Source organism: Cyprinodon tularosa, unplaced genomic scaffold (assembly GCF_016077235.1).
Source record: "Cyprinodon tularosa strain WSP-4 unplaced genomic scaffold, ASM1607723v1 ctg55, whole genome shotgun sequence".
In the NCBI taxonomy this organism is placed as follows: domain Eukaryota; kingdom Metazoa; phylum Chordata; class Actinopteri; order Cyprinodontiformes; family Cyprinodontidae; genus Cyprinodon; species Cyprinodon tularosa.
In genome coordinates, this window is record NW_024039285.1 from 117,955 (window position 1) to 181,061 (window position 63,107).

A 63,107-nucleotide genomic window follows, 5' to 3' on the forward strand; every position below is an offset into this window, starting at 1 on the left:
CCTATGGATACTTCTGCTCCTTGGCATCGACTGTCACCTGCTCATAGGTCTGATCAGCTCTTCACTCGGAATTCTTGGGGCATCTCCCTCCGCAAGCTGATGAGTAATCTCCCATTTGGATTCTACTCATTCCTCCAGGCTCGGACTGAACTCAGAACCAGGTTAGTGATTTATGCTCACAGTCGTGGCCCATTTGAGATTCAAAGTCACTAACCTGAGATTCTATTCTGGGTGCCTGACAAGGAGAGCACTTAGTTTTATCCCATTTTTAAGGGTTTCTCCTTTATCTACCCGTTCATGTTAATTCTGGCCTTAGAGAATATCATCCTTTCACCATTTCAAATGTTTTTCTTGCAACATAATAATTTACTGTGAAAGCTGTAATAATTTAGTTGTAAGGTGGTTTGAATTTGAAGTGACAACCATATTCTAATGTACCTTATGTCTTTTTGGTCTCTTTCTTGTTTTTGGGTGGCTTGGGTACTATGACCATAAAAAGTCTTAAATCTGTTTATAGACATGCTCAAAAAGAGAAGCAGAAATTGTTAAGCAAATCACCATTCACATGATAAGAGCAATGAAGTAATGCTGAAATGCCAGTGAAAACAGTTTTATCAGGGAAGAAACATAAAGGTCTTTCTCTGTCAAAGGTTTCCATTAAAACCTATGCACAACCTCATATTTTTTGGCAGCACTGGTATTGGTATTGAAAAAAAGTGTTTGTATTCCTACTTAACCCTTTCCTTTGCAGACTGTTTCAAGGATCAGTGTTATCTGTTATGTTTAATAAAACATGTTTCTTTCTGCGAGGATCACAGTAGGAATTTTACTTAGTGCTGCATTGTCTAGAAGACCCTTTGAAAAGCTGAAGGAAAAGTGTGGACGACTCTTTGACAGTGACTCTTTGAGGAACATCTCAGATTAAACCAAAAATAAGCCCACAGTGTCTACTGTATTTGTCAGAACAACGTTCTATCGCAATGTGAATTCTACTACAAACTATGTCTAGTGATCAGGGGACATAGCATGGATGTGTAGTGCCCACAGAATCTCAAGTTAAGAAAGCAGCTGCTGTTTGTAAATACTAAGCTAAAAGATGTTTTGGTGTTAGCTTAGAATGTGGGTATGTAGGTATCCAAGCAGCAATGTGTTTTTATGTAGCCCAACTGGGTATGTATTAGCATTCTAATAGTGTTGTTCTCTTCTAGTTTGCATTAGTGTGGTGTTGCAGTGGCCCATCTCTTGTCAACGTTTCTTGGTTACTCAAAGTGTAACAGGGATTATTAATATCTAAAAGGGGTTAAAAGATGGTTAGAAGATTTATAAAAATGGTTGACTGATCTTTAATATCTTTGATAAGGCTCAATTTGTTGTTTTACAAAAACTAGGGACAGCCAATTCAATAATCCTGCATAAAGTGTTACATTAGATGCATTGTCAATCCAACAATGTATCAAGAAGGGATTAAATTACATTTCATCAACAATAAAGTAAAAGTGATATCTTTTCTTACTTTGTCCTTGATGATGGAAAATGATGGATGAGGCTGTTATACTGGTTTAACAGGACACGTTAAAGAGAAGAATTACCTTTGTTCCATTTTCTAAATGGAACAAATTTATCGGGCCATGTAATTTTAATAACAACTAAGCTTGTAACATGTGCTGTCAGTCTTTCAAGGAGCTGAAAAGAATCCAGAACAATATCTGATTCTGTTGTAACAATTGTGAGGAAGTTTTTGAGGACCCAAATGCAGAGATCAGGAGATAGAAGTGAGTCTTGCAGATTTAATTAAGCTCACACTGCTAAGTGTGAGGGATTGCATCCAAGTCAATTAATCAATGCAATGAACTGGTTTTCCTTAGATAGAAAACTTTGAATCAATTTGAGTGTATGATCTGGTAAACTGTAAATTGCCTTGAGATTACATGTGTTGTGAATTGGCACTATATAAATAAACTGAATAGAAACTTTAGGTAAAATCCAAAACGCCAAATTACAAAGAACCAAAAAATCAGCAAACATCAGTGAAACCTCATTTGGGAAACCATAGATGAGGAAGCAACAAAAGGACAAACCAGCACTGAGTGACTGTAGAGGTGGTGTTTAAAAGGGAAACAGAACAAAGGATGGGCTAATCAGCTGAATATGGAGCAGGTGTGAGTGGAACCAACTAGAAGGAAGCCAAGAATAAAGGAAACAAGCACAAGGGGGCAACAGAGGGTAACTCAAGAACTAAACACTGACAGAAAACAATTACAAATACAAATAAAATAAAAATAAACCCAAACAGAAGGTAGAACTCTGACAGCTGCTGACAGCAGCTTCACTTACCTGAGTGCTCATGCTTAATACTAATTAATATATGTAAATAGAAAGAAAACACTGCTAACAAAAAAGAACACAAACACCCATTACACACTAGAAGTCATCTTGAAAATATTCTTTGGATTGTCAAGCTAAAATAAATCTTTTTTGTAGAGTCTGTGTGCTGTTGTAAAACTAACTTAAGTTAATATAAACATGTTAACGGTCAAAACAACTGATGGTGGTTTGAAAAATTTGATACCTCTGTATTACAAAAGACTGCAGTGGAACATCATTTAATTGCTTTCCCTTCACCAATTGATTAATTTGTTGACAGTTTAACTGCCTCATTGGAGTTGCATTATACATCATTATTATTTTGATATAGTTGCCCTACTCTCTAGAGGTCAAATAGAAGAGGTCAAGAGAGAACTGGAGAGACTGAATCATAAGTCACCTGATGGTGTCAGCCCCGGAGTCCTGAAAGCCTATGCAGAGCAGCTTTGTGTGATTCCACAGCACCTCTTCAACCTTAGTTCGACCCCGGACACGATTCCGGTGTTGTGGAAGACCCCCTGCCTCGCTCCAGTGCCAAAGAAGACTCAGCTAACTGTTCTCAATGACTATAGATGTGTTGCCCTGACATCCCACATCATGAAGTTCCTAGATAGATTTCTGTTTGTTTACATAAGTGTGAAAACAAGCAGCTAACAGGACCCCTTGCAGTTTGCTTGCCGTGGAGTTGGAGTTGATGATGCCATTGTACACTTGCTTCGACAAACCCACTGTCATTTATACAAGGCAGATGGCATGGTGAGGATCATGTTCTTTGATTTTTTCTGCTTTTAGTACAATTCGGCCTGACCTACTTTGTTAGAAACTCCAGACGGTGGAGGCATCAACAACTGCCTGGAATAGAGACTGCCTGATAAACAGACCACAGTTTTTTAGACTGAATGGTCAGCTGTCCAATCAAGTTGTTAGCACAACAGGGGATGGTACTCTCTCCATTCCTTTTTGCTCTGTGCACCTCTGACTTTTAAGTAACCGACAGAGTCCTGCCATCTGCAGAAATACTCAGAGGATTCTGCAGTCATTCGGTTCATCAAAGATGGACAGGAAGCTGAGTGCAGAGAGCTGATTAACCGTTTTGTGACATTGTGTGAAAACAATCATGTGATCCTGAATTTCAACAACACAATGGAGATGATTGTAGATTTCAGAAGAAACAAGCACAAATTGAATCCTATTAACATCAATGGAGAAGAAGTGTACGTACAAATAACAAACTAGACTGTAGACACAGCTGTGAAGCCATCTACAAGAAGGGACAGAGAAGATTGTACTTCCTAAGGAAGCTGCTATATATCCTCTTTAGTCTATGGCCATGGGAAGTGGAAAACTGAAAAAAAAAAAACTGTTTATGTGAACAAAGTAACTGTAAGACCATGGTATAAAGGGGGGGCATCTAACAGGTCAGCCTCTTTTAGCTTGGTCAGTTAGCCACGTTAAGCTAAACTGCTTTTGAATTTATATTAACAACAATAGTTTGTTTTCTACAAGTAGAATAACTGTTTTCTTTGTTTAAAATCTCTACAAAAGTCATTTATTAGGATGTTCCGTTTGTCGTCCCCTGCCCTCAGATCTTAATAAAAAGAATAATAATAAACTGAGACTTTTTGTTTTACCTTATTAAATGGCTTAGAAGGCAGTACTTTCCTTCAAGACTGATAAAGATTGCTTTCAACTTTCGGCTACTATAGATCTCCAATGACATGTAAAATAATAGCAAATATAGGTGATAATATGTTGAGACTCCAAAAGAGATTTGATCCATAAGAAACGGGTTCAATACAGTTTGACCGAGTGGAGTTGCCATATGATGATGTCATAAGAAGGGGCAGGGCCCCAAGCAGATCTGACGACCCGAGCAGATCAGGTACCCACACCATAACTGAACAGAAAATCGCAGTTGTTATTGTATGGAATTTGATGGTGAACAATGGAGAGCGAGTCTGTCAACAACAATCTTTGGCGTAGTAGAGAATGTGGAATCATTCACAATTATTAATATAACTACCTAGTTTCTGTCAGGAATCCAGTTTGTGTGGGTTGTGTTTTTGTGTGGTTTCCCCTGCTCTCTCTGTTTAGTTTTCTGCATGTGGGTCAGATCTTTGAATAAAATCATGACAGTTTTTCCATTAGTTGGACATGAGTGGAACAGAGCAAGCACAGAGGATGTGGAATCTGGAGGTTAATAGTGAGGCAACATTGGAGATAACTTTAGAAAATGTATATGGGTTGTTTTAAACTAATTGAGCTTACTAATATTTTTGAATCAGTTCCTTCATCATAAACTTCAGCTTGTATGTTAGATTGAATCTGAACTGATTATTTAAAAAAAGCAGTTTCTCTCATTTTCATGCTTATTCATCTACCAATATGTTCCACACGCTTTATTGTAGCTACAATTAAATCTTTACTTAATAGACCTCTTTATTTAATTATAGATCCATACCCAATTTTCCTTTCTTATCTAAAGTCCTTAAGGATAGAGTTGATAAATAAGTTAGTGAACATTTACACATTAATGGATTGTTTAAAGGTTTCTGTTAGGTTTTAGCTTTTACATGTGTTACTTTCAGGCTTGACGTTTGTAATTCTTTAATATCAAGATGCAGTTAAAAGCCTCCAGCATATCCAAAATGCTGCTGCAGGAATTCTGATAAAAAAAAACGGAAAATAGAGGTTATATTTATCAATTTAGCTTAAGAGAACATTGGCTCCCTGTTAAATTGAAAACATTACTTAAAATTTACATATGAAGCCCTAAATAATCAATTTCAAGCATATAACAGAGATCTGATTGTTACATAAGCTCCAAATAGATTTCCCCTGGTTGATTTAAGTATTTCTTAAAGTAGAACAGGAGGCACATCTTTTAGTTTTCATGCTCTTTTCATGTGACACCAACATCCAATCTAAGTATGTGAGGCAGACACCCTGTCTACTTTTAAGAACAAGTTTAACGCTTTCCTTTTTTTAAAGCATATAGTTAAAGTGGCTTAGGTTATTTAGGCTATAGTTATGCTGCTATAGACTCTGGCCACAGGGCATTAAGAGCACTTTTTCTCACACTGTCACATTTTTTACCTCTCCATTTCTGTATTAGTTATTTTAACTATGTGTTATAACATTTATTTTCCTCCTCATAGTAGCCACATCTGGACTGGCACCCTGTTAAGCTGTAACATCATCCTTAGACCCATTTCACAAAAAGTACATTTAGAAATTCCAGGACAAGAGCTAAAGTCAGGCTTGACCTACCATGATGAATACATTCTGAAGTCATCCATTTCATAAAGGCCAAGGCAGGCTCAATAGGTATGGATATGTCAAGTCAAGCCAGGTTTTAAAAAATCAAACTAAATGCAGGTCCACAACTTTCTTCAAGAGAGCAAGAGGTCAAATATTTATTGTTTCTGCATATTATAACAAACCAACTTAATGTCAAAATAGCCTAATTAAATACATTTCCATGGATGGCAGACCATTTCTTTTTATTAGCTTGACTGAATATGTTTGTTTTTTTCATAATCAAGTGCACATCCACCCATCCACATCAAGGGGACAGTGATGGAGCAAGTAGACAGCTTTAAGTTCCTGGAAGTCCACATCTTCGAGGACCTGACCTGGACGACCAGCTGTTCCAAACTCATCAAGAAGGTGCACTAGCGCCTCTTCTTCAGGAAAAAAAGAAAAAAATTTATAAAAGAACCAGTAGTGAAAGGTTCGGTATTCGTTCTTTTCCAGCTTCGTGTGTCAACTCTCACAGTTGCTAAGCGACACAGTGTACAGTGGTGAAAGCCGTGGAAGGCTTTCCAGGTCTCCTTATTTTCATGGACTTTGAAGGATCCAGTCCAGGTAGAACACGCCCTGGAAGACGCAGCCAATGAATTTATATTCAGCCAATAGATAAACATTCTTACATCCTAGGGCGGAAATACGTCACCAATCCCACGAAAAAGGAAATTATTATTTAAACGCCATAAAAAATAAATTAGTTAATAAAAAAAGAAAAGATTATATATTTATCTTGCACATGTAAAATATATATATATATATATATATATATATATATATATATATATATATATATATATATATATATATATATATATATATATATATATATATATTACATTTTAATATAAAATAGAATTATTAAAAATGTCTTAATCAGGGTCATTGGGTGGGTGGGGCGCACTGGTGTCAAAAGTGCACACATTTGTTACTTAAGTAGAAGCATAGATACTGCAGTTTAAAAACACTGGTAAAAGTTGAAATATCAACTTGACCTCTTTACTTAAGTAAAAGTGAAAGAGTATGTGCACCAAAAATTACTTAAAGTATAAAAATATAAAGTAACCTTTAAAAAAAACAACAGCCAGATATCACTATATGAATTGAAAGCTCAATTTTTCTACTATTTCTAAAGATTATATGAGTTAGGGCCAAGGAGGTCTTGTTGGTCTCCATCTCCATCTCCCGATACGCTCTCGCCTGTGTCTGACCATAACAACATCTTTTTCTGAATTGTAGCATGGCATAGACAATTCATGTCTATGCCCCCCCCCCCCCCCCCCCCCCCCCCCCCCCCCACACACACACACACAGGTATAACCTGTGAGTGTGACTGACCATGTCTATTGTGGTGTGTGAAGGTGGAAAAATAGTTTCTGTCCTAAACAGCACTCCATAGCAATATAAGGTAATTATACACACATCAACTTTCATGTTGAACCAAATATTATTTTGTCAGTGCGTTTTTTTTTTTTTTTTATCAGGGAACACAATGGATTCCTGGTAGAATTAAAAGATTATGCTTCTGACGATGATGTCAGTCGAGGACATAGAAAACGTGTGCATGACTGGCTTTTTATAACAGGATTTCTGCTGTTAGGAGCTGATGGTATATCATGATATTTAGAAAAAATCTGCAACTTTTCTGGCCATTGTGAAGCTTCCGGGCATGAGTGGATCTGCAGAGCTTTTACTCTAAAAATAAAATGTTAAGGGAGAAGAATTGCAAATTGGATATGATCCTTGCAGAGGATCAGAGGCTGCTGTTCCCAGAAACAAAGGTGGGATGGTATAATTTTGGCGAAAGATGTAAACTTGCATCTTACAGAGAGGTCCAGGAATTTGTCTATTTGAATTCTCAATTTAGAGGCACTGTCAGAAAACTCTGAAGGTTGACAGAAAAAAAAAATCAGAAGTCAGCCTGCACCGAAAAGAAATATTACCCATGCTGCTCCAGGCTGCATGGCAAATAAAGCAACGGCTGAACCATTCCCGGCCGTGTGTCATGGAATAGAGATTGCAAAATCCCAAGAGTTTACCAACTATCTTGGTCAGACGATAGGAGTGTCAGGCCATATTTGCTGGAGGTGGTCTAAAATTAAGAAAGGCAAGAGGAGAAACTTGGTACGAAAAAAAAATGCTTTCATAGAATCAGTCCAAAAGAAAGAAACTTGCAATACAGTCCTAAGGTGAATAAAATAGAAACATTTACCGAAAAAGACTTAGATGAAGAACTGCCATGGTGAGCAAAGAAGTGTACTTTGCCAGTGTGCATGGAGAAATTGCAGGTTTAAAAATAGGATCTGCTGGAAACACGAGTCTGATAAAAATCAAGACAATAACATATTTTTAAAAAGGCAGGATTGTTTAGATTCACAAGCTGGTTCCCTCTCTTACTTTGATTCATTGTGTTCTGGTTACAATCAAACGTTTTTCTTTTTGCTGCACTATACGCCAAATTATATCTAGAGTGTTCTGGAGGTTGAAATTGAAGAATATTATAAGCCGCACCCCAATTTTAAGTTAAGTAATTGGAGCTCAACATTGTTTCAAAGGCCTTTCTCCAAACTCTGGCTCTTGGAACCGGAAGATCAGGTCCTACATTTTTACTGCACAAAGCAAAAATTCTGCTTAAATAATGAAATATTCAATCGTTTTACAGTTTTACAAAAAAAAAATTTAATTAAAAGAATAAACAAAACTGATAAAACGAAAAAAGCATATGTGTTGACAAAGTATTCTTCTTTGTCAAGACAAGAAGCACTCATCTGTTCTACTTTTGCTCTTTCATAATCCCAGGTAGTGACCTACATAATTATGTTGTACTGGGTGTGTTCCTCTTGTCTAGGCATAAGGTAAATTTTGTTTGAGTGATTTTTTAAGAATACAATGCCTACATTCATTCATGTGTTCTAGTTTCTCCCATTTTCTTATTTGTCACCTAAATGATTGGCAGTGACAAGGGAACATTTTTTGTTATGGTTGAAGTAGCATGACCGACAAGCTGGCTGTGATTTATTGATATACAAATATTACATTGCATGCTCACATCCAGCCTAGCATGTGTAAACATCAGTGTGGTATTTTATATCATTCAGCAACACAAAGAATATGTTTTTATTATTCCTTATAATTCCTATGTTTGCTTATTAATCTGGTTCAAACATAAATACCTGCAAACCATCTCCTTTCCAAGCTTTGAAAATGTAACTCTAGCTACAGACATGTACAATATGTTACATTATAAAAGAACCACTAGCATGTTGAAATGGTGCTAAGAATGTTGACCAAATAACTTTCATGGTTCTGTAGTTATTTTAAATGTTGGTACTGGAAAAATATTTTCAATTGTTTTCCAAAACAAGATTTAGATAACATGAGGAAGAATGAGGAAATATTTTTTTTATATTTATATTATCTTTTTCTTAGCAGACTTCCCTGTCCTTTCTTGGTTGCAATCAGACAAAGGTTTCACAAATGCTTTAGATATTTGTTTTTGTGAAAACGTGAGCTATTTCACTGCGCACGCTAAAAAATGTACAAACTGATCTATGAACAGCGTGCTAAAAGGATTTGGTCTTTAAAATGTGCTAAATAGCGCCTCTTATCCATTTAGTACTTTTTCTGCAATGAATATGCAATTTGGGGCGTTTACACGCAAAAGTGCGTCTTGTGGGAGGAGAACATGTAAATATATTAATTTAGCACTCGCAAAGTGATTTATCAAACCTGAAAGCAATTTTGCTAACGGTATCTGACTCTATATTTAACACGTTTCAAAAGAAGGTGCAAATGGTCTGTATGCGTAATTGCGCACACATGGCAGCGGTTATTGTCGCAAGAAGGAGACATTGAAATGAAGCAAGGAGAAGCAGAGAACGCAGTTTTTCACTCCGTGTGAATATTTTTTGAATGAACGAGGAAACGATCAAAACATATGGTTTATCCAGCATTGCCATTTTGGAGCTGCAATTCCAGTGATTTGCTCCTCACAGAGCGTCAGCTGTACTTGTTCCTCAATGCTGGTCAGAGGCATCTCATCTACTGTGCCCCCTCCTGTTTTGTTCGCAGATGTTTTGTTATATGCCAGTTTTTCTTTGGTTCACCTTCTAATATCCTGGTATCTTCTTTTTACTTCATCCGTTCGCAAGGTTTCACCGACAGCGTTTACTTTATTACAGATTTCTTCACATATAGCGTTCCTCTGTGTGACAGTCACACTTCTTTGCTGTAGCTCACTTAAATGTTTGTTGGCTTCATCCACCAACACCTCCATTTCAATGGGGTCGAATTTCCTTTTGCGCCTTCTGCTGTCCAAACTCGCCATGCCGCAAACCACCAAACGTGCAAAACCATCATTTAAATAGGGCGTCTCCAACAGTTTTGCACCTGCCACCAGTTACGCAATCGCTCTTGTTAAATCACCCGCAAACCATGGTTCAGCCCCTCGCGCAAAATTCCAGTTTGCGAGCGCAAATTACTGCACGCAAAATTGGATCTTGATAAATCCGGCCCATGGTGTCAAGGTAAGACAAATCCACTTAGGGGAAATTTCAAAGTAAAATCTCTGAATCCTAAGGTAAACAAGCCACCTTATCCCTGTTTGGAAATAGACTGTGCATATCAAGTGGTGCGGTCTCTGATATATACAATCATAAAGCATTGCAATAAACAGAACAGTGTACTTTTCTCATTTCAGGAGCTCAGGAGAACAGATAAAGTGAGTTACTGGTCTTTTTTTGCATCAATAAAACAGTGGTGCAGCGGGTAACGCTGTTTCCTCGCAGAAAGAAGGTTCTGGTTTCGATTCCTGACCAAAGGTCTTTCTGCATGGAGTTTGCATATTCTACCTGTTCATGCGTGTGTTTTCTCCAGGTACTCCGGCTTCCTCCCATAGTCCAAAAACATGACTTCTCTATATTGTCCATAGGTGTGAGTGTGTGTGGGCATGGTCTCTGTGTGTCTCTGTGTTGCCCTGTGACAGACTGGCGACCTGTCCAGTGTGTGCCCCGCCTCATGCCCATAGACTAACCCTAGCCGGAGATTGGCACCGCCCCCACAGCGACCCTGACAAAGACTAAGCGGGAGAAAGTGGATGGAAAATGGATTTTCATGCTGAGTTTAAAAAGTGCACCATATTATAACAGTTTATTGTGCCGGCTGTCATAAATACTGACTGAATAAACAAAAAAGTTTCTTTTCCTACTCAGTATTAAACTGCGTTATAAGATAATACAAAACAGGAACCTATTTGGTGACTAAAAAGATGAATAAAATGTGTGGAATACTTAAGGAATGAACACACCAGTTGTGTATGACTTCAATCTCAGATCCAATTTTATTCCATGTTAAACTGACTGTGTATAGAGAGGCTCTAACTAGGCAGGGTCAGTAGATCTGTGCAGATTTTTTTTTTCTCTTCTGTGTCTGTGACACACAAATGACAATTTCCTACATTTGACTCAGACAGATTATGAAAATGTATTTAAAAAAAACTTGCTTGCTTTAAATGGTATGTGCGACTCCAAAACTGACAGTTACCCTGTGCAGATTCATTTGTGTTTTCCCCTAAAGTGGATGTGTTTTACTTTGTAACCACGTTTCTCTTCCTGTCAGAATCATGAAATAGCTGCTGAATTGCTGCGGAGTCCAACGTTGGACACAATTTGTTGTCGGATCGGATGCAAAATAGGATCCGGTGTGTTCCGGCCTTTAAGATTTCTTTTGTACAGAGATGTAAAACTATCCTTATTATAAGCACTCTGAATTGTCCTTGTAACGAATTCTGCTATACAAATAAACTTGCCCTGTCTTACCATCAAAAGGGTTTATCATTCCGCCACTTTACTTCAGTTAAGTGGATGCAGACTGTGATATAGCTCTCCTTTTTTAGTGCAATTAAACATTCTGGTAGGAAATGCTTTGAGTTGTTACTAGTGCTTTTTGAACAAGCTGTTCCGGTTGCTCTAAGAGGAATGTCAGAACTCGACTCCATGCAGCACTTTAAATCAAAAAATCTATCCACAGTGCCTGTTTCCACCATGTTTCTTCTGTCATGTTACGATGTTGTTGTGCAACACCCTCCACTTTTTTATAATCACATCCTGACTTTTTGAGCACAGCAGAGAAATCGATGCTGCCTTGTCGGTGGCAGGACCAAGTTATACTGGGCAATATTTTGGTGATAACTTAAGATTTTCTAGTGTTTATATTTACAAAACAAAACACATGAAATTGTATTCTGAATCCTTGTTGCCATTAAACAGTGTAAATACTCCCAGACCAAACTCCTCACCGTCATTTCAGAGAGAAGTAGTGCTGCTCAGACATTCTTTTTACTCTATTCTGAAAGACTATGCCTGGTTTGTTAGGGGCTCGATTTACACTCTGCAGTTGTCCTACACAGTGTTAATGAGAAAATTCAAGGGGTCCTCCATGCCCCCCCTTCAAAAAAGTCCCTATATGACTGTTCAAAAGCACAACAAATGCCCAATTTCTTGCTCTGTAGCTACAATTTAAAATATCCTACAGGACCCGGTGGAAACCGTAAAGCCTTCTCTACAATCAATATTTACTGGATGTATTTGGCAGCGATCTCTGTTTGTCATGTTGGTTTCTGTTGTCTGTTAACATCTAACTGGATGGGTGAGTTCCATGTTTTTTCGGGTAAATGAAAAGCTTAACTTACTTCCAAATCTTGGATTTATGCCAAAGGTTATAAGGACATGTTCGTTACATACAAACAGCTGCGTGATATTTAATTGTAGTCCCTCCCATACCATTCATAGCTAAAGAAAGAGATATTTTGCCTGGAATGTTCAGCAAATAATTTGCATATTGGACTGAAGGAGGCTGTCAATCAATGAACATGCCCTATAATTTGCCTAAGCAAGTACAGTTATACTATATAGTTGACATGGCTTCCAGCTACTTCTAGGTGTGGACAGGAGTTAAGTTAGAATTTCCCCTTTATCATCTCTCTGTGAAGACAAAATAGAGTCTGTGTGTAATTTTTTTATATCGAAACGTTGTTTACAGTTCTAAATTTTAAAAATTTGGAAACATTTCTCAATTTTAAACTTTCCTGTAAAATAAAAAAAAGAGTTACCCTTTTGCTGATGGATGAAATGGAATCTTCTCAAATATTTAGACAATCAACCATCTACATTTTTTGCTGATTCTAACTCCAAGTTTATTTTTAAACTCAGAAATTGTTTTAAAGTTAATCTTCTTGATTATTAGTAACATCTTCAAAATAAATGTATATATATATATATATATATATATATATATATATATATATATATATATATATATATATATATATAGTATATATATATATATATATATATATATATATATATATATATATATATATATATATATATATATATATATATATATATATATATATATATATATGATAAACATTTGATCAATATATGATAAATAGGCTCCATTTTTCATAAACCTTTTCTGTTGTACCAATGTCTTTCCAACTTTTGATTCAATGTATAAAGACACTGTCTTCGTTTATTAAATAAGAGATTTTACAACAATCTGTTATTTATCACTGGACATATGAACTAATATTGATGTCTTTATTTTAATGCCTAAATGCTTTCGTTGGAGGAAACACTTTAACTCATCAGGTTTAAAATAATAAAATAGATCCTGGACCTTTTGTTGACCATTGTTTATCCTGTTATCAGTATCAATATTTCAGTTATTAGGAACGGTTTACAGTAAGTGGTACAAAGGTTTTACTTAGAGTAAAACTGTATTCTTGTTTAATAAGTTTAGTTTATATAATACTGCATATTACACATTCAGAAAACTAAGAGTTCACTAATCAATGGAACATTTATGATTGATTGTTATTATTTATTTATTTTTCATCCTGCACCTTTAAGAAACCTAAAGCCGTTTATTTAGAGTTAGCACAGATAATTTGGAGAAAAAAAGAACAAAACTAAGTTTTACACTTGTCTTACTTGTCTTACAACTATGTCCTACGGTTACCAGTATATCTGGTAGTTGTATAACTGGGCTGGTAACAGCAATGTGATAATCTTAAAGACCTTCATTCGTCTCTTTTAAGAAAAAAAAAAAGCTTTATATTCTATAAACTAAGAACCAGATTATTTTACATCATGATACAAATCCAAGTTGAGGCTCAAAGAAAGGACTATTGCTGTTTGATATCAACCCCAGAGCTTATGAGTTGCTTTGCATCCCTCATCCTGACCCCTGGGTTACTGATTAGAGTAAAGTTTCATCTTTTGCTTTGCTGAGTGAATAGGTAATTAACTATAACTTACAATAAGCTAATTCTGTGAATATTTAGGTTGTACTTTTTTGTTTTTTTAATGGCTCAGCATAAATTTGGTTCTAACAGGCTTGTTATAATGGCATTCTAGCCATCTAAAGACGGTAAAAACGCTGACCTGGGCCTACCAGTGCATGTATAACTGCGTGACTTCACTGCCATGTCTGTTCAAATAATCATTCTCAGGTTATGGCAGAGCAAGTAGTGATTATATAGAAAAAATAAAGACTAGACCAGATTTTTTTGTATATGATATAAATTATTCTAATGTCATTTATAGGTTTACTGCATCTTTTTAGGTGACATCTAAATGTTTTTTTTTTACTGACATCTGGGGCTATTCAAATAATCTTGTGCTGTAAGGTCATAACTTTTTTAATTTTTTTCACATTTCAGCTTCTCTTTAACAGCTCAGTTACACATTTTTCCTTTCTGACCTCTCTTGTTGATCTAAAGGCACACTGGCTTTCATGGATGAGATGGAGAAGTAGTGATAAACTGCATTGTTTGCAGTGTTGTTTTTGACAGCCATCTTAGATTAAATCTTAGTGTTCAGGATGAAAACTATTATTAATCTTAGTCGCATTTTAATCATTATGATTATATAAAAGTTTTAGTCGGTTTTAGTCGACTATAACCTAAAAAGGTTTTAATTTAGTTGTAGTCAGTTTTATGTTGCAAAAAAAGTTTTACAGTTTTGAATAACAACCAGACTTTTTACTAGACTGACAGCTATTGTCTAGATAATATAATTGCTGGGTATAGAATGCTGCCTTGCAGTCCATCGTTGTTGTTGGGAAGAAAACATAGATTTATAGAATTCAAATAAACTTAATGTCCTACTTTACAAAAAAATCTCTCACAAAAGCTGTGGAAATAGCAGATCTAGTTCAACACATCATAATGGTTAATATCTGAGATGGGAAGTAAGGAAGTACAAATACTTCGTTACTGTACTCAAGTAGATTTTTCTGATATTTTTACTTTACTTTACTACTTATTTTTATGGTGACTTTTTACTTCTACTCCTTACATTTTTACACAAATACAGTATCTGTACTTTCTACTTCTTACATTTTAAAAAATTGGCTCGTTACTTTAGTTTTGAATCATTTCAATGGAGTTACCGTTATTATTTTTCACGTCATCAATACCAAATTCAATCTAATTGGATGGGAATCTACGTTGCTTTTGACGCACCACTACAAGATGAATCGACAGATTCGGCGGTATTCATTCGCGGCAAATCATTGCAGCTTGGTGGCGGTGGCGTTAGCATTGTAGTATGGACGACGAGATGATTGCAGATAGACAAGCTAACAAAATGTAAAATAAAGGCATGGTTTTAAACAAACAAGGCTTCCATTCAAAAGCAAACAGTTCCTGGTCTACTATGAATTATACATTACACACAGATCAAAAAAATCTTCATTGCACCAAAAAAAGCAAAAAACAAAAACATTCTTCTTTCTACTTTGGCTTTGTTCTATTCTTCAACTTACCCCTCTGTTAGTGCTGCTCAGGGGTCAAAGTAGATTTAAATTCACAGGGTTTGGATATAAAAAATAAAATACAGTGAACCTACATAATTGCCTAGTAATGCCATGGCAATCCAGACCTAAATTGAATAAATTTGCTAACTAAAATGTTGACATATTCAAAGGAAACATAGACATTTTTTCAATTGCAATAAAAAGAAACATTTACATCATATTTAAATACATGAAAACATTTAATGGTTTCATAGAAGAACTATAAGAAAGAATATTCAAAGATATATGTATCTTTTCACTTGGATCTTTACCCAAAAATAAACAGTATGCAATAAAATATTTTCTAGAAATTTAAGAATGTTTAGTATCACCTCTTGTGAGCTGGAAGAAACAAAATCTTGATAGATAGACAAAGGGATTTTTTACGCTTGGCAGTGGATGATCAGCCACATAATTTATTAAGTAGCGAGGGTAGGAAGAGCCATACTGCTGAGAGGGAACCATCAGTGGGGAGCATAAAGCGCAGACTCTGAGCTGCACACATGCAAACACGCATTTCTGCACAAGCACAGCTGGAAGATCAGTTTGTCAGAATTCAGAGCGCAATATCGGACCATTCCGGCTTATTTTCAACCCTTGCCCTTGCTGCCATGATCCATCTGTGGTCCTACAGAATGTGCAGCGCTGCACACCAGGTAGTGGGTGTGACCAAACAAGACACAGCAGGACGGCTGATACTGCGTAGCACGTCTAATAGATTACAGCACAAAAATGCATTTTAAATTTCTGACCAACCATCCTCTGATTTTTATTTATTCTCATTGACGAAAACTCAAACCTATGACTAGTCATTTTTTAGTCATCAAAGATCAATGTTTAGCTTCTCAGTTTTTGTTATTGTCATATTAAGCTTTAATCAAAAAAAAAATCTCCATCCTGTTTCTATTCAATTTGTCTATTTTGATATGCTTATCACTTGCTTGTCATTTATAAGAAATATGAAACACTAATGAATGCTTTCATAATGACAGCTATGCTGGCAGATTTCAGAGAATCAAGCTCAACTGATTTTTACCCATTTGACTCACATAGTTTCCATGTCAGGTTTCAATGTCTGTGCTGTAATAAATTCAGTTGAGAATACCAGCAGTGTTTGGATAGCGATCATGACACACCTTTCAGATTCCTAAAGTCTGAGCTGGGAACAACCTCCACAAACTGACAATTGTTGCAGACGTGTCACTGTCATGGGGCTAGACGAATACAAAACTGAAGGCAGGAATATATTGCCAGAACACTAAACCAATTGTCTTTCAACAGCAATTATATATTGCATTTAAAAGCAATCATTCTGCATACCTGGAAATTTTAGCTCCACCCTTGTATTTGGCTTTCTGTATTTTCCTATTAAGCAAAGCTGTTCACTGTTTTAAGTAATTAAAAAGATTTATGAAATGACACTTTAAAAGTTTTATGGAGATTCTCTGGCACTGAAACTGGTTACAGCAAGTTTCATTTAAAGAAAGATATAGGTTTATTGTATTTAAAAGACGGATGTTCTTTACGGCAACCACTAAAGGCAATAAACCTCGCAGCTGCTAGTTTGATATGTTTAGAACTGAGTTGAGTTGTGAGATTGAAAATTCAGATCTCACACAATCCAGCTTGCAGCGCAAGGTTAAAAGGCAATCGGTTGCCCTCAAATTTATTCAGGGCCTAATTGTAAAGGCTTGAACAAATGCATGAACTCCCTTTACAGAATTTGACTTTTGAAACAAAACATACATTTTCTTCCTCTTCACATTTTTGCACAATATCAGTTTGATCTGTCACATAGTTAAAAAGATAGAACAAACACAAGCACAAAGGCTTAAAATGTCTTTGTCTCACTCTCATGTTTGCTTATGTCTAGAAGATATTTCTCTTGTAATAACAAACAGGCAGTAGAAACCAAAAAAACAATACCTTTTTTTGCTAACACAATTCTTCCTTCTTCCTTAATGATAACATCAACATTGCAATTCAACCATTTATCACATATTATCGCTCTGTAAATGTAGTTATTGTTTACAGCTTGAGTCATATTATAAAAAGTCTTATCCTTTGTGAAATGCAGGATTTTTTTTTCACACATCTTTCAACTCCTATGATTGTCCCACTTTCGCTCTTAAAACTTCTTTCATACTTCAGATCGATCATAGATTAACAAGACGTTAGAAACATTCAGATGCTTTGTTCCATACTAATATGATAGCATCATGCAGTTAATGCTAAACCGTTGACTTCACATCCCCGATGCAAATCTTTCCTTCTACCACATATAGAGGATGTGTTGTCAGATTGATATCTAGTGAAAACAATCCCCTACCCACACCATTAGAGCTAATCATCACCCAAGAATACTTCTAATAAGTACTGGCCTAACATGAGAAACTGAAATCCTGCCTCAGTGTATCAGGTAATGTTTTTTTCCCAATATGTCAATGCTAGTTCTGATGAGTAAATGAAAACAGGGACATGAACGTCCAGTTCTTTGTTGATAGCAGCAATACCAGGTTTGAAAACGTGGCGCTATAGCCCATCCTTTTTCAAGATTCACCTTGTACTTTAAAAAGAAGATGTTTTGCATATCTTTTGTCTGTCTGTGTGTTTATTTGAAATGGAAGAACCTGTAAGCATGTTGAAATAATGCAATAAAATATTGTTAATCAATTGCAACATCCCATTTCAACACTTGGAACATGTTGTGGTTTTATAATAATGTGAAAAAAAGAAGAAATTTATGAACAAGTTCATTGTAATTCAATGTCTGCACTGCTTAAGAGATGCTCTTTGTTTTTCAAGTAGTGCAAAAACTTATATTTATATCTTTTTAAGATAAATGTTGGTTAAATAAATAAAAAAGAGCTGCAGAAACATGTAGCCCCCTTTCCTGCCAGCCACCATATCTAAAGGCCAATTGCACTAATTGCTTGAGAAAAAATTTGTATTGAGTAGTATGAGGCAAAAATGTCATTAAAGAAATAAGTTGTGAGTAGTAAATATAATATATGCAAATGTGTTCCTTTGACAGTTTATTTCCTCACACTTTGCTTTTCTGGTCACATTCTCAGGAGCGAGTCAAACTGGTTCAACAATCCAAATCTCGGCAGGAAGTCAATGTAGTGTACACCCCCTTCTGCTGGTTTATTACTTTGTCACAAAGACTCAAGGGACAAGTGTGTGACTGACGCAGCCTTAATAAGTTGTTGTTGCAGAGATTTGAGCGATCTTTTAACTTCTTGCAGGGATCACGCACCACAGCTTCTTGGCTTGTTTTCTGACCATAAGAGTGATGAGATAAATCTTTTCATCCTAATCTTCTTTAAAGGTGAGAAGCAATTTGGTTTAAATCCAGATTTAAGATGCTCATAAGTTAGAAAATGTATGTGTTTATTTTCCAATCTCTTATATACAAATGATTGAAAAAGCTCTTTTTGAAAATTTCTCTTCCATTATGGATAGAAAAAATAAGGATAATCTTGAATAAATATTATTTTAGATCCAATTAATGCTAATATAGGCTGCTTAAGGCAATATAACTTAAGTGCAAAACTGAAGGGATAAAACATCGCATTGATACAACTTTTATGTCTCAAGCTAAAGGCATGAGAGATGACTGCATCTAGATAAGAAACGGTTTCATTAGCAGTCACACGATGGGGCCCTGCTACGACTTTTCTCTCAGCTAGAGGATAGTGTTGAAATAAAGATGTTTATCACTTTAAAATTTTAAGAAGTGGCTGGAAAAATACAAATGCAATCTTGAGATGAACTGATTCTACAACTCTAATTGCGTTTGTTGTTATTGCTTTCAGATATAAGTGGAAATGGCAAACACAGAACATGACGCAGAGACTACCAAAAACTCAATGGAGGGGATCACAGAGGAGCAGTTCCTCAAAAATCTCTACCTTTTCATGAAGAAGCGAGACACCCCAATAGAGAGGATCCCCAACCTGGGCTTCAAACAAAGTAAATACCCTGACTTGGTGCACTGAAAATCTTGTTGATGGAAAAATTATGCAATTATTCCTGTTAAATTCCTGCAGTGTTTGTTTACACAAAATATGTTGTAATATCGGCATCAGGCAGGAAAACTCCACACATCTTAAAAATGGAACAGGTTTAGCTAAAATATTTCCATGCCTCCAAGAGCGTATAAAGTGTCTTTATTCCAGTGGGGGAAAATAATAATAACTCTCTAAGTTAGAGAAAAAGAAAAAAAATATTTTGTCTAAGGCAGGAAATCTGAAACATAATCTGATTTCATTTACTTACGATAAAATTCACAGATTTTATGTATAAATAAATGTAATAACATTTATTTCTATTTTTCATTTCCTTTCTAGTTGATTTATATTTGATGTTCAAGACCGTGAATGACTTGGGTGGCTATCATCAGGTATTTCTGTTTTCTAACTTATAATGTGTTTATTACAATGTAATTTTACATACTTTACATTTCATGCTCTCTATAGGTAAAGTCTTTTTACTTCATCGAATTATTCATAAATTCCATCACAATTTCTATGCTGCAATTCTAATTATTTATAAAAGTTAAAATTTGTATACACATCAAAATGTATATAAAATGCAATAATATTTTTGGAATGATATCAGACAAATTCTAATGTCACATTTCTAAAATCATAGTTATTTAAAAGGTTGAATAAAGCCATTGAATTTTTGTTTGTTTCTAGTATTTCATATTGACTGCGCATTCGAAGTTATGCACCAAAACAGGGTGCAGAGCTTTAATTTTTGTAATGTGCTTTAATGTTTCTATATAGAGAATATAAGTTTTAAAATCTATCTTCTTAACTCCAGGTGACCTCTCATCAGCTGTGGAAGCGGGTTTACAACACACTGGGAGGAAACCCGCGAAGCACAAGCGCAGCCACCTGCACACGCAGACACTATGAAAAGTCAGTGTAGTTATCTTTGCATGCAATATGTGTGGGTGGTTTTATTACATCGAAAGCTTTTATCTGATTCGATTATCATTTGTTTAGGTTGCTTCTGCCTTACGAGTGTCACTTGAAAGGCATAATAATGAGCAATTTGCCTCACAATCAGCCAAGGCCCTACCCCTACCCCAAAGAAGAGGATGGGGGCCAGAGGCCACCAAAACGCAAGCTGCCATCTCTGCCACTGGTTGGTGTTATTTTAAATTCATTTTTGTGCTGTTGCCAATGTATACAGAAGGTCTTCTGAATATTAACACCATGTACATTTTAATCATTTGAATAGATAAGTTCTGATGCAAGAAGTAATTTAGTTTGCTGTGTAAGTTATTGATTTACTGACAAGAGGTCGCAAATTAATCCAATAGTCGAATCATTATTAAATACTCATAGTTTTCTTTAATGATTGAAAACCTATTATATCTCCTAAATTAATCAAAATTTTTCTTTGCTCAGGGACCACCCTTCTTCCAGTCGGATCAACTTGGGAGTTTCTACCCACTGCCTCTCCCGTACCACTCCTTGTACCACCCAGTTCTCCCGCCATATGTACCTATACCATCCCCTGTAATACCACATCATGGCCCCCCGGCTCCCAAGCACCCAGTATTCACCTTTACCCCCGCTCATCAAGATTCAACCCCCATGGTTACAGATCCTCTAAAATTACTGCGCTCTATGGCGGAGCAGTACAAGATGTCAGCTGGATTGTCTTCTTCAGAACCCTTGAATCTGAGCAAGAAAGCTTCCGCTAAAGAGTCTGACCCCATCCCTGTCTCGTCGTTCTCCCCACTTGCATCAACCAAGAATCCCAAATTTTTAAACAAACCATCTACGCTCTACAGCCCTAAACATGCAGGTGTAATGAGGTGTGAAGGAATTGAGGCCCAGGAGGGTGAGTCCAGCAAGGGTGTGCCAAGCTTTTCTGACTCTGAGAAAAAGAGTAAGACCGATGATGATGATATCCAAGTCCTGACACCCTCCGAAAGCCCAATATGGATTTCTTCTCTGACCCCTGAACCAGACCTGAGTGCCTTTGTGGCCAAACCAAAAGCAAGTTCTCCGAAGGAAGACTTTCCAGTTGAGCCAACAAAGGACAGAGGTGTCAGAACAGAACCAGCAGGTTTTAATTTCAGTTATGTTCTGCCGAGGAATTCCAAAGAAAAGGATGGCAAGATGGAAATCGAGGTGCCACTGTCTGTGTTCCGTAACTGGTTACGGTTGTATGGTTCCTCTAAAAAGCTGCCAGAAACAAAAGAGCTTCTTGTCTCTGATAGCGAAGAGTCCTTAGGAAACACAAGCTTGTTGGGTGAGGATATTCTCCCGACAGACATGACATTTTGTCGTCCTCAGAACCAGAGCTTAGCAGAGGATCTGAGGCTAAGGAACAAATCAAATCTTGTACCAAACACAGAGACAGAAAACTACAAGGATAGTTCTCTCACCAGCAGTAAGACTTCAGATGGCCTTTTAACAAGAGGGGAAGCTGACCAGGGGATCTGGTCATTCGAGCCCAGGGCAAGAGATTTCTGGAATGCCCACTCCAAAGAGACCGTGGCCCCCCAAAATCCAATGAAACCAGGTTCCAGTCCAACCGGAATAAGGACAAACTCTAAGTTCTACATGGAAGACATGATGCAGAGAGGGATGCAGAGGTTAGAGGTGGAGCCTTCTGCTGTGCTGATGGTCAACTCCAGCACTGCAACTAGAATTCCCCTGACCCCTGAGGAGGTGATGAAGCTGCAGAACATCATGGCAAGTGCATGATGATGATGATGAGGGAAGGACCCCAACACCACATTTAAGCTGCTTCCTGTTAATAATTTATTATTTCAAAGAATCACTGTAAAATAGTGTAATTAGCATGATGTACAGTAATAATACAAAAAACAAGCAACAAAGATTGTATCCTCCAATTGCTTAATTATAATCCAAAGAATGATGAGTTTCATTATGATAATTTAAATGCTCTAGTGGGATTTCATTCCTCTTGTATGTCTATATAATAACAGATATTAACAGATGGAGTACAGTTCACATGTCATTAAAAATAAACTTTAAACACTTTCTGCTGTATTTTACTACACTTAAATAATTTTCTACATTTGGAATTTACTACAAAAATTTAAATAATTTTTTGGATATTACGTCATTTTTTAACTATTAACCATTGTTTTATTTCTCGATATTTCTAATTTTGTAAATATTTCCCTTTCTATGTCTTTCTGTTTGTTAATATAAAATAAAAACGTATTCAACCAACATAAATTTGTTTGCATAATATATCGGTATATGATTTAGTATCCTCGACAGAAATATAAATTATGCATTTGATAGTTAGTATCATCTAAATTTTTATACATTTTCTCTTTTTGGGGTTTTCAGTCTTGTTGAATTTGATACAGTTTGTTGGTACATTAAAGATGCATTGTATCTTTCCAAACAAAGTGTAGCTTTGTTAGTTTCTCTTGTCTTGTTTTGGTTTCAACTTGAGAGTTTTGCATGTTGAAGGATATGTGAAGAGTATGTCAAACAGAATGAGAAAACAAAAACATGACTGCATTTTTTCTGCTATGCCTGCCCAAGGCTGGCATGTGACACAAAGATATTAAACGTCTCTGGGAATTTACTGTAATAAATGAGTAAGAGAAGGATATATTAACATTTTGTTTATTTAGTTTAGAAAAAAAACAAAAATATATATAACACAATAACTAATATTTTGAAATAAATCTGAACAAAACTTATATAGTAAAAAGAGCTGAACAGCAACTAAACTTGGACTAAGGTATAGTCAACTCATGATATAAAGAAATCAGACTCAGTCAACATGATGAAAATAAAATCAGTCTTTATTTGAAAAGCAATGCCAACAACATTATCATAATTCAAAGTCATATTGCTGCAACAAATGCCTGTGCGGATGCAACAGCTATTTACAACTATTATCTGCTTACAGAAAATCTTTTCCATTCCTTTCATATACTATGAAATCAGTGTTGGTTTGCATCCATTTTTATTTTATAAAATGAAGGCAGAATTTTCCATGCATTAGCAAACTTAATGTCTAAACACCTGCTTCAAATACTGTAGACAACCTGCTCTGTAACTGCCCCGACTTTAATTACTACCTTTTTATTCAGAGGAAAAATAACACGGCTCACTGGTGGCACTCCCTTGACTGTAACCCATGTGACTTAATATTTGCGTGCAGAATGTTTGCTGACATCACAACAACAATGTTTATCACAAATCTATCATGCCTTAGTCTATTTCATATGAATGGTGCTTTGAATCATTGGGAGACGATACAATGCGAAGAAAGCTTGTGTCGTCTAAGTTAATAACAATTCTATTTCTGTCTCATTTTTGGTGACGCCTTGGACAGAAATAACCTGATAGTAGGGCCGGGCAGGAAATGGCCAGATACAGGTCTTGGCATGTCATTGTACAGATTGAGACAGATCATCACATAACATGTGTTTTGTGTTAAATTTCTGATGTCATCCTCATTACATGCCATTGCCTGACAATAGTTTCGGGATTATATCTAGGATATCCTTAGGCTTTTTTTTATTTAACATACATATTTTCTTTAAACCCTGTACAATTGTCTTCATAAGCTCCCTGCTCAATGTAAAAAATCAATACAACTTAGACATAACCTCATTCAAATGCTATGAAGACAGTGAGAATAGACTAGACAGTGTTATTTTAATGTTAGACTACATTCTGTTGATAAGAAACTGTAAATGTGAGCACTTAAACATTATTATTGCAATTTTATATTTGATATTTTCTCAATAATTGTATATTTCTTTGTTATACTTACATTTTTTTTCACATACCATTTTTTTAATAAAAAGAAACAAGTCCTTAAATCATATATTAGAGAATTACCTTAGCAATGAACCATGAACAACAAGAAAATAGCAAAGGATTTGTGGCGACTGTTAAAGATTTCTCGTTAAACTATAAGTATTTCATGATGGGTAAACTCACCTTTACAATCATATTTTTACACTTTCTGCAAATGTGTTTCTCAACTTCTAATTGTTCCAGTAAACACTAATGAAGCTATCATTAAAAACTTTAGAAAAACATAATTTCACTATAAATTGACCAAAACAAATGCTCACTAAGGCCGGGTCAACATTGTACGATGTTTTACCCTTTTCGGGGTGATTCTCCAGTTATGCAAGAATTTTCATTTTTCGATCGGTGAGTTTCAGCCTCATCCTGCATCTTGTAGTATACAGGGGGTAACGAGGGGCGATCAGCCTCTCCTCCCGATCAGAATCATAAGGTTGATAGAAAATCAAACATGTTTGAAATTCAGTTGGCCCTCGTGATTCATTGGTAAGCAAATCCTGCTGTTGAAGCGGAGCTATGAGCGTTTACGAGCTGATTTACCTGAACCTCAAGCACTGCATATGTGCAAACAGGGAGCTCTTCTTCTTCTTTTTCAGGACTGACGAGTCTGACCAGTGCCATCTCTCTGCACTGAGTCCCACATGTGGTTTTTGATTGTGCAGTGTGAGCAGTTAGATCACATCAGAGCATCGTGCTGTACGGTGGAAGAATATTAATCATGAGCCATTAGCTATTAAATCCTTTGATTGCGTCGTATAGTTTGAGCTTTAGCTCAGCAAAATGATTGAAAATATCATATAGTGTATGCCCGGCCTTAGTCAGATTTTTGTGAAGGCAGAATTACCGCTTAGAGAGAGCTTTGAAATGTAAAACCTTTGTTCCAAACAAGTATTTAGAACATGCAAAGAGGTAGGTATCTTTGTTGAAAGTCCTGGAAGATACAACATTGCAAGAATAGAATACAATCACAATACTATGAACACAATGATAACATTTTAGGTCCAGAAATAATAAAAGTTTTATAGTAAAGTCACCGTGCCTCATCTCTAAATGTAGTGTGAATCGATTTGGATAAAGCACTTTACAAATACAGGAAAATTGACATTTACCATAATTTAAAGAGAATAGAGTTATAACAGTAGGAGAATAAAGTCATGATATAACCAAGCTGGAGTAGAATCAAAATGAAGTTGTAATATTACAAGAGTAAAGCAGTACTTGTGTTTTCTTGTTAGAGCTCTTCCAAGAAAGAGCTGTTTGAGCTAATCAGGTAAGATATTGATAACTATCAAAGCTTTCTTCTCATGAAAATTTTTTCCTATTCTTATATTAAAACAGCCTTATTATGCAGTACTACAAATGTATTCTTGTAATTTAAAAAAAATGTATTAGAAAAGCCCCCAACTCTGTCATATCTGACAAATCTGGAGGAGCAGAAACTGTTTATAATGAAACCTGTAAGCAACGCACTTAACCATAATGTGGTTAGTCTTGTCAATAACATAATGACAAGACTTAACTGTAGAAAATAGCTGCTTTTAAGCTAATTTAATATTTGCTGCAAAGTAGTTTCACAGGTCAGTGAAATATTGGAAAGATATAGCCAGGTCAGATAACCCCAGTTAATTTTTTTTTTCTCTTTAGATTTCATTATACATTGTTTAAAGTAGATATGTACTTCACATTATGCAAGAAAAACCATAACCCTAAGTCTGAAGGTGGGAGCATCATAGTGTGCTGATGTTTTTATTTTTAGCATATGGTACTGGTAGACTTCATATATCTGAAGAGAGACTGTATGTAGAAAAATTCTTGAGAAGAGGAAATTTGGATAAATCTTTAAGAAGGCAAAGATCCCAAATGCATTCATCCATCCATCCATTTTCAGACACGCTTAATCCCAAGTGGGGTCGCGAGGGGTGCTGGTGCCTATCTCCAGCTGTCTATGAGCGAGAGGCGGGGTACACCCTGGACAGGTCACCAGTCCATTGCAGTCCCAAATGCATTCTCAAGGAAATATCTCAAAGCACTGCTAGGATGACCCCTTCAACTTTCTAACATGACTCCAGGTGATTATCTATAAAAATAACTTGCTGTAGATAACATCTGAATACAAATAACCTAATTGATGGACTCTGGACTTTTTTGGATTGTTGCCAACATATGGTGTGAACTCCTTCTCAATAGCCTTATGTATACTCGCAGTGCTAAGTCTGCTCTATTAACATTCCGGAGGCCAAATATAAACAACGTAAGAAGAAGCTAGACAACAAAACAAGTATTATGCAATCATTGCTAATGGGTGCGGTGTTGACAGCTTACTGTAAATTTTTTGTCTTCTGAGTTTCCCAGGAAGTAGCTTAGACTGTGTCTTTGGTTGCAGTGTGAAAGTCTAAAGGATGACTAATTGGAAAATTGGTTTAGTGAAAGAAATAAAAGGCCAGGCACAATCTAATTCTTTTTTTTTCTCTTAGATAGATTTTGGATTTGTGTATAAGAGGAAGACCAGCCGTAAGAACAGTACAGTAAATCTGGACGTCTTTAAAGAATTTAGTACATGCAGCATTGATCATGTCCTTGTCCATTTTGTCCAAGTTGAAAAATCACAGGCGGTCAGATTGGGAGCAACTGATTGCTCTCTGCTGTATCTCTGTCGGGATGATTAATAGCTGAAAAACAAAGGAAAAATTATGAGTCAACTAGTCTTAATAAATAAGTATCCTAAAATGACATTTAGGAGGCTTTTCTCAGACTTTCCTAATTCATTTTATATTAGATGCTTTTTTTTATCCATAATTTCTTTCCTGACAGCTTAGCTTGGAGGGTTCAGCAGCTTTAAGCTGTCAGGCAGAATTTGCAGTACAACATGGAGGAAAGAGGATTAAATCCCTTATTACATTACATTTGATTCATTTAAGAGGAGGATAGACTACAACTAGTTCAGGCAGCAAGGAAGGTAAAAACATACAATGCTTTAAATATGAAAACAACAGTGTTACAGTAAGTGTTTGACAGCAGACATTGCTGTGAAGAGCAGCACAACCAGTTTTTAAGTTAAGAGGCAGACAGCTTTTGGTACAGGGTAAGTTTGACGTGGGTAATTGTTTTTCCTGCGATAAACAACACTGTCGGAAGACTAGGGTTGGCATTGTCAGACCTGACAACTAGTTTCATGACTTGAGACAATGAACTGAGAGATGAAAAACAGAATGAATCTGTAATGCACTAAATGATTTTTATGTGTTATTATGTAAAAGTGTGATTAAAGAGGTTTTACGGTCTGCAGGATATGTTAGATGTGCATGCAAATAAATAGTTCCTTAATACGTATGCCCTTGAAGTGTGTGGTGCATGTATGCTTTGAACCAGGGGCACAAAATAAGATTGTGGAATAACCACCCCCCCACACCCACACACACACACACAGATACCACAGGACACATCACGGAGTGGAGAGGGGTTAGCTCTTCAGATGCCGTGCAGAGAAAGCAAAGATAAAAGCTTCATAAACTTTTTATTGTTTTTTTTGTGGTTTGCACACACCCCCGGTTACATTCCTGTCTCTCTAAAAAAAAGTCACATCTCCTCTGATGACAGTTATAATTATTCAGGCAAGATTTTTTTCTAACATCTCATATGAGCATTTGTAAGAATGAGGATATGGTGCTTCTCATAAAAATGATAACACAGAGTAAACCCGATGAATCACCCAAACAAGGTTGTGAGCATCGGCCCGTAGCTTTAAGGAGGCATCACTCCTTCCTGTAAACGTGCTTCGTTTCAACAGCATTCACGTTCAGATTTTCTTATTTGATTAGCTTCCCATTTGTTGTTAAAATATTAATATGTCAGGATTGCTGTGTAACCTTAGAAATCTAGTCTGACATTTGATTTCTTGTTTTATAAGACATTTGGTCTTATTTCACTATAAAGCGACATAAGATACCTTTCCAGTTTCAAATAAGTTCAGAGCCACAATAATATCACATTTCTCAAGAAATACTTGAAATCTTAATGTTCATATCAGACATACATTTCTAGCTATGAGGTCAACTTTAAAGGTCTGTGGAAGCAGCTTCTCCTTACATTAACCATGCTTTAACTCTTAGTGTTAAGTCTCCTTTTTTTTATTGTACCCGATAGCTTTTAAAAAGCATGAGAGCAGATTTTTTATTTTTTTTTTTTTTGCTACCGTTTATGGTTTTGTTTTCTCTTATTTGTCAATTGAATTGTCTTAAAATGTGTTGCTTTCATATTGTGCATTTTGGCAAGTGAAATTTAAATGTGCTTGATAAATGTGAGGTTCGATTTAAAAAGCCTGACAAAATGTTGTTGTGTTAGAATATTCCCTGAAATACAAAAATGCAGGAGGAAATGAGTGCTTTACAGGTGAGACAAGGCCTTTGTTTGGAAAGTTGAACCTTGTTATTGAGTTAAGTTGTCACCGTACATATATCTAATATCAAACCCTGAAGAACAACCTGTTCTGTGTGTCATCTTGTGACCAATCACTGGCTTTTCTCTGTACACAAAACAACCCTTTGCCAAACAACAAATGCATTCTTTCCAGGCTAAAAGATGTAACTTTTGTTTGCCAGCCCGTGTAAGAACTTAATTTATAGGTTAGTGTTAAATGACATAGCCTACATTGTATTAAAGGTGCCATTGTGTTTCAGTTAGGGAGGTATTTGTCTTGTTTAACCATAGTGACATCTGTATCGTTATGTCACTGCTGACCTCCAAAAGCCCGTAAAGAAAGGATTGCAATTCAAGTCAATATCTATTTATGTCTTCTATTATAGTGAATCTTATAATTAAACTGTGATTACATGGTACAAAAACTTGACTAGACGTTCTACATAAAACATCTTTGGCATTTCTTTAACTATTGAAGTCATAGCATAATTGCTAAATGACAAAATACAAATGATGCAGCTACATTCTTATCTATTATCACAAAGATGGTTAACTGTCATTCTAACGTGGCATGTTTTGGGCTGGGAACTTTTGTGATTGAGCAACACATGGCAGCACGTTTTTGTAAGATGAACTGAAAGTTATACAAAGTATTCCGGTATTTATACCTAAAAGTCTCAAAAGAGGGCCTACCTGTACCATTCTGACACTCACTATTGTTTACATCTATGCTGTGATGACGTGTAGTGTATTTTTGGGGGTTGGGTATCCAGTTATTTGGTCCGAACCACATGTGTCTAGTCTGTATTCATAAGTTGCTGAATTGAAATTAACTAATTATTTGATATGCAGGTTTATTTTCTGGTTTTGTGAGGAATAAGTCTCACAAGTCACAACAATAAAAATGGAAAATTTTTGATGAAACATAAAGTAATTAGATTATTGTCAGCCTAAGCTAAAGTATACAGAGTTGTTTGCAGATATTGTTTTTAAAATACTGAAGATAATAATAAACATCTACAAGCAGAAAAGCATGGCAAACACTTATTAACTGTGCTGCTACTGCTAGAGTGCATTGCTACATATTCTTAAAGTATACATAGCAATGAAACCTCTGAAAAAAAGCAAACGAATCAATATGCAAAAAAAACAACTTTTATCTCAAAATGAGAAACATTAAGATCAGTCTTCATAATCAACAAATTTGGAAACTAAGAAAGAAAGCTGACCGTTTGGGGATAAAAGTGGGAAGGAATCTAAATTTATATTAGGTCGTAAAACATTATCCCATACAAGGTTATCATTTTTAACTAAAACTAACAAAATAAAAAATCTAGAATAGAAAATCCCTTTCATAAACTGAAAAAAAAAAAAAAACAGATCTGGCAAAAATAAAAACTAACTAACACTGTGGGTCTGCCTCGCTGCCTACCCTGACCCTGCAGTGGGTGAGGGAACAGCAGGGTGTATCTAGTGTGTAAGAAGGAGTATAGGAACATGTTTAGAGTCTGCTCCTGTGTGTGTCTCCGTTGAGTGCTTGTATATGCCTGTACGGTTGTAAGGGTGGGATTATGTGAATGTGACCGGACTAATTGTAAGAATGAGTGCTTGGCTCCCCTCCCACCTAATGGAATATCCTGGGTCCCAAGCAAGAGTAGGACTTGTCTTCTCCCCCTTCTCATGCTTTCCACCGGTGAGGGGTATCTGTATCTCCTGGTGTGCTGATGGTCCTCTAGGTGCGGGTTTGGGTACTTTGGTGGGTGCTTTCTTATTACAAGGTGCAGAAGCAGCCTCCTTGAAATAACTGTATATCTTCTGCGTTGTTTATTTTGCTGTTTTATTTTGTTTTCTCTCTTCTCTCCCCATCTTGTTCCTGTCTTTTTCTCTTTGTCTCTCCTTTAAATTCTTATTCCCTCTCTCATTCTCACCTCCCTTTATGTCTCTTTGTCTGTTATAAAAGATTTTATCCCCCCAAATCATTTTCAATAAAGTTTCATATTAGGTTAGTTTTAGTAAAAAGCAGAAGATTGTTGTAACAACCCTAATGGTCTGCTTATAAAAGCAAATCTGTTGGGCTATTATCCAGATTTCCACATTGATTTCCATGGCTACTTTGGCCAAAAAAAGGAAAACAAGAGCAAACTTTCATAAACTCTAGATTAGATTAAGATTAGATTAAGATTACATTAAAGACAAGATCATAAAACTGAGACTTGGAGTTGCACTGTGACAAATTAAAAAGAGTGAAAAGGGTTCATATTGTTAGACATCAGCAGGTGAATGGTGGATGGATATTTTTTTAACAAAAAGGATGAACATGAAGGAAAACTAAAGAACCAGTAAGATGATATAAGAGGCAACCAAATATGAGAGAACCAAAAATACTTATTCAAATGCAGCATAGAAAAACAGAAATCTAGTATGTGTAATGAACCAAACATAACTATTACAGAGCTGGTCTCTGACATGATTCTAATATTACTTTTATTAATATTTTATCTTGTTTTCACTTTCAGAATCAGTTCTGTTCTGTGATGGTGCTACTCTCAGTCCTTCTTGAAATTGTTTGTGCTGTTGCAAAAATGTATTATTATATTTAATAAAACCTGAACTAATTATGAAACATAGACAGCAAATGCAGTCATGATTCAATATAGGAGTGTTTTAATGTTTGATAAATGACCTCTGCTGTTTTTATATGACTTTTAAAGACTTACATGACTTTTATATGACTTTTAAAGACATTTCTAATATAATTTGAAGTAAAATACATATCTGTTTAAAATTGCATTTTTCTTTCCTTGTGGAGGGTTACTGTAAGTCTAACTGCTGTTGGAATGAGGTTTTTGTACATTTTGTTTTTTTCTTCCTTTAACATCCCATTATCTTGTTCTAGATTGCAGAAGATTAAGAAACACGATGTGCTCCATTGTCAGTTGACCATCAATGCTGCATTGTCAATGACATCAATGATCTTGTTTGTCCTGAAATTTGAAGTGTTGTTATAACTCTGCCGAAAGATTTTAAATATGTAAGAAAACTTCCCAGAGGGACCTCTTTCCTCAGTTTGATACATTATTTTTTTCTACTAGCAAAACGGGTCTGATGAGTTAATAGGGATTCCAAAGTGTTGATTTAATGGGAGCAACACCATATTTTAGTCATAGGCCTTCAATTTGGTTATTTGCAACAGAATACCTGAGTCATGATACTCATCAGTGCTCTGCAGGATTTCCATGTTCATATGTTTTTACTGTAAAGTTTTTTTTCTCTCAGAATTATAGGTAAAGAATACCCTACAAGCCATTTTAAAAAACCTAGCAAACACAGATTGTATTTATAAACATCTTTACTATAATTGCAGCAAATTAAGAGTAAATGACCTGATGTATATTTGATCCTTAATGCTTTTCGTTTGCTGGTGTGCCTGGCAGGGATATTAACTTGGCACAATGGCAAAACTGTGGCTGATGTGTTTTTAACCTTATAAAAATACAATCTGATTTTTAAAAAAGGAGTTGATTTCCATTGCAAAACTCCTTCTCACTCAGGTCTTCAGGCTCCAGCCTGCTCTGCATACCTAGAACCAGAACTAAACATGGAGAAGCAGCATTTAGTTCCTATGCTCCACTTATCTGGAACAAACTTCCAGAAAACTGTAAAAGTGTTGAAAGCCTAAGTTCCTTTAAATCAACACTAAAAACACATTTGTTTAGGATTACCTTTGACTGTTCTAGTTAAAAATTTCAACTGAACCATCATTAGTTCAACTTTTTTTATTTTCTTTAGTCCAACTGTTTTTAACGTTTTTTCTTGTTTCTGCATTTTTATTTTTTTTTTCCTACTTGCTTTGATTCTATTTTATTTGTCTATATTTTATTCATGTAAAGCACTTGCATTTTCTTTGTACTGAATTGTGCTATATAAATACATTTGCCTTGCCTTGTCTTACCTTGCCTTCTGCTTATGTCAGAGCCTTGGATCACAGTATCAACTGATTTTGTAGCCGTTTTGTAAAGCTAACCGCGTGCAAAGCAAGGAGTTTGTAAAAGTGACTGCTACCTTTTCTATGCTTTGTTATGAAAGGGAATTGAGACACCTGACAACGGGGATTTCAACTTGGCACAATGCCAAAACCGTGGCTGATGTGTTTTTAACCTTATAAAATAGAATCTGATTTTTAAAAAAGGAGTCGATTTCCATTGCAAAACTTCTGCTTATGACGGAGCCTTGGATCACATTATCTACTGTGTTTGGAGCAGTTTTTAAAGCTAACAGTGTGCAAAGCAAGGAGGTTAAAACATGATTTCTACTGTACCTTTTATAAGCTTTTTTTATGCAAGGAAACTGAGACAACTGACCACTTCCAAAAAAAGACATACAACAGGTTGCTGGGCAGGTATGAGTCTAGTTTCTGAGAATAGAAGCCAAGAGGAGGGTGGGGCAAAACTGTTGTGAGAGACGAGGATGAAGCGCATCCAAACTCAAGATGGCATGTGAAGACAATTCAGCCATAGTAAGTTGTTGTGCAAATAGTTTTGAAGGATACCCAGGCTTTAAAGGTATCATTTAGACCAGGGGTCTGCAATCTTTAAAATCCAGAGTGTTATTTTTGCACCAGTCCAGCAAAATCAAATTTACTTATAGACGAACATGTTTAATGAGTTTCTAGATAAGAAACAGCATCATAGTTGATAAACATCTACACAAGAAAATGTCTTTTCATTTTCAAGAACCACCCTGATACCTGTATTAAAAATCAACTAAACAGATAGAATGTGCTCAAAATGAAATACAAATAAAACCGATAAAAATGTTAAGACTATTTAAACCTCAATCCCAAACCTAAAAAAAAAATGCAGTAGGCCCTAAACTGATGACAAAGCAAGCACAAGTTAATGAGATTGTAAAAAGAGCTGCAGAGCTGCCCAAATTAGGTCAAAATCAAGACAGTGGTAAATTTATTAATGGTTCACACCACAAATCTAAGCTTAATGATGCCGTAAGAAAACTAGAAAGAGTTCATTTTGTCTTTATTCTTTAATTTTTTTGTAAGGAAATTATATTTTGTATTATCACTAAGGCTGCATTTAGGTCCTATGAAGCTAATTTTTCTGGTTACAGGAAATCATGATATGAATACTACTATGGTATTTATTTTTGTCTGTTATTAATATTTGTCAGCTTAATATTTGAAAAGTACCAAATGTTAAGAAAGCTGGAAGGGGCAAATCTTTTTTTTATAGTATTGTATCTGGGGATAACCCTCCCTCCAACTAGCACCATGAACGCAGCATCCTTGACTTTAAAACACTAATGGAGTGATAGTATATCACGATCAGAAGAGGCTGTTAAAAGCTGCAAACGTTTAGATTAAGATTAGATTAAAGGCAAGGCTCCCCTGTGGGTACAGGCGCTATTGAACTGGCAGGTAACACTCTTTATCCTGATCACAGGTGCTACCCCATTGAGTGGACACACTGTCTGCACAGGCAATCCAACCTGATTGCCCGAATCTTATGTATTCTGCATGCTGGCTGAATGCAGGGATTGCTTTAGACCTCCCATGTGTGTTGGGTGGAGGTGAAGGGACGTGGCAGCCTGAGATTTGGCGTTAGGTTGGTGGTGCTCTGGGTTTGGGTCCAGACCCCTAGTTTACATCTACCCTTCCCCCTGTTCATAAACACACATTCACCCAACAGGCAACTTGACGACATCTGAGCAGGAGGGGTGCTGGAATGAGTGTTTCACATCTCTGTTCTTTCCTTTGAAACCGGGTGGAACTGGGCAGTGGGCTCTTACTGTAGGACCAGTCATCGCTTGGTGGGGATTTCTGGCTCTCCTAAGAGGTCCCCATCCTTTGCCTTCCAAATCTTATTCCTCCGCCCGGATGGGGAATGCTGGTTCCTGCCACTGAGGGGTGGGATCTGGAAAGTTGGAGGGATTGGCTTCATCCTTGGAGTCGGCTGGCTGGTGTGGCTGTAGAGAAGTTGGAATACAACCCGCAAGGCTGGATGCCTCTCAGTATGTTTTTTGGGTCTGTCTGACTGCCTGCCCTGACCCTAAACATGGCCTGTGCCAGTGGGTGGGGGATGACTGGGAGTGTCTAGACTGTAAGAAGGAGTCTAAGAAAATGTTTAGTGTCTGCTCCTGTGTGTCTCATTGAGTGCTTGTAGATGTCTGGGCAGTTGTAACAGTGGGATTGAGTAAATGTAACTGGAAGAATGTGAATATGTCTTTGTTTAATTGTCAGAATGAGTGCTTGGCTCCCCTCCCACCTACTGGAACATCCTGGGTCCCTAGCAACAGCAGGACTTGCGCCCTTCCCTTCTCATGCTCCCCACCGGTGAGCGGTATCTGCTGGCATGCTGATGGTTCTCTAGGTGCGGGTTTGGGTACTTTAGTGGGCGCTGTCTCATTCCTGGTGGCTGCAGACTGTGGCCAGGCATCCTGGCCTTGTGAGGTGTCTGCTTGGGGGTTGTGCAGCCCCTGGCCTCGGACCCCTGGGGTCTCATCCGGGTCTGTCTGCTTGTGATGGGCTGACTGAAGCCCCGTGGGGCCTCAGCACTCTGGCATCTGGGATTAGGCCCCTTAGGACTGGGTGCCCTTGGGGTCAGATCCCTCTGGGTTCGGGTCCCCGGTGCTCTCATCTGCCTCTGTGATGGGTGTTCTGTCCTTATATCTGCCCTCCCTTAATTCCTCTGATCTGGACTGCTTTTATTTAAATGGGCTTCTGGTCTCTTCTTCATCGGTCCTTGGCCCTGCAGGCCGAATCTAAGGTCAGCGACACCGGCCATTGGGCATGTTTTCCCTCTGGAGAAGCCTCTTAAACCCTTCATACACAAACATGCTCATGTATGCATACCACAGGCACTTCATTACAAGTGTTCTTGGAAACACACTAATGTTGAATAATATTAACAATACTAAGCTGCAGCTATAGATATACAGTATACAACCCTGAATGATATTGTGGAATCACCAAAGGCTTTGCCTTCGACAAACATCTACTGACTGGGTATGTAAGGGATACCTGGTACTCTGGAAGCTAGTTTGATGTTTACATTTTAGCTGTTGTTTTGTTCTCGGTTTTCCTTCCCTCTAGGCTCATGCAGGTGGGGAAGCAGAATTCTTGGAGTTCCTGTATATATTTGTTTATTTTGGTGTTTTCTTCTCTTTCTTTTCTCTCCTATCTTTTTCTAGTCTGCATCTCTTTCTCTCTGCCCTTAATCCTTATTCCTTTTCCCTTTCTCACCTCACTTTCTGTCTCTGTGTTTGATGTATAAGATTGTCTTCCCTAAATCAGGGAACCAACAGAATCAAGATGATACAGTAAACATCCCAAATATGAGGGAACCAAAAAGACTTATTCAAATGCAATATAGAATAACAAAAGTCCAGAGTGTGTAATCAACCAAAAACTCAAAGAGGTGTGATCTATTACAGAGCTGGTCTCTGAGTTGATTCCAATATTCTTTTTATTCAGATGTTCTCCTGTTTTCACTTTTAGAATCAGCTCTGTTCCATTTTTTGTTCTTTTCTCGGTCATTCTTGAAAGTGTTTGTGCAGTTGCAGAAATGTATCATTATAACTAATAAAACCTAAGCTGAGTATGAATCACACAGACCTCACGCACGGTCGGGTTTCATATATAAGATTGTTTCATATTTGATAAATGCCCTCTGCTGCTTTTATGACCTTTAATCGAAAGTGTCAAAAATAATGTGAATTAAAATACAGATTTGTTTAAAATTGCTTTTTTCTTACTGTAAGTCTAACTGCTGTTAGAATGAGGTTTTTGCGTATTTAGCTTTTTCTTCCTTTTACGTCCTATTATCTTGTTCTTGATTGCAGGAGATTAAGAAACACACAAACACTCCATTGTCAGTTGACCATCAATGCTGCATTGTCAATGACATCAATGATCTGGTTTATCCTGAAATTTGAAGTGCTGTCATAACTCAGTCGAAAGAATTTAAATATGTAAGAAAACTTCCCAGAGGGACCTCTTTGCGAGGGACCTCTTTGCGTGGTTTGATACATAATTTTTTTTCTACTATCAAAACGGGTCTGATGAGTTAATAAGAGGGATTCCAAAGTGTTAATTTTAAGGAAGCAACACCATATTTTATTCATATGCCATCAATTTGGTTATTTGCAACAGAATACCTGTGATGATACTCATCAGTGCTCTGCAGAATTTCCAGTATGTTTGTATGTTTTTACTGTAAAGCCCAGAGGGTTTAGGAAGCAGTTTCCGCCTGAATGGAATTCCAGTGGAACCACTACCACGGCTGTCACTATATATAATTTATTTTTGTATATGCAAATTTTAGGAAATTACACTTTTTATCCTCACCTAAAGTTGTCACAATTATAGGTAAAGAATACTCTACAAGCCCTTTTGAAAACCTAGCAGACACAGATTGTAAATATAAACATCTTTACTATAATTGCAGCAAATTAAGAATAAATGACCTGATACATATTTGATCCTCAATGCTTTCAGTTTGTCAGTATGCCTGGCAGGGATGTTAACTTGGCACAATTCCACAACCGCGGCTGTGTTTTTAACCACGTATATTTAAACATGGTGTTTAGAAGAGGCCGGTTTCCATTCCAAAACTCCTTCTGCTTATGACAGAGCCTTGGATCACATTATCTACTGTGTTTGGAGCAGTTTTGTAAAGCTAACTGCGGAACGTGACTTCTACTGTACCTTTTATAAGCTTTTTTATGCAAGACATACACAAGGTTGTTGGAAAGTTATGAGTCTAGTTTTTGAGGATAGAACCCAAGAGGAGGGTGGAGCAAAACTGTTGTGAGAGACGAAGATGAAGCGCATCCAAACTCATGATAGCAAGTGAAGACAATTCAGCCACAGTATGTTGTTGTGCAAATAATTTTGAAGGATACCCAGGCTTTAAAGGTATCATTTAGACCAGAGGTCTGCAATCTTTAAAATCCAGAGAGTCATTTTTTCCCCAGTCCAGCAAAATCTAATTTAATTATAGCCGAACATGTTTAATGATTTTCCTGAAAAGAGACAACATCATAGTTTAAAAATATTCTCAAGAAATTTCCTTTTTATATTTAAAGTACCACCCTCATATATTTTATTTTGGTTTAAAAATAAAACAAAATTTTATCAGAAGAAAGAAGGATTAAGTTTTTCTTTAGAGAAACATAGGGGAGCACTGATTGTCAGGTAGTCTACTCAACTGGCCTCAATTTCCTTAATTTTAGGCGATCGATGATCCGCTGATACTTAAATGTGAAAACAATCTCAACCACTAACCTATACCCATAAGAAGGTCTGAAAATCAGCCCCTCTTGCTGCGCTACACTTAAATTCCTATTTGAGACATTACTTTAAGTTAATATAACATTTATTTTTTTGATTTTCAAGGTAAGTGATCGTTTTTGTAATTAAATTAGAATAAAATATAGAAGGTGTATTGTGATCTTAAAAAAAAAAAAACACTAATTGTTTCTGTATCTTTTTTGGTTGATATTTTTCTGAGCCACAGTAGAAGGTCCAAAAAGGCACCTTGCGGATCCAGAGCCAGAGGTTGAACCCCCAGTATAGACTATTTCTGGTTTCATTCTCTTGCTAACTTTCAAGCCTCCAAGCTGCTGCTTTTTTTTTTTTTTTTTGCCAAACATGAAATACTAAAAACTGCACTATGTGTTCTGGTAACCCTAAAAACTCCATTATGATTGGCTCAAGTACCAGGAAGCAAACGTGGCTAAACAGTGCATCAGAATAGTTCCACGTCATACTTCAAGTTTTAACAGAAAATAAATAAACATTGCTGGTAGACAGGTACAGGTGTTTAAAGGGAATTTTACTTCCTTTCTGGATGAAAAATGAGAATAATTTAATATTCAAGTTAATAATCAATAAATTCCCTACTTATCACATCTTAAATTGCATCTTCAATGTTTAAATTCCCATAAAACTGAACAAATTTGAGAAAAAAACAATATTCGAGATTTGTTTCCGAACCAATAAGGCCTACTTCATAAGATAAAAAAATAAACATAATATTTGACCAACTTTAATAAAAGATTGGAAGTAGGTGTCACCGTCTTTTGACTGCCATGCGGGGAACCCGGGTTCCAGTGTCAGGAAAGACATCCTGCATAAAACTTTGCTAAGTCTGAGAGTAATTTGATTTGCTGTTGCAACCATTAAATAAAGGAGAAGGCTTAGAAGACAGAGACGCATTTCTCTAATCTGATTCAACTGGATATAAAAGGTTTTAGTATTGCTGCAATCATCACTTGTTGACATTAATATAAAGATAGCAAACTGTGGATAAGTAATGATTGTACTTGCTGAATTAGTTGTTTTGTTAGTTATTTTTTCAAATTTCTGTGTTAGACTAACATTTTTATGTTAGACAAATCTTTGCCTGTAAGTTTTTACAACTTCAATTTTTATCAAATGCTTTTTATTTATTATAGTTTAAATCATCCCTCAAGCCAAACAAACCGAATGCATGCTAATGGTCAATAATGGAAAACCTCTATTCTTATATATTTTTCCAAACTGAAAGATAATTGCAACTCCACGTAAAAACCCTGTCGTATCCAGTATTTAGTTTAGATGTAATGTGAAGCGATTAAGACTGGAGCAAGTTTTTGCTTTTCTCTTAGACTTTTTTAAATTCCTGACACACCCCATAACCATAGACTTCTTTGACATAACAATCTATTCCAGACCTCAATTATGTGAGAGTGGAAAATGGAAATTCTCCTTCAAAGCCTGTATCATTACTGTAAGTAGGCACACTTCTTACTTGTAAAGTTAGAAATACAGCAGCTCAAAAATTTAACAAAATTTTAATTCAACATATAAGAAAAGCTGAGAAAGCACCAAATGTTTATTATTTCATATATATGCGTGCATAGAAAATTAATCTGGCAATATCTTTACCCGTTGTTGAGCTGTTTTGTATAAAATGAAATCATGCATTCCAAAATATGCACTGGATATTCAGCCAAGAACTAACTTTCTACCCAAAATCATTAAAAATGCAAGCAGGAAAACGTCTCATTTTGTGATCTCACTCTAAGGGCTTATGAAAGCCTTTTCAAACTGTTGCTGGAAGTGATTATACACATCAGCTGAGCATTGGGAGGATTTTCTGCAAAATCTACTGCATGAAAAGCAGGCAAATCTTTAAGATTTATCCAGAAAACTAAAAAAAAAAAAAAAAAAAAAAGCCAAATGGCGAGGCTGATGTGTGTGCTGGAAATCATACCTTTCTCTGTAGTAAGAGGAAAGCAAAGTGCGTATCTCATTAGACAAATCTGAAATGGCAGGACCCTTTCCCGGAGAGGAGGGCGTTACTGTAAAGCAAGGGGAAGTAAATATAATAAATCTGATCTATATCAAACTCTACATATGAAAGAAAAATAAATAAATGAAAATAATAACTCAGTGCCAGAAAACACCTGAAGGTGATGATAGATTACACATCAGGAAGTTAAAGAGAGATTCTTTTACGCATTCATTTTTCCACTCACATGTCTTTGAGCTATTGGACACCTGTTAACTACAATCATGCTTTTACGCTGTGTCTCTGGCATGGAGTGTTGCATATCTTTAGATCAGCATGACTGCCGTTTTTTCAGCAGATGTAGAAGATAATACACCCATTCTTGACGACAGTGTCTGGCTTTCATCCCAGGTTTTTATGGGTTGTGTTTTTCATTGTCGGTTATTCTTTCAGACTTGTTTGTCTACTTTACGACTAAGTTTCTACCTGACTTGTTACTGATCAACCCAGAACTTTCGACATTTATTAGTCCAATCTTTGGCATCAAAAGACAGGCACTATTGTTTAAGAAGGCTTTGCAGTTTATTTGATGTATGATTTAAGTCTTCAAAAGCAAACAAGATAAATTTGGGCCTATCATAAAACTTTCAATTAGTAATATCTATTAATTGACAATAAATATAAGCAAATTATTTTTTTTAATTCTGCTTGTCTTCTTGATTTTTGTGGTTATTAAACCTACAGCCATTTTGGCATCCTGATACCTTGTAATTAATTAAAAATATACTTTTGCAGGTATAAAATAGAACATCAATTTAAGAATGCTATGCATAATGTTTTAAAGTAAGAGTATTTTTCTTTTATAACAACTTTCCAAATTTGTGTCTTTTTGGTCTTTTCAACAGCTTGTATTAGGAGCTAAAAAACTACACACTGAATATTAATCCTGAATTGGAAACTAGAAAATCTTGTCATAGTTTTCACCTGATCTTTGGAGTGAGAAATCAATGTAAGGTTAGAAAAGAGACAATTAAATCCAGATGGTATTGAACATACTTGTCAACTGCACAAAACCATGAACTTGAAGTTATTTTAAGTATCACAAAGCAATATTGAGGTGACAAATGATTATAAAAGGTTTAGGAAATAGTTTGTGAAGTAGCATCCAGTGAATAATTTTATATCTTGATGTCAGCGGATTAGGTTTAGACTTAAATAAACTTTATTGTCATTTTGTATGCACAGAGTGTATACAAAACAAAATTTCATTGCATACAGATTTCAACATTGTAATTATATTGCAGTTGGAGTAGATAAGGATTGCAATATAAAGGGCAACAGTGATCAGAATGTAATAATGTAGGAAAAAAAGAAACCATTTTAAATAATGGTGCAAAAGGGCAATTATATGAAAAAGTTCAGTGCAATGCAAAAGTAAATATGGTGCAAAATGCAGTACAAACACTGAGTTGTGTCCTATTTAAAAATGATCATATTATTATTTTCTTTCTCCTTTCTTTAGTTTATAAAAAACTCTGTTAAAAAAAATAAAGGTTTTAAAAAATACAACAAAGAGACTAAGCCAATATCTGCTTCTTTTTACTATTTACATTTCTAATAATACATACTCCACACGTTTCCATATGCATCCTTTGTTGTGAAGCACCAGTATAAAAATATAGAGTTTCTTTGAAAAAAAATTCACATATTTTTACATTTAATTGTTCCCTGTTTTTTGTTAATGAAAGGTTTTATATCTGCTTAAGATATGGAAAATAAGAAAGAGAGTTTATGTATTTTAAGATTATTATATAGCATGTTTTTTTAAGCGGCTGATTGACACAAAGCACACCTGTAGATATATTCAAAGGTAACACCTCAATTACACTGCTTCCTTGTGTGACATCGGAAAAAAAAACAAAGCAATTTTCCCAAGACATCAAAAAAAGAATTGCGAAACTTACCAAGGTGCCACAGTCATCCGTTCAATTTAATTAAATTTTGTTCATTTATATAGCGCCAATTCACATCATCTCAAGGCACTTTTCAATTCAACCAGATCATTCAGTCAAATTGATTCAAGGTTTTCTATCTAAGGAAAACCAGTTGATTGCATCAACTCGTTGACTCAAAGGCAATTCCTCACACAAAGCAACACCATGCCAAGCTATCATCATCCACTTTATTTGTAGAGTGCTTTAAAACAGCTAGCAGCTTAACTTCAAGCATTGAGCATAGCTAAAAATCATAAAAACCAATAAAAGAATAAACTATAGCATAAATATAAAAAATAAGACAATAATAAAAATGTGTTTAAGCTAAATAAACAAGGTCACAACTAAATCCTGCCTGTGTTAAAAGCAACCAAATAAAAGATAGTTTTGAGCCATGTTTTAAAATTTGGAAGTGATGAGCCTCCCTAATGTGCAGCGGGAGGTTATTCCATAAAATAGCAGTGATAAAGACGGCTCTACCCCTCTGAGCTTCCTCTTAAACCTCGGTACCTGCTATTATTCCATTAAGGAAGAGGACTGGTGCTGAATCCCAGATACTTATTGCGACATATTGATCCTTAAGAAAAAAGTAGAGAATATTGTGAAGAAGGTGGAACATTGAGTCCTTGGCCTTCATTGACTTTAAGACAAGAAATTAATATAAGAAATACAAGAAAAAATAATACAAGAAAAAAATTAGAGTTTGCAAACACACTTAAGGAAACCATCTTTAATTGTCATTTTTGCGACCCTAAAATATAAGTAGTGTTTGGCTATGATGATTGTTATTCACTTTCAAAAAAAAATAAAAATAAAAAGAGTGAGGCTTGCAAGCCTGTGAAAACCCTCTCAATCCGTGAAGCACAAAGTTGGTTTAGAACGTATTTGTTGTTGTTTTTTTGCAGCGGGTGGTGCATTTAAAAAAACTAGATGGCATCATGTGGAAAAAAACAAAGCAACAACACAAGACAGGAAGTCAAAGCTTGTGACGACAAGAGGGAAACAAAATAAAATGGGATCATATATTGTAACAAAGAATGTATAAAGTCACAAAAAAGCCATGAGGAAATCTCAGTTTTAAAAAAACATAGCAAAAAGCAACAACCTCAGAATACAATCCCTGAAATCAGGAAGTTAACTTAATTTGTCATCATGAATAGTTTTCACAGAGATGGATGAATGAAAGCATGCAATGCAGACGCCCACAGGATCTTACCCATTTCATGATAAAGCGACCCCTGCTTCACCGTGTTGGTTTTGTTGGGTCTTGGCATTTCAATCCTCATCACTTCATCGCAGCATTGTTTCCACTGGCCTGAAACAACCCAAATAAACAATTGCTAATTTTACAAAAATATCAAAGATTTGTTTCTGATTACTTTTAGCAATTGCTTTTGTTATTTATTTATGCAGAGAAGCCTTTACTCTTCAGTCTGAAAGTCGCGCTGCGGTTGTTTCCCTGTTTTATTTGTTCTGCCTTTAAATCTTGTTTTTTTTTTTTTTTTTTGCTGTTGGATATAAAAGGACATATGGTAGATTTCCTTTAATGTCATTGTGTAAGTAGAGCATACACAACAAGACAAAAAGAGGGTCCACCAACAGTTACCAGGTATGAGGTAAAAGCATATCAAAACTGCAAGACATTTTGCACGGGTTGTGATTCAGTTCTCCTAAGTCCAATATTTTGTTAAACTTTTGGTGGGGAAAAGGAATAAAAAAAAAATTATAATATAAAATTTAGTATAATTTCTTTTGTGGATGAAAAAAAAATACTGTAAAGAACAGCTGGCACTCATAGAGGATGCTGATTATTTTAATTTCACTATTTTAGCAACACAGGTACATTTAAGTCTGGCGACAAAGATTAATGTCCACCTGATTATTATCCTGGAAGAAAACAAGTAATAGGCTGCAAAAGGCCAGAAATTAAAATAGACAATCATCATCTAGTAGGATGGCTTTAGAAGATGATTAGAATGGTGAGATCAGGGGTATCCAACTCTGATCCTTCAGATAAACTGCAGATATACCGCCCTTCGTCTTTTAGGTACGTCTCTGCTCCAACACAGCTGAATCAGATAATTAATCATGGTAAGTGGTCTGTACTCAGATAGCATCCTTTCATGTCGGGGATTCTATAAGCCATATAAGCACATTCCCACACTGATGGAGGTAAGTTACATCGTAACCACGGTTGCCATGGGACTCACCGACAGAAGAAATGCAATAAAGGTAATCTGATTATTATAGAATTCAAACAAATAAACATTATGTATTTCAAATAAATCTTATAATAAGTATACATTTTGAGTAAGTACTACTGTTAATTTCATTTTTATTAATTTCTATTAAGTACATACAGTAAACCTGACAGCTATGTGTTTTTAATAACTAACCTACAGTAAATTAATGAAAATGTATCATGTCAGGTACATTTAATAGGTTTGTGTTTCAATTATATAAAAAGAAAAATGGACAGGAAATTGTTATGAAATTTAATTACATAAATCTAAACATTTTGTGGAAACATTTTGTGACTATATGCTAGTGTCGCCGGATGACTGAGAATCTCTTCAACATGCCAACAAGTCTGGTAGAGGGCTGCTAAAGAACAACATGTTTCACTCAGGTTTGCTGGACCAGGTATGTAAGATCAATGACCTGCAGAACCGTAGTTGTAGTTGGAACAGTAGTTTTTTCTCCCATAATGTTTACATCTGATCACTGCTGCACTTTAAGAAATGGAAATGTCATGAGAGCTGTACAAAACTGAATTTTGCTTTGTATACACTCTGGGCCGGATCTATCAAAGGTTTGCGTGTATAAAAACGTGAGCTATTTCACTGCGCACGCTAAAAAATGTACAAACTGAACAGCGTGCTAAAAGGATTTGGTCTTTAAAACGTGCTAAATAGCGTCTCTTATCCATTTAGTACTTTTTCTGCAATGAATATGCAATATGGGGCGTTTACACGCAAAAGTGCGTCTTGTGGGAGGAGAACATGTAAATATATTAATTTAGCACTCGCAAAGTGATTTATTAAACCTGAAAGCAATTTTGCTAACGGTACCTGACTCTATATTTAACACGTTTCAAAAGAAGGTGCAAATGGTCTGTATGCGTAATTGCGCACACATGGCAGCGGTTATTGTCGCAAGAAGGAGACATCGAAATGAAGCAAGGAGACGCAGAGAACGCATTTTTTCACTCCGTGTGAATATTTTTGCAATGAAGGAGGAAACGATCATGAAAACATATCGTTTATCCAGCATTGCCATTTTGGAGCTGTTGCGGGAACTCCGAATGGATTTGGAGCCAGCCACAAGGAGGACCCACGCAATACCAGATATCACAAAACTCCTTGCAACGTTGCACTTTTTTGCATCTGGGTCATTCCAGCGTACGGTTGCAGCGAGAGCTGGGATCTCCCAATCTCGTTTTTCAAAAGGGCTGTCCGACGGGGTCGGGGTTCTCCCCCTGCGCCTGTGGAGCAACGTGTAATCTCATCCCCAGTCACTTCTTGTGAGCCATTTGGTATGTGCATTTTTCTACAGGCCAATACAAAACACCAGTTTTTTTTTTTTTTTACTGCAGTGAAGTAGAAATTCAGCCACATACCACCTTAGGGAATAAAGGTTGCCAAAGTTTTTTCTTTTTATATATATATATATATATATATATATATATATATATATATATATATATATATATATATATATATATATATATATATATATATATATATATATTATATATATATATTTTTTTTTTTTTTTTTTTTTTGGGGGGGTCACTGTAAGATTTAAATTTCTTAATGCTCTAGTTTGCACAAACTACAAACTACTTTGCCGCAAACCACAAAACGCGCAAAACCATCATTTAAATAGGGCGTCTCCAACAGTTTTGCACCTGCCACCAGTTACGCAATCGCTCTTGTTAAATCACCCGCAAACCATGGTTCAGCCCCTCGCGCAAAATTCCAGTTTGCGAGCGCAAATTACTGCACGCAAAATTGGATCTTGATAAATCCGGCCCTCTGTGTATACAAAATTATAATAAATTTTATCTACGTCTAAAAACTGAATAAGGAGACCCCTGTTAAGAGTACTAATGTGTTGTAAAACAAAATGCCAGAGATTTAACTAGAAATTTAAGGTTAGATTTCACATCCGATGTTTGCAAGCTGCACCCTAAATGCACCAGGGAGCGTTATCATAGATCCTTCCTCCCAGCAGCAGTAAGACTTTATAACCATCACGTTCCCAATAACCTGAAAAATGTTACATTGATGCTGATTTTTACACAGTTTCTGTCTTAGTCACTACATTTGATCACTGCTGCACTTTATGAAGCTGCTGCTGCTCATTCACTGCCTGAAAGCTGTACAAAATGAAATTTCTATTTTGTATACACTGTGTATACAAAATGACAATGAAAAATGTCTAATTCTAAATTTAAACAACATGTTTGTGTGTGTTGCTGCTATTTTTCACATATCCATTACAGTAAAAATGTCCACAACAGTATACTGACTATTTATTCTTCAGGTGCACAGTATTTATATTGGAAAACACTGTACAGTACAGCATTTAACTCTGTCACTTATTCTGCTATTTTTATACACTTTTTAAGGTCTACATTGATGTGACCACTCCTTTGGTGATGTAACAATTGTCCCATTGTGGGACAGTAAATGGATTTTCTATTCTACTCTAAACTCTCTTGATGTGCAAATGCAATAGAAAACTTCTGGAAAGAACAGCAGCTGTAATTCCAGGTAAAAGTGGTTCTACAGTACAAAGCATTTACTGAATAGGAATGATATATATATATATATATATATATATATATATATATATATATTTATATATACATCACTTTTAAAACTATGCAGTGTTTATCACTTTTGTTTTAGTTTTTAACAACATACAAAAAATGTTTTCCCTTTGTTCAGTTCCTATAAATCACTAACCTGCTTTCTGGTTTCTATCAACAGGAAACCAAAAACTCTTTCTAACTCAGCTAATTTTAGCCCTAGGATGTTTCATAGCAGGTAGAAGTAAAGATAAGCAAGATTTATGATTTTTTTTTTTTCTGACAGATTTCTTCTTAATCCTAGTCTTACTCAGGTTATAGGTATGTTGCCGGAGGGCCTTGTTCCAGCGTTGCAAGTCTTCAGTATTCTCGGCGGTAGCTGTATAGGTCACATTCTCTCTTTGAGGCTCCATGCTTACGATAATCTTCAGCCCACGGACAGGATCTTTTTCTGACATACATACTCTGGTATCCTAAGGGGGGGAAGCACATTGATTTAATTTAGATTTCTTAGGAGTTTGCTGTAAAAACATCAATATTAATTTGAGATTTTGCTGAGATGGTTCAGTTGTTTACAATTTCATGAGGAAAAAACCCTACAGGTCTGAATTCCAGTCTGCTAAGGCTGATATCCGCCACTCTTGAACAAATCTCTGAGGCCTTTAGTAGACCACTGCATTCAAACTGAGATAGATTTCATACAGATGCACTTAACTTACTTTTTAAGTGACTTCTGAAGGCAATGATTCCCTCTAAACAGCTCAAATTATAGCTCCAACCTCCTATTTAGCTCCCATTTCTTTCTTAACCTTTCATGGGGTCAACAGGTAGAACACTATCAGAGTAGGAAAAGAACTGCTGTGCTGAATCCAGAGAGCCTTACTAGTTGAATTATATATACAGCCTTCCAAAACAAATATGGGTACATGTTGTATGTGTCACACAGACTAAGAAATAAGGCACTTTTGCTATATTCTGGAGGTGCGCTGTGCCTATAGCTCCTGTCACATAAAGGATTGGGGGCGACCGTGTAGCGCTTAGCGATGGATAGGATCATTAGGGGGTCTCTGTGCGGCCGAACTGGCATTAGGAAGCATAATCATGTCTTACTACCAACACTATTCAGATCATACATATAATGACGACTGTTGACGCATTTCTGCTTTGGTTTACTTTACAGGCATTGTCCTTGGAACTAATCCAAAAGAGCCAGAGGGCTACACCGGATTGTGTTCAGGGGTATCTGGTGAACTTCTGGCCCTGTTTCAAGTTTTTATCGGCCATTAAAAGGTTATATTTTAGTATTTCCCTGTACTTAGCTCATTACTTTTTCAATTTTTCCATCTTCCTCCTCTACACTGTCGTCTGCTGGCCTGCAGGCAGTGCAGAGCAGGATAGAAAGAGATTGAACAAACTGGTGAGGAGGACCACTTTTGTCCTAGGCTGCGCTTGGACTCGATGGAGGAAGTGGCCGAGAGGAGGGTGTTGTCCAATCGTACATCCATGATGGACAACACCTTCCACCCCGCTGCACCAGAATGTAGAGGAGCTGAGCAGCTCCTTTAGTCACAGACTTATCCACCGCCTGTGTGAAAAGGAGTGCTACTGCAGGTCATTCATCTCTGCTGCCAATGACACTGCACTGTAACCTGGTGTAATAACCCTGCAATAACTTTTACTATTTATCTATTTAACAAACTAGAAATCAGACTTCATTGGCCACAAGTTTATTGTACATAAGATTATGTATATATAAGTCACCTTAAATCTCTCCTTTATTTTTTAACATCCACTGCCTATATCTGGATGCACAATATAAACTTCATGCACCTTTTCCTACTTTGCACACCTCCTGTTTGCTTATAAGAGCCGATGTCACAAGTGAATTTCTCCATTGTGAGATCAATAAAGTTCTATTCTATCATATTGTATTTTATTCCATTCTTTTCTATTCACTATCTTTGCATTGAAAACACCTCCCCACAGCATGATGTTGTTCAGTTGTTTTAATTGACCCTTATCGGAACAGGGCAGAGCTTTGCACTATAAAGTTTGTGGGAAACCGCAAATCGAACCTTTTGATGACTTTTTTCCAGGAAGACCAGATTTGTGATATGTGGGTTTAACGGCAGATTCTTTCCCCTGAGCTGTGGCATCTTGGCTGCCTCCTTGATTAATCCTCCACTCATGCGATTTGTGGTTTTAATTGTTTTTCCAGGAAATAACAAACACGTCACATCACGACTGAGTCTTTTACAGTAATGATATCAAGTGACACGCCTAAAGGATTATTCAGGTTAGTAATTTGAGAGGGGTCATATCCTCTTCGAAGAACTCGTTTGGTGGGAATAAAACGTTTTGCGAATACAATGAGCTGTGCAAAAACCCTGAGTTATAACCTTTCGTTTCGTTTACTCAATTTTAAACTATCAATATTTCTGGAAAATTTGACTTTCAGGGAGACCTCCTATTTAAATGTACACTATTTAATGTTACGGGGCTCAAGGAAAATATTTGTTTTACAATAAAAATCTTTCTTCATGTCTAGTTGAAGCTAGTTTCCATAGTTAAGAAAAAAAGGTAAACATACCCTACTTCTTAGAAAAGCTTAGCAAGCAGGTTCTGCCAGTGTTTGAGTGATGAGGAAAACAAACAATTGCCAACACTGAATGTGTAGCCTCTCTTTAATGTAACAGCTTAAAACCATCATATATGTCGAAGCAAATTTTCTCATTAGTGTTTGACGTGTGTAAAAGAATATGTAGGAAAAACCTATGCTTCCTGATAAGGCAGTTTTTACACTAAGGCTAAATCTGGAAAATGGATTTCAAGTTGGATATTAAACATTAATTTCATTAAGCCACAGAATGCAATAGAAATGAAGTATTATAGGGTGTTGTAATATTTTGATATTAAATATTACAGTTTCTTTTAAGAAATCCTCATAATTGATAAAAAATAAAAAAAACACTTAAAAATGTCAGCCAGTGTGAAATTGGCAATCTGTTGTGTTAAACTTGAACTTTGCAGGGTTTTACCTCATGCAACACGTTAATGGAGCGTATTAAAAGACGTTTCCTCTTCACTCTCACTTCCTCATAATCCTTTTTATATTTATGCACAAGAGGAAAATAGTTGGCATTTGCAAATAATGTTCTTTTAAAGTGGAAAAATTTGTCACAAGGAAGAAGATCTGACAAACTGTCAGTATCAGTCCATGTTTTAGCTAGATACGGTTGTCTGCGTTTTTCTGGTTTAAACTGGTCCTTTTGACGTCACAGTTGTCTAAGTTATCCAAAACCGCACAGACTATGTTCTGCACACATTATCAGCGATCAAACTCTGGTTGCATGATGTCCTATTTCAAGTTATTTCTAAGTAACAAATTCACAAAATCACAAAGAGATTCTGTTCATTTCCTGCAGAAAATCATATATATCAAATTGTAAAGATGATGTATTTAATGTCTTAAAAGTTAGCAATAAAAGTTCTTGGAGACACGGTTATCCTTTTATAGAGATATGTCTCTGCAGAAAAAAATGTGTTCGAATGAGCTTCCATATCAGTGTCAAACTGTCGCTATGTGAGTTTGTATTGACAGTTTGTATTCCGGGTGAATTTGGTGTGAAAAACAGGATGAGCTTCATACACACTTGTATTTACGGTGGAGGGCTCTGGGCCTCTTTCTCTTACAAAAGTCACCATAGAGAGTGTCACATTACAGACCAGGAGATCTAAAACTTTTGTTGACTCTATCATTAAACCGAGGTTGGGGCCTCAGGTCTTTTAGCAGGATAATAATCCGAGATACACAATATTGATCAATAAGCAAAGAAAATGGTTCTTTACACACAAGACCTAGCTCTGAGTTTAAAAGAGGACTCATGACATTCTACAATCTCTCTGGAGTATCCAGAAAGCAATGGGAGTGAAGAAATAGGAAATATATCTATATCAACTATTCCCACCAGTAGATAGCTTTAGAGATACCATTGCAAGTTTGAAAAAATGTTGAACAAATTAATTTAGCACTTTATTTCAAGCACTTCATCAGTCATTTTAGGATTTTTTTTTTTTTACCATTATTATCAAAATTAAACATCTTTTACAGTATACCTAAATTTATTTCCCCCTTACCCATAAGGGAAAACCAATAAAAGTTTATAAGATTATTATTTTTCTAAATATCCATAATCCTAAAGTGTAACAGTGATGATATGCTTTAAAAGTACTGATTTGAATTATCCAATAATTCATATTTTTCAAAAATAAAATCAGGCATCTTATAGACCTTTTTACCAATGTCTGCTGAAATGTATTTTTTGACCTCTTAAGACAGAAATAATTTTTCAACATTAATACAAAATCTCAAATGAAAAGTTTTTTTGCATAAGGTAGGACCAGTTACGTTGATAATTATCAACAAACATTTAACAATTGTCAGTGCAATGTATAGATCATATCTAAATACAAGAAGTATTGTTAAACATAAATGCAGATAAAACTTTAAATAATGAATTTAACTAAAAGTCAGGATGTTCCTTTAAAAAGTAATATTAAAATTAACATATTTTTAAGAACATTTGATTGAAAAATTGTAAAAAAAAAAAAAATATATATATATATATATATATATATATATATATATATATATATATATATATATATATATATATATATATATATATATACATATATTAATTCATCAATATTTTTTGATTTTTTTTTTTTTTTATATGGGGATATAAGCGTTTTGACTAAACACCTTATTTGTGGAATGATAGGTGTGTATTTAACCTTGCCCCGAAGTGAAAGGTTGCATATTTCAGACAGTGGCGTGGTAAAAACGTATTGCTACCTGCAGTGACGTTGTGTTAAGGCAAGGCTTTTATGGAATCTTTGGGGATTTTTTTATACCTTCCCTACTCTTCCTTTTGCTTTGAAAAATAAACCTGTATCATCATCAAGTCTTGTTCTGTCAACAGATATGACTATGTTCTGTTTTGACAAGAAGCTATTTTCTGGCTCGGAAAGATAAACACTTCTGTCTTCTGCCACGCTTTTACCTTAGGGAGGTGTTGTCTGTTTTCTTTTTCTTTTTCCATTTTGAAGAGGAACCAGGAAAGCAGTACAATTTTAAACAAGTTCTACTTATACACCACAGAAAAAAGTCACGGGTTAATGATTAAAAATTCATGTAGGGGATAAAATTAAAGCTACATATTCAAAATATGCTTTAGTTTTAGTTATTTTATTGGAAAACTAATAAGACCAGTGCATTCATAAAGAACAAAATGTATTATAAAGAAAAAAAACGATTGTAGATCTGCAAAAGTTTGTTTTTTAACATAAAAACTCACTTTTGAGTTGTTTTCGTTTGTATCTAAAGTTAAATTATTTTATAATCTGATCAATAAGTAAACTCATTTGTTTCTTTTTTTATTTTACTATCAGGTATTTATAATGATTTACAACTGAATAGGAGATTAGTGATATCTCAATGAACAGGAGAGGATTTAAATGAAAAAAAAGTTAACCATCTAGTTTTGTTCAGAGTTTTCTCACTCACCAGTGCACCCTAGTGGCTTTGGCTTGCAATTATAATCAACAGCATCTTATCTAAATTTGCAAATTTAGAACCCACCTTTGTGATCGGAATCACAAGCACGGGTTCATCCTCTGACTCCAGGTCTTCTCGACTTTGATAACAGAGAAGAGTTTGGCCACTGAGAACACAGTAGAAGTTTTCCCAACTGTCTTTGTCCTTCTCAAGCTGAGTGAGAGTTATACAAACACAGTAGAGTTGGTGATGTGTAAATTAATCAAATTCTAACAGAGATGTGATATTGAAAATCTCAGGCAGTAAAATATCAAAAGGTAAGGTCACCTTGACTTCAAGTCGGCCGCTTATCACTGTCTGAATCATACACAGAGGCTGAACAACTAGGCGACAGCACATGTTTCCATATAGAGGCAACCAGAAAGGACTGTCCTCTGAAAAAAGAGGAGAGCAAAAGTAAAACAAAGCCACACATGGTTGAAAACTTCAAATATGAGGAAGAAAAACTGAAGAAGAAATAAGGAAAATCACCCGTTGCTGAAAGGATCAAATCGTGTGTCTTGAAACCCTCTCTGACATGTTCAATGGTGAGTGTTGTGTGAGCCAAGAGGTTATACTTTGGCCCCCTGTACATAAAAAAATGAATTGATCAGTGCTTTTAAAATAGTTTGATTAAAGAAACAAATCCAGGTTTCAAGGAGAAGGAAACGCTCACAGTGACTGAAGTGAAGAAGGTGGGACATGTCCAGACCTTATGTTCCCTCCACCAGAGGAGACGTTACCGCACGCAGCTGCAGACTCAAATGCAGCTCGAATCTTCTTCCCAGAAGAGCATCCCAAGGAGCCTCCCAGGAAGCTCATTCTTCTGGGAGCTGGGGCCGCCCGAGGGAAATCCTCAACCACACAGCTGCTGTACAGCTCAGCTCGAAGCTGGAAACTAGGACCCACCTCGTTGCTGCAGATAAGAATGACTTTAAAAGCTCTTTTCGTTCCTTTTTTTCTTGTTTTTATGTGTAAAAGACTCAGTTTCTGCAGTGAAATGACTCACAATATAAGTGTGTCTTCAAAACAGATGTCAGTCATTGTCCTGTCTACCATCACCAGATCGGTGTCATAGATCTCTGTGCCGCACTGAAGCAGGCAGAACACAGCACAGCGATGCAACTCTGAAAATGGAAAACATGGAGGTAAAAAATCAAGAAGGAAGAATAAAAGATCCCTTCATCTGTATGCTACAGTCACTATTATAGGAGAAGAATAAATGGAAGACAACCCCTAGTGGTTGCATCATAAAGTTGCTTTTTGCTGCAGTAATAGGGTATTTTCTTGGCCTCCACCAGCCGTACCAATTAATATCCCTACACATGTAGGTGGATCAAAATTTTCACTTACCTCCTTTGTTTTTGAAGTACTCTGAGTCTTTCCACATGAGGGGGATTCGCAGATCTACAGTGTACGCATATTAAAAGAGCACCTTTTATAAAAGTTTTTCTCTGCTAGGTCTATTTGTACAGATATTTTGTCACACTCACCAGAGAGTGAGAGTTTCCCAATACACGGTTCTGCATCTTCAGATATACTGATGACAAATGGATCACTTATCAGTCATTAGAAAAAAATACAGAAAAGAGGCGTACACATGGTACAAAGAGTAAAAAAGACAAGCAGAGATTGAAAATGTGTTTCAAAGTGAAATCCTTTTCTGCTATAAATAAAATATATGTATTTCCATGCAGAACACAAATATCCATTTTATATTCATGCCTTGCACACCTGAAGGTATCGCTCATAAATGGAAATTCTGGATACATTCATTGTTTAATATAAACACAGCTCACGCATCTCAAAATAACCTTGTTTGACATCTTGTGTTTGGCATAGGCCATGCATTTTCTGCAAAAATCAGACCTTGTCTTTGGTTTAAAAACAACCATAAAACACGCTATTCAAGCTCCTCATTTCCATGCATCTCCCTGAGCGATTACCTGCCCATAAAATCATGCACATATTCAATCTCAGTTTTTCATCTGACCTGTATCCCACTCCTTCTAAGATCTGTGCTTTCCTTATCCTCTGTAGCTGGCTGAGCAGAGCCAGAATGCGGGCGTTGCAGGTTAACAGACTCTTTGAGGCCTCCAGGGCCTGATCTTTCCGGGAACAAGCAGCCAGCAGTTTACAGGTCCCCTCCTGCATTCGCACCTCTCTCTCAATCTGCTGCAGCACTCCCTCATCCTGTTAGAGACAAAGTAAATATACTGTATGTTACCCACAGCTAAGAAACTCCATAATGAAACCTGCAATACATTGGCTGGAAAAAAAGAATAACAATCCCACACAAGCAAAGTGTGGCTTAATCTTTATTCTAAATCCTTTGGGAGGTGAAATAAAGCCCCCCATTCATAACATCCAGTGAAAGTGGAAGTTTTAAACTGGATTAAGTTATAAAACAACAGAGATTCATCATCTGAAAATGGAAAGACAATGACACAGCATCTAGAAACCCATCAAACTATCAGTAGTGATGTTAAAAAAATTATTGCCTTACAATTAAATAAAAAAGACATTTCTTTTTGTGTACACTTGTGTGTACAAAAATTACTAAATAAAATCTGCCCAAGTCTTAGTCTATATCTAATGTCTTAATTGTTGATTATTTGTTTATTAGATAAAAATTGTTTCGTCCGATTACTCTATAATCTTTGCTTAAAACAAATTTGTATTGCTGTTCATTCTTAAACAGAACCTAGTATTTAAAACAGAAATAATGCAGAAACAATAATCGATCCAGAGTCCGATCTGAGGTAATCTACACTGTGCATTGGTGACAAGGATGCAGAAGGAATTTTACATGGTTCTGTCTGTAAATATAAACACTCCATAAACACCTTGAGTTATCATGTAAATAGTTTCTATTCAGCAGTGCTGCATGTAGGAGCAGCATAATTTATTTGCTGTGTTTGAATGCTGAGGATGTGGTGATACCGAAATAGAGGGCCTTATGGAAAATGTTGGTGACATGATAGAAAAAGACATACCAGCAATAAGCATGGTAGATGTGGAGGCTTTTGTGAGTTTATCCACTTTAATGATCCAAGTTTTAACATTCCTCTGAGCAATCAGAACTCCCCTTTTAAAATATGCCTTGACAGCATAAATTATCTGTGAATACATCTACCAAAAATCTGAATCCCAAATAAAAACAGAGAGCTACACTCACCGGCCACTTTATTAGGTACACCTGTCCAACTGCTCCTTAACACTTAATTTCTAAGCAGCCAATCACATGGCGGCAACTCGGTGCATTTAGGCATGTAGACATGGTCAAGAAAATCTCCTGTAGTTCAAACCGAGCATCAGTATGGGGAAGAAAGGTGATTTGAGTGACTTTGAACGTGGCATGATTGTTGGTGCCAGAAGGGCTGGTCTGAGTATTTCAGAAACTGCTGATCTACTGGGATTTTCACGCACAACCATCTCTAGGGTTTACAGAGAATGGTCCGAAAAAGAAAAAACATCCAGTGAGCGGCAGTTCTGTGGGCGGAAATGCCTTGTTGATGCCAGAGGTCAGAGGAGAATGGCCAGACTGGTTCGAGCTGATAGAAGGGCAACAGTGACTCAAATAACCACCCGTTACAACCAAGGTGGGCAGAAGAGCATCTCTGAACGCACAGTACATCGAACTTTGAGGCAGATGGGCTACAGCAGCAGAAGACCACACCGGGTGCCACTCCTTTCAGCTAAGAACAGGAAACTGAGGCTACAATTTGCACAAGTTCATTGAAATTGGACAATAGAAGATTGGAAAAACGTTGCCTGGTCTGATGAGTCTCGATTTCTGCTGCGACATTCGGATGGTAGGGTCAGAATTTGGCGTCTACAACATGAAAGCATGGATCCATCTTGCCTTGTATCAACGGTTCAGGCTGGTGGTGGTGGTGTCATGGTGTGGGGAATATTTTCTTGGCACTCTTTGGGCCCCTTGGTACCAATTGAGCATCGTTGCAACGCCACAGCCTACCTGAGTATTGTTGCTGACCATGTCCATCCCTTTATGACCACAATGTACCCAACTTCTGATGGCTACTTTCAGCAGGATAATGCGCCATGTCATAAAGCTGGAATCATCTCAGACTGGTTTCTTGAACATGACAATGAGTTAACTGTACTCAAATGGCCTCCACAGTCACCAGATCTCAATCCAATAGAGCATCTTTGGGATGTGGTGGAACGGGAGATTCGCATCATGGATGTGCAGCCGACAAATCTGCAGCAACTGTGTGATACCATCATGTCAATATGGACCAAACTCCCTGAGGAATGCTTCCAGCACCTTGTTGAATCTATGCCACATAGAATTGAGGCAGTTCTGAAGGCAAAAGGGGGTCTAACCCGTTACTAGCATGGGGTACCTAATAAAGTGGCCGGTGAGTGTATATAACAGTTTTGTCCACTTCATTTAAATGAAGAGGCTCTGATTGCATGTCTATAGGTGACATATCCTTCTTTTTAATAATAGTTTCATACCCTGTACATCAATAACCAGGCTCCTATTTTGTTATATTGTTAGGAATATTTTTTATTGAATGTTGTACAAGTCTGTTAAACCCTAATAATACCTTCCTGTTAAGTGTCAGAACTGATGTTTTGCCAGGTAGTTTATCTAATTAGGACAGATCATAAATTTATTAAGTCAGTTAATAAAAAGTCATCTTCATTATGTTTGAGGGAAAGATTTGGGGAATTGTATGAGAGCGGTGTTTTTGATCTAAGAACTAAGTGTTATATTTTGACTGGAGCCATGGACGTGTCCTCACCTGCAAACGTGTATGATGTAATGATGTGATGATGTGGTAGACTGAAGATGCTTCTCTAACTGTCATTCAGGGCAACTCGATAAGCGCTGCCTTCTATAACCCTAAGCAACTTCTCTGATCTGAGTAAGATTACAATTTATGTCAAAATCTGTAGACATATCTCATTGTTATTTATTACACATACATTATGAAGTGTTATTTAAAGTGCTTTTCTCTTCTCAGGAAAAGAACCGGAGTGAGAAAGCTTCAAGGTGTAAACACAGAGCTTTCCTTAACAATATATTTTAAGTTAAATTATTTTAAAGAAAGCATTTCCTTTATTCAATCTGTATTTAATACAGGTCACACAACACATTATAAGGATGTTCCATGTTTTGATTCAGAATATTGTGAAAAAATATTTTTCGCCTGTTATTGAAAGACAAAAATTCAGGTTTTTAAAAAAGTTCACTAATCAATTAATTGTTAGTCGATGGATAAGCGCAATCAGCTTTAGATTAATTCATTAATTAATAACTTCATCTCTAATTACCAGTCACTTAAATACGGGATGAACAATTTGTGGAAATGACAAATATTAGTTGTTTTGTCCACACATTTAGTCTTTATGGACAGGCGAAATAAAAGATTGCAGAAATGTTGCCATGCAGGGATCACAGCAAACACATGGGAGAGGGTGGCTGAATGAGACTCATTTTCAAAATTCATCCTGAGACACTGTGACACAACATTTAACCGTGAACACACATGCCCCACTGCAAAGCATGGTGTTGGCAGTGTCATGCTACGGGAGTCTTTCCTTTTAGCTGATATAAACAAGTCAGAGTTGATGAGAAAATAGATAGAGACATGCTGGAGGTACAATGAATACAGACTGAGCTTAGTCCAGACTGAGCAACCTGAATGGTTTCCATAATTGCACTAACAAGTTCAGATTTCAGATTTTCACAAAATTTGTAGTAATTAAAGTTTCACTCATATAAAACGCAATGATGTACAATAAAGCTGTTGTCTCTCATGTGTCAAAATGTGGAACGGTTTAAAGGAAATGAATGGTTTCTGAAGAAAGAGGAATCATGTCCGTAATTTGACACTTAACTGTTGGTAGCTTTGTAAGCATGAAACAGCCAACAGGAATTACTGAATAGAAGCTTTGAACCTCCATGTTACATAAGAACCCAGGACTCACATCCGTACATGACTGGAATCTCTGGACAACAATCAAGACACAAATCCAAGAGGCTGCAGGGAAATAAAAGTAATGCAAGATCTCATAGAGCAAGAAATCACATCCATGTCATGTTCTCTTGGCTCCTGTGATTCTAAGTTTCATAAGTAGTTAGAATTTCCTAATGCAATTTTTTTTCTACAAAAAATAACAGGCATTCTGTTTTATTCATGGTTGTAATATATTCATTACGTCCATTCCTTTGTTGGGCTGCTGTGATGTTTAATAGAAGCTGTTGGCCTTGAAGAGCGAAGGGCTCCACTAGTGGATTGTTTCTCACACAAAATGTTCAAATATAAAAAAAAATGCCTCTTGTCAGTTTTGTTTAGCATCCTGAACCTTCATATTTACATAATGATTGCAGCCATTTCCTTGGATCTCAATATGATGCTGTTGTTGCCATAGTTCCCAAATACAGCAGATTCCCAAATATGTGTGCTGGAAGTCAACCATGCATAAATAAGTTCTGTAGTTGATATTTGGAGATCAGATCAATATTGGATAATTCAGCCATGCTGTAATGTTTAGATACATTCTTAATCTATTGTTAATGGTACATGTATCTGAATCCGTAGGTCACCAAACAGCATGTTTTTTTTTGGTTTTTTTGATGTAGATAAACATAACTGTTTTGTAACTAATTCGAAAACCAATTAAGCTTACTTTCTTTATACAAATTCAGCTAAATTCAGACAACAGTTAATGACTTATCTGTCTAACAAAACAAACATACTCATCAGGGTACTTTTTCCATCTTCTGCTTACCTGCGTCCTGTTGGCCATGGCTGCTCTCGGCTGTGCCTCAGAGGTCTGTTCGGGCTGCACACTCTGGGAGCAGGATAATCCTGTAGCTGATTGAACCAGCATTCAGGCTGGATCTGCAGACAGAGCAGTTAGTTACTCAACAGAGATCAAAACAATCTTAAGCCTCCATGCAAGAGGCTGTAGAACGAAGGATTAGAGTCTCAAAAATTACAAGCTCTCATTCAAGCAGCTCTGTGGCAGTATTAATGCAGGTCCAGGTACAGTATGTGCTAATCAATATAAATGCCTTTAAAAAATCTGCATGCAGATAAATTCTATGAATTAACAAAACAACATAGAAGCCAGCCAGGAAACCAAGTTAGGGAAAATAACATTTCCATTTGCTTATGGGAAATAGAAGTTGTTGGATGAATATAGTTATTTTAATAAAACCTAATTAACTCAGTACATAAAAATACAGATTTTTTTTTTTTACTATTCTTTGATTCATCTAAAGGGTGACTAGTAAAGCTAACAGAAATCTGTGGTACCTTCCATAACTGGAATGCATTGTTGTATTGTGTAACAAAGCTCCTACTCTGTACAAGCAGGGCTTTTTACTGCCTGGTCACTTTTGGAAAAAAAAAAAAAAAAAGTGAGGTGACCTAAGCCCCTGAGAAAATCCTAATCCGAGAAAGAAATGACAAACATTTTCAGCTGATGGATCATAACCAGGGTGAAAGACTTCCGAACATTGATATTTTTAAAATGATAAAGAAAACAATTAAATACAATAAAAACACAATCAAAAAAGTTTGCGAACAATTTGCTTCAATTTCTTTACAGTTTCATGTTATCACAAATGCAAAAAAATAATTTCTATCGAAAGGGTTGCCAGATTTTATTTAGGAGGACAAGCAGAGTTTTTCCTAAAACTCCAACACTGCTGAGGTTGGATGCGATAAATGTAGTTTTTAATCATCAGATCCTGATGAGCTTGGACATATATGTTAATCTCACTGGGCCAGATCATCTGAATTAAGGCTCTCGGTGATGGCAACTGCTGCCCAATAAACATAAGATGGTATCTGCAAGAGAAGGACTTAAAAAGCATCCTAAAAGCAGAATTTCTTCCCACGCTTCAATCTAAGTTTGCAATATCTTGGAGCCTTCTCCTTCAGTAAAAGAATGAATGTAGGCTTGATTGGAATAAAAACAAAAATACTCAATATAAACTTGTATCCATCAGTGTTTAAGATGGTTTACCAGACTATTGTCATTTTTTTAGACACACCAACAGGGATTAATATTAATATTTTAAAGCTGCCCGGCCAGAATCCTGATTTGAATCTGATTGGGAATTAGTGGAGAGAACTAGAAATAACTGGTTTGTTTTTATTAACCCAGACTTGGAAGCTCATTCACCCCGGATGAAATTTCGAAATACCAGATGAGCTGAATTCCTTAACTGCCTGAAGTTATCATTCTTAACTAAACAAGAGTAAGGTGTTATTCTTAAAACATTAACTCGTTGAAAAGTTAATCCCAGGACTGACAGGACTGTTAGGGCTGAACTGACAGCGACTTTCCTCGCTTGCACTGAGGAAGACAAGACAAATGACAGTTTCCTTTGTACTTGTAATTGATTAATAGCTACTTGTAGAATGAAAGTAATTTTGTTGAAGGTAAATCGATACTTATGTCTATTCAGACCAGTAGGGGTAGCTTGAACTTAGGCTTGCAGTTATTTGCATCTACAGCTAAGAAAAAAAAAAAAAGAAAAAAAAACAACAGTAGATTAAAAATGTTCTAGAAGCATCTTGAGTTTTATCAAACTTTTCTGCCCAACTGTCTCTAACCAGATCAAAGGATGCATGTTAACACAAGGCTCTGGTGAATTCACTGAGGCATTGTTCCCTTAAAACAACAGGGAATCTCTTTGTTTTGCAATGAATGGAACACATAGAAAAATGCTCCTTTGTTGTTTTTTTTTTGTTCCTTACCTCAGAGGGTCTAGGTAGGCGGCCTTGCATGCTGATTCTGGGTGTTTTTTAACAGGTTTTTCCTCTTTTTTTGACCGACATACTTTGTCTGGAGGAGGGTGTTCTGTATTATTAAATGCAATAGACTGAGCTTTGATGGATTCTGTTTTTAACCAATAAGCTAAATTTTTCCAGTTTAAGAATCAAGATGACATTGGACTTCATAAGATCTACAGGTGCTGGTCATAAAATTAGAATATCATGAAAAAGTAGATTGATTTCAGTAATTCCATTTAAAAAGTTAAACTTGTATATTATATTCATACATTACATACAAACTCATATATTTCAGATGTTTATTTTGTTTAATTTTGATGATTACAAATGACAACAAATGAAAATCTCAAATTCATCATATCAGAAAATTAGAATATTGTGAAAAGGTTCAAAATTGATGGCCCCTGGTGCCACACTCTAATCAGCTAATTAACTCAAACCACCTGCAAAAGCCTTTAAATGGTCTTTCAGTCTAGTTCTATAGGCTACACAATCATGGGGAAGACTGCTGACTTGACAGTTGTCCAAAAGACGACCATCGACACCTTGCACAAGGAGGGCAAGACACAAAAGGTCATCGCTAAAGAGGCTGGCTGTTCACAGAGCTCAGTGTCCAAGCACATTAATAGAGAGGCGAAGGGAAGGAAAAGATGTGGTCGAAAAAAGTGTACAAGCAAGAGAGATAACTGCACCCTGGAGAGGATTGTGAAACAAAACCCCTTCAAAAATGTGGGGGAGATTCACAAAGAGTGGACTGCAGCTGGAGTGAGTGCTTCAAGAACCACCACACACAGACGTATGAAAGACATGGGTTTCTGCTGTCGCATTCCTTGTGTCAAGCCACTGTTGAACCACAGACAGCGTCAGAAGCGTCTTGCCTGGGCTAAAGAGAAACAGGACTGGACTGCTGGTGAGTGGTCCAAAGTCATGTTCTCTGATGAAAGTAAATTTTGCATTTCCTTTGGAAATCAAGGTCCCAGAGTCTGGAGGAAAAGAAGAGAGGCACTTCATCCACGTTGCTTGAAGTCCAGTGTAAAGTTTCCACCATCAGTGATGGTTTGGGGTGCCATGTCATCTGCTGGTGTTGGTCCATTGTGTTTTCTGAGGTCCAGGGTCAACGCAGCCACATACCAGGAAGTTTTAGAGCACTTCATGCTTCCTGCAGCTGACCAACTTTTTGGAGATGCAGATTTCATTTTCCAACAGGACTTGGCACCTGCACACAGTGCCAAAGCTACCAGTACCTGGTTGAAGGACCATGGTATCCCTGTTCTTAATTGGCCAGCAAACTCTCCTGACCTTAACCCCATAGAAAATCTATGGGGTATTGTGAAGAAGAAGATGCAATACACCAGACCCAACAATTCAGAAGAGCTAAAAGCCACTATTAGAGCAACCTGGGCTATCATAACACCTGAGCAGTGCCACAGACTGATCGACTCCATGCCACGCCGCATTGCTGCAGTAATACAGGCCAAAGGAGGCCCAACTAAATACTGAGTGCTGTACATGCTCATACTTTTCATGTTCATACTTTTCAGTTGGCCAACATTTCTATAAATCCTTTGTTTTTATTGGTCTTCAGTAATATTCTAATTTTCTGATATGATGAATTTGAGATTTTCATTTGTTATTTGTAATCATAAAAATTAAACAAAATAAACATCTGAAATATATGAGTTTGTATGTAATGTATGAATATAATATACAAGTTTCACTTTTTAAATGGAATTACTGAAATCAATCTATTTTTTCAAGATATTCTAATTTTATGACCAGCACCTGTAAATTCAATCACATCGTTTCATGTTATTGAAGAATAAGACTAATTTAAGTT

The 63,107-nt window shown here is 36.3% G+C and overlaps 2 protein-coding genes across 5 annotated transcripts; one reads left to right on the plus strand and one right to left on the minus strand.

The window, feature by feature from the left end:
* The first annotated feature begins 18,694 nt into the window (after nucleotides 1-18,694).
* Nucleotides 18,695-22,671, plus strand: arid6 (AT-rich interaction domain 6). The gene is made up of 6 exons (XM_038304946.1): nucleotides 18,695-18,862; nucleotides 19,350-19,506; nucleotides 19,884-19,936; nucleotides 20,362-20,459; nucleotides 20,547-20,688; nucleotides 20,955-22,671. The coding sequence occupies exons 2-6, from the start codon at nucleotides 19,362-19,364 to the stop codon at nucleotides 22,263-22,265; spliced, it is 1,749 nt and encodes a 582-aa protein (XP_038160874.1). The 5' UTR covers nucleotides 18,695-18,862; nucleotides 19,350-19,361; the 3' UTR covers nucleotides 22,266-22,671.
* A 2,641-nt stretch (nucleotides 22,672-25,312) lies between these two features.
* On the minus strand, nucleotides 25,313-59,384 carry LOC119796436 (rhotekin-like). Of its 4 annotated transcripts, none has more exons than XM_038304991.1 (13): nucleotides 59,253-59,384; nucleotides 54,478-54,677; nucleotides 53,978-54,024; nucleotides 53,838-53,891; nucleotides 53,494-53,611; nucleotides 53,161-53,400; nucleotides 52,977-53,071; nucleotides 52,773-52,879; nucleotides 52,530-52,658; nucleotides 47,196-47,358; nucleotides 43,286-43,384; nucleotides 40,058-40,145; nucleotides 25,313-27,040 (listed from the first exon to the last, which is right to left on the minus strand). In XM_038304991.1, exons 1-13 carry the CDS (start codon nucleotides 59,352-59,354, stop codon nucleotides 27,034-27,036), a joined length of 1,449 nt encoding a protein of 482 aa, XP_038160919.1. In that variant the 5' UTR covers nucleotides 59,355-59,384; the 3' UTR covers nucleotides 25,313-27,033. The 4 variants fall into 4 exon arrangements, with proteins under 4 accessions (XP_038160919.1, XP_038160921.1, XP_038160918.1 ...); XM_038304993.1 differs by having other exon boundaries at nucleotides 53,197-53,400; nucleotides 53,978-54,042; XM_038304990.1 differs by having other exon boundaries at nucleotides 53,978-54,042.
* Between the last annotated feature and the right edge of the window lie 3,723 nt (nucleotides 59,385-63,107).

What these genes read in the sequence shown, in the direction of transcription:
- LOC119796436 (XM_038304990.1), bottom strand. Translation starts at nt 59,354, where the DNA reads ATGCTGGTTCAATCAGCTACAGGATTATCCTGCTCCCAGAGTGTGCAG. An exon ending in TTAGAAGGAGTGGGATACAG is followed by an intron (nt 54,043 to 54,477) that starts GTCAGATGAAAA and finishes ATGACTGATAAG; the next exon opens with TGATCCATTTGTCATCAGTA. An exon ending in GCAACATACCTATAACCTGA is followed by an intron (nt 43,385 to 47,195) that starts GTAAGACTAGGA and finishes GGGTTGTTTCAG; the next exon opens with GCCAGTGGAAACAATGCTGC.
- arid6 (XM_038304946.1), top strand. Translation starts at nt 19,362, where the DNA reads ATGGCAAACACAGAACATGACGCAGAGACTACCAAAAACTCAATGGAG. An exon ending in ACACGCAGACACTATGAAAA is followed by an intron (nt 20,460 to 20,546) that starts GTCAGTGTAGTT and finishes TCATTTGTTTAG; the next exon opens with GTTGCTTCTGCCTTACGAGT. An exon ending in AGCTGCCATCTCTGCCACTG is followed by an intron (nt 20,689 to 20,954) that starts GTTGGTGTTATT and finishes TTCTTTGCTCAG; the next exon opens with GGACCACCCTTCTTCCAGTC.